Here is a 65,696-nt window from a genome sequence, read left to right on the forward strand (position 1 = left end):
GACAGCCACCTCTGGGATGCTTCTGAAACACGCTGTGATGCTTCTGGTGGAATTCCAAGTGTTGTCTGGAACGGCCTCGATGAGGTCTGTCGGCTGTGTCACAGCCAGAACGAGACGCGGTGGTGAAATTTCCAGGTGAGGACATGAGGAGGGGCTGCGAGCCGAGCTGCTGATCTGCAAAGTGATTGAAAACATTAAGAAAGTAGTCAGCTGGAAATGTTTCAATGCCTGGCCATCCGGCCAACAGCCACTGCTTATGGAAAACTCTGCTATTTGCAAATTTCCAAACCGTCATGTCTCGCTTAAGTCCTGCAGTCATTAGTTAATAATCAGCTCAAATCATTCATCTCCAGAAATTCTGTGTTAAGTTTACACCAATCTGGTTTCAGCTGTTGACAAAGGGATGTATTGTGCTGCCCTCCTTTTTTGATTTAACAAAAGCATTTGATACTGTTGATACTGTTCTGTATTTTCATCACTGTCGAAGGGGGTTCCACAAGGTTCAGTATTGGTTTGTCCTGTTCACAGTTTATATTAACAATGTTACTATGACAAACTGTAGCATCCATCTTTATGTGGATGATACAGTTCTGTACTGCTTTGCTAATACTGCACACTGAGCCACTGGACCCCTACAACAAGCCTTTGATAAATCCAAGATGCATTTGATTTGACACTAGTTTTGAATCCAAACTTGTCTCAAGCCAGAGATATTGTAGACAATGGTCCTCAACTATTTTTGAAATTGAAATAAAGGTTTAATGAATGAATGAATGAATAGATATATTATGTTTAGTGACAAATTGTGGGAATGGTACGAAGAAACTATTGTTAAAGAGTAACTTATCAGCCCCCGAAAGTCGCCTTTGCTGACCTCTAGTGGTTGAACTTCTGTAGATTCTGAAGCTGTAACATCATTGCTGGGTGATGTTACAGGTGCAACACAGCAAGTGTCTTCACAGCAAACCTTCACATACATGAAACTGGGCCAGACAGAGGAGAAACTGACCAGAAAGGGCAGTGAAAACTCTTTTTCACCATTTAGTGCACGTGACTGTTGAGAGAGGTATGAAATCGTACCGCAGTTCCTACCGATACTGGTCTGGGTTTTATCAGTATGCATTACAATAAGTCCAGGCAAGTTCAGTTTTATGGTGGATTCACTCACAGCATGCTCATGCTGACATAGAAATGTGGACATGAAGGGAGTGTTAAGTTTGCATTGACAGGCAACAGCAGCACAAACATATTTACATGCAAACAGGAGCAGGAGGTGCTAAAATATGATTAATTATAATAATCAATGCAAGACATAATGAAACAAAAAGGTCAGTCTCTAAGCCTGTCTCTATGGCTCTTCTCAGTGGATGTAAATATTGGCTCTGGCCACTTTAATTTTCTGGTAATCTTGTACACAAAAACACTGCAGGCTTTCCAATGTGCACTCTGCCTCTCACCAGCACACACTGGTTTATGCCCCAGCTGCAAGAGACTAAAATCAACAATCAACTACATGGACAATATATATCCATTCTATCCCAGATGTATCTTTGATCTTCCGCTCTACACACATGGATGAGTCCATGATAGTTCTGGTGTTTGGCAGATTGAGCAACTGTTCCAATTTGGGTTCAGTTTCCTGAAAGCCCCCCCCCCCCCAAAAAAAAAAAAAGCCAGGTAAAGCAGAAAAGAAAATTCTCTAACTACTCAGAAAAAAATCAGTAAGCATTTCTAGGGAAGACAATTGGGATGACAAACAGAATTTATATATAAATATTCACATGAACTGGCTTGCATTTGTTTACACACACACACACACACACACACACACACACACACACACACACACACATTACCAGGGAGCTTCGTTAATACTCTGAGCATGTCCACACTTCACAAAAATTAACACCCCATCCCCATCAAAAAGTTTAGAGACATTCATCAAACTACTGTAAAGCTTTGGCTTAACAGCCCTCAGCAAGAACTGTATTGTGAGAATCAGCTGTATAAAAAGTGCTACACGGGTGGGGCCCAGCCAAATCAGCAGAAATATCTCTAATTAGGATGGGGGGGTGCGAGTACAGTCACGCAGACAAACAAACAAGCCATTAATCACCTCATTGGCAGTCTCATACACACACATATTTTTAAGAGGCATACTTGGTGTGTCAGTTTGTGTGAGGACGAAGTCAGAAAGACAAAAAGATCATCGTGAGAGAAACCTTGACAAAGACGGTCAAATGATAGAAAGAGGACATATTTACTGAGGCCACGAACAAGATATGGATAATGAGCCAGACAGTAAAAGGCCAAGTGTTAGAATGACAAAGAAGGCAAGAGAGATGGAGAGAGGCAGTGAGAGGGAGGGGGGGTAAAATAATGAACAAAAGTTGTTGTTTTTTTGGGGGGGTGGGGGGGTTACTGGAAAACAGAGAAAAGTGGAAATGAAGTGGAAAGCGACTTAATGGAGGACATGAAAAAAGAAATGTGGATCCAGTTTGATATCATGCTGCTGCATTTGTTCATGTGTTATATAGGCCAACAGTCATCATCATCATGAGGAAGTTAATGAACTCCATTGGCTTCAGAGCAGGATCCTTATCTGCGTAAGTGGAACATTAGACTCCGTATAGCACTCAGGCACACATACGGTCTCTGAGTTTCTGTCTAACACACTCATAATCAGTTATACTTTCATGCATATACACTCACACATCTAATATTCTGTGTTTAAAACACGTGGAAATTGAAAACAAGACGAGCAGCCAGGCGGCATTCTGGACCTTATGTGCGCCTTAGTGACCACAAACAGCACCACAAACACTACGTCCTCGCAATGAAGCTGCGGGGTTCACACCCCCGTCCGACTCTGAACACACCCAGGAGACTCCTGAAAGTAAGATTACCAGCAGCTAATAAGGCAGCTAAGAGCACACGACATGTGAATACAGCCCCATTCTAATGGGATTATCATTACAGCAGGAGGTGGGAAGGAAATGTTCACTGCGCTCCTCTGTAATCTAAGTCATCATGAATTACAGGATAAGGTCGGTAACAGAAATGGACATTCTGCAGGACAAAGCTGAAAGTCTCGGCGGGGGGGCGAGGGAGAGCTGGGGGGGGGGGGGGCGCAGAAGACGAGAGGCAAAGATACTTGATGACAGATGAGGTGAATTTGTCATAATTCAGTCGAAGCTGAACACAAAGACATGATACACATCGATATGTACCATTCAGTGTGACTAACACTTCCTGAGGACATAATTATCGTAGCTTCAATGAGAAATCATGGAAAAAAGACACATCAGAACTTCATTGACAGTCATCACGTTTTTAAGTTATCTGCTGTATCCAAGTAATCGAGTTATAACTGTCTGTACATTCATGGGTATGTCATAAACAACAGCACAGTGGTGCCTATATGCAGAAATGTAAAGAGATATAAACTGAAAAACAGGAGGCTCAAAAGAGATTAGCCTCCTCCAGCAGATAGCACAACAGTCCATTTAATGAGCTCCTTCTATGGATGGCTTTACTTTTTTATGTTGCTGTTAGCATGCGGCTATTGCATCTATTAGATAGCAAAAACATATTTGATTTGTAACCCTATTTTCACACAAAAGTCAAATTTCAAACTGAGCTATTTAAGGTAGAAAGACAAGGAGCTCCACCTGCTAGAAAAAAAACCCTCTTTTCACATTGAAATACAAGGATTCTCCAGAATTAAATCTAAGGAGGACAGGCAAGTGTGCTGAAAAACGTTCGATAACTGTGGCTGTAATTATTACTGGATTGTGGATTACCCACATATACAATCCAGATGGGATTAATCACATAAAAAAACAACAATGTATGTCTACAAACCTAACTGCACTGCAAAACAAAGCACAATGCGGTGCACCCATGCTTCTTCAGCATTAACAAGACATGTTTCCTCCATCCACTAAATTTTAAAGTCCAACTATGTGTCAGACCAAAGCCTCACCCTCTGTTTCCTCAGCATGTAAAATGCCGTCCTCTTAAGTGCACATTTCTACAATTGAACCAAAGATACCACACTGTACAGAGGAGGGGGACTACAAGTCCAAAGGGACCTGAACAGGGGACGCCTAACGAGGAGCTCTAACAGGTGTTTCTCATTAAAGCCGGAAGAAACGAATATCTAGTGCAGAGAGAGAGAGAGGGAGAGGGAGAGGGAGGGAGAGGGGGAGAGCAGAGTGTGAAGAGCGAAGAGGATAGAAGCAAACGATGAGCTGATATATTCCCGTGTTATTCATTAGTGTCTTACAGGAAGCTGATATTAATGATTCACTGTCCATAAGATTCCCCATCCCCAGCACATACACACAAACGCGCAAAACAAGCTTGCTGACTGTATCACCCTCTGTCTCTCCCTCTCCTCTCGCTCGCTCTGAGGCCTTCTGCAGTCTGTGAAATGAAAAACTGATTTGTCTTTTAATCTTGAATTCCTCCCCCCCCACACACACACCTTTTTTTATATAAATATATATAATTCTGTATATGAGCATGTGTGCTTCAGGTTAACCACTGCAGGTGTGGGTCAAAGACAGAGCAGAGCAAAATTAGTGAAACTGCAACCAACAGGTTACCACAATCAGCATGCCCACACACACACACACACACACACACACACACACACACACACACACACACACACACACACTGACTCATCACATTGGGGAACTGCTCTGATTAACCCTCAACACCCAAACTTGCCTTCCTCCCCCCAAACCCCTTCACCTGCCTCACTGTCCCCACGCCTCCCTCACCCACCACCTGCACCACTTCGCTGCACATGGATGCGTTCACTCCATTAACCATTAAACTGGCCCGCGCAAAGCCCACGTGTAAAAAAGGAGGGGGGGCTGGGGGGTGCGGCTCTCATTAAACACTTTGAGCCTCGACAGAATCAATTACAGTGATGTATCGATTTGTCAGCAGGTCCCGGTGGCTCAGCCAGGGGACCGGGACCTGCCGCCGAACAGGGGGGGGGCAGGGGACAAATGGAAGGATTAAAGGAGAATGGAATAGAGAGGTGGAAAGATGAAAGGGCAGCAATGGAGGAAGACATAAGGGAAGGGGAGTTGGAATTAGGAAGGGAGAACTGGTGAGGAGGGGAAGACAAAGAAGGGTGTGAAGGAGGAGAGCTGGGAGGAGTGAAGTGGTGAAGTAAAGAAGAAATGGTTGAAGGAGGAATGGTGGAAGAAGTGGAAGAAGAAAAGGGCGAGGTGGAGAAAAGAGAGACTAGTGGAAGGAGGGAGAGAAATGTAGACCTGCAAAGGGAGGGAGGAGGACAAAAGAATCAAAAATACATTTCCTTATCAAACTAGATTGCGTTCACCCTCCTCGTGCCGCCCCATTTCTTACATGTCCTCCGTTCACCTCTCTTTAATTTCTATCCTCCACCTCCTCAAACGCTCTGTTCTTTGTATTTTCTCTCTTCATCTCCCTCTCTCCTCCCCTCCATTATAACTTTCTCCGTCTGAACTTTCTGTCCGGGACATACTGTGTTTCCGTCTCCAGCGTATGGGGTCATTTCAGTGTACATGTGGCTATAACCTTGAAAGTAATACCCAGCCTCAACTTAAAGCCAGGTGGGCTTTGAGTTGAGGACCGCCACAGGGAGATGGTCAGGGCGACATGATAATACTGTATGTCCGCAAAACAGGGATTTGTATTTATTAGAATAAGAAAAATATGGAGTCATTTGGGCTTGAGACAATTTAATCCATCTGTCCATCTACGCTGGAAGATAACTGAGCTCATGCTTGCAGCCTATTTTTACGACCACATCTGTGGCGTTCATACATGCACAAACAAGATATCCCATTATTATCTTTCACTATTTGCCAAAGTCATCCCACACCTGTGTTACACTCGGCTGCTCCATCTATTCAGAGCCGGGGAATAATGGGGTAGTAGACGCAGACGGCAGCCCGCACAAACTAGGTGGCTATGAGGCTTTTTATGTTTCACAGATGACAGACAACACGCATTCTCCTTCTCCTGTAATGAGGCAGCAGGGCTCCAACAGACAACATGGGACATGATTAGATGGCACATCCACGGCAAATGTGCCTCCAACCTGACAACCACAGAGGGAAAAGAAGCCAGTCATTCATACAATGGTGTGAATAGTGTACTTGAAGAGGCGCACAGGTACAATACAACAAGGCTGGATGCCTCAGTCCTGGTGTGTTGTCAGGGTCAAGGGTCCCTGCACCTACACATGGGGATACACAGACATAATACTCAAACCGAGTAAAACTGCAGTGAGAGGCTCAATATTCCCCGCCATCATATCCACATCATGTTTTCCTGCTCTTAAATGCAGATCTTTCATAACCACATTAGTATGTGGTCTGCTCTTTCAAAGTCTGAGTGAATTAATGTTGTTACCTGCTACAGAATACATATCTGCTCTGGACATCTCACGTCCTGTTGTTCTCCGTCCACAGCCAGTAAAATCTTGCATAAAGCAGCTACGTCAGCATACTATCTTCAGGGACGGGATTAATGACGTCACCAACCATCACACTGTTATGCATAACTTTTGTTTGTTGTTTTTGTTTGTAATTTTTAATTTTTGTTAGCATTCAGTTAGTAAACACTAGCTAACCCTAACCTCATCATTAACTCACAGTTTGTAATATGTCGTTGCTTTGCCTTTTACTTTATATCGTACTTCATACATTTCAAATGATGAACAATGACAGTGACAGATGATGGTGGCCAGCACGCCAAACTTGGCAAAAATGGCGTGGCGGCCTCCGAGTGCCTCGCGGCTCCCTCTCCTCCCAGAGAGAGCAGGTGGTTCCACTGAGCCGGACAGCAGGTACAAGACTCTGAACAACAGCCCACATCAGCTTTCCTGCTAATATCTCTGTCTGAACCAACTTAACGTCTAAACGCCAACAAATGTCCGGTCCTGCACGTGAGCTTGATGAACCACCGAACATTCGCCGTGAAAAGTCCACTGCTAACGTTAGTTTGCTGCTCAGCTGTCACACATTAAAAACTGTGCAAACTTACCTGCAAATTTCATTTAAGTCCGTTTTGATGCTGGTGTGGACCTCAATCTTCGTCACAACGGCTGGCGACACGCCGTCCCCAATGACTGAGCTCAGCCTCCACCTGCTGTCAATCAAACAGAAGGGGGCACGAGCGTTTCTGCTGTTAACCTGAACAGTGGCGTTGATAGGGACTCTTGGGACTCCAAGCAAGAAATCCCTGGGGGCCCCACCTCACCTGTGCACGCTGCAAAAAATTGGTTTTTGCACACATAAATGCACAATTTCTGGGACATTTGAGATGAATACTGAAAAAATAGATTGGTGGTTCTCAAAGTGAGGTCCAGGGACCAACAGAGGTCCCTGATAGCCCAGGCCTATCAATAATCATTGTTGTAAATGAGTGGCCGGGGGCTCCAAGCAACTACCTGGCTTACCTGTCCGCAAGCCCCACCCCTGAACCTGAAGGCAGCTTTTTCTCCTCGTTTTACGAATAAAAAAGTATTTACACGAATGTTACATTACATTTTTTGACTGCAAATGGAGATAAGTGAATGTTAAAACTAATGTCTATGGCTAAATACCTTCTGATAGCACACTAATTATTATTGGATATACATGTATATTGGCGTGTCATACTGTATGGATATGTACTAATGTCACAGTATTTAGTTCAAACTATCACAATATTTAATTTTGCCAATATCAATAAAACCTGCAGTCAACCCTGTCTCCTGAAGATTAATTCTATACACTACAAAGCATTTTAGTGTTTAGGCAAATCAAAGCATTTTGTTGAGACAAATAAAGTCAGTGTTGACTTGAAGCTCAAGACTAAAACCACAATCTTTCCCTCGCCTTGACCAAAGTTATGCAGTGGCCTAAACCTCACACATGCTGGATGCAGGACCTGAAAAGTCAAAGTCCTGCACTTTGTATGCCTACGATCCACACAGACTACTTCTCTATGAGTTCCCTGAAGTACAAGAATTTGAGACTTCTTGGGTGGGAAACCAGTGAGCATAAACCAGGCAGAAATTATGTGGTAGTAAATAAACATACTGTAATTTTTCAGTCAAATTTAAAGGACAGAGATCAAATATTAGGAGGGGATTCCCTTTAGAGTTCATAACAAGACTAATCAATGAAGAAAAAGTAGGGGAAACAAATTCTACATTAGGAGTGCCATTTCTTCCATTTTCCCCACTTCAGTTTATACGTGAACTCAAATTGTCACACGTGTATGCAGCTGCTGTCCTGCGCAGCGCGCTGTAGGTGACTTGTGAGACTCTGTGAACACCGGGGTCCTTTCAGGTGTATTCTGGGTGAGAAAAATCAAATGAGTTTTCATCAGAAAACAAGTGGACGGGCAGCCAGAGGCAGAACAAAGTGCTTCCACCGTGCAAGCTGCTGTCGGAGAAAATGCCAAAACCCATGACATCCACAACAACTAACATGGTAAAAATCACAGCGACTCTTGAGGGGACAGAGAGAGGAAAAACCACATTCTTCTATTAGATTTGCCACCAATGTCTTCTGTGTTACGTTTAAAATGAAAAAGGTACAAGGTTTCTACCACGATTCACTGGAAGAAAAAGTTTCACAAATTCAACCCTGATGATGAAAAAAAGTTGGATTCATAACACAGCATACGTCCGTCTGCTTCTTCACAACACACCCGGTCTGAACTCCAGTTCTGGAGAAGGGTCAGTTAATATAGTGGAGTTAAATGTCAACTCCTCCAGTTTCACTGTCTTTCTGACAGCATCAACAACATCACAGGCAGCTCCAAATCTAACAAAGGTCAGCTCACTTTCTCCATTCTCTGTCCCTCTTTGTATGCATGAGTGTGTGAAGGAGAGAGAGAGAGCGAGGTAGCATGAGATAGAGAGAGAGAGAGAGAGAGAGAGAGAAAGAGAGAGAGAGAGAGAGAGAGAGAGCCCAGATCTCAGAGTTGTTTAAAGCCAGACTGCCGGTTCAATATCCATCAGATTTATGTCTCTGTTATTTTCTTCTCCTAAACAGTAAGTGATAAACTCAGTGAAGGACACAATAACACAGATCTACCTTTTCACCTCTCTCTCTGCTTGTCTGTCTCTTGCTCTCTCTGTCTTTCTCTCTCTGTCCCTGTGCTATCAATCCGTCTTGCGGTGATTGCCGCTGGATTACAGGGCTTTTGCTGTCCACTTCTAGCGATTAACGTCAGGACAAATAAAATACCCTTATATCCCTCCATGATGACTGAAGTAAAGAGCGGAGCCACACGCGCCCACGCTCGTATTGACACACATAAACACACGCGGTGCACAAATGAGCCTTAATCTTCAATTCAATCACAAAGTTGGCATGTGTGACATCCAGCCGACCTGAGTTTCTCTGTGTGTGTTTGGTTGTGTAATGCAGGCGTGATTTAATCCCGTCGGTCCTTGTTTGATGCTCACATGCACATCAGCCAGAGATAAAGTAGTGGATGGTGGGCTGTGAACTCAGCTGAGGACAGTGGCAGTCATGACAGATTAGGACTGGCTGTGGGGAGTAATGCAAAACAGCACAAGTGAGGAAGAACCCACTCACACACCAACAGCACATGTACACATTCACCAGAGACGACAAACCAGTTCCAGTGCCTGGTGTTTATCTTCCCTTCACTCCTGCACACACATGCAGACAGATGGCAGCAGTGGCCATTGGCACAGTTCCTTATTCCCTCCCTTACAAACATAATTTATCACCTGCAGCAGCCTCTTCAGTGTGTGTGTGTGTGTGTGTGTGTGTGTGTGTGTGACCTGATCCAGTGCCACCCTAACCTTATTAAGAAACAAACTAATCACAACAGAGAAAAATGTTGCGCGATCAAGCCCTGTAGGTAAAATTGGCACCGCAGCCAACTGTCCCGTCAACGTCTGCCACTTAACGAACACACACAGGTACACAAGCAGACGCCTGCTGAGGATGAAACCAAACTTGCTGTTTATCTTCCCTCACCTCCCCTCCTGCCCTCGTTTTCCCATCTCTGTTTGTTTTATACTTTCAACAGGCATGTATGTCACAGCATACACAACAACATAAACATTGCACACAGAAAACATGGAGTCATACAAAAAGAAGAGACAAACCAGAACTTAAAAGATTTAATCAATATCCAGCATTTCGAGTGATTACATTTTCATTTTCATCCATTTGCACCAGCCTCTGTACCACATGAACACAATTTACATTATGTTTCAGTGCATGTGTGTGAGTATCTCAGGGTAGTAAGAGGACACTCTGCTGGTCTCTCTGTGCAGCCGCGTCCTCGTCCTTCTGTTCCTCGCTGACTCCGCCCCTGCAAGACCAAATCCACCAATGAAAGGTGAACATCCGACATATATAACACTCAAACACCAGCCGATGATTAAAGAACAGATGCGTTACACCTTTCGTAAGTAGTTTCAGATGCGAAGAAGGAGGATTTTGCTCCAAAAACATTTGCGATATGTTCAGTCAGGCACACCAGCTGAACGTTTTCGTGTGGTTCACAGCACTTGATCAAAGCTGAATGGAGAATCCGATTGGTTAAATTGTATTCCAAGTTGTACGAACGGACTTCGAGCCCTGAGTGTGAACACTAACAAGAGAGCAGAAGCTGACATACAGATTTCACGTTTTAAAATGAATTTAAAATAGAAGCACAGTTCAGCCGAGGTCTGATGCTAAATATCAGTATATACAGACCTGTATAGAAATTCCATTCAGACTATGAAACTATCACACAAGCAATCACAAGCACGCATTAAGGTGTAGATATACCTGAGTCTCTCAGCTAGAAATGGTGAATCTCAAATGTCTCACTTTTCATAACCAATTTCAAGCTTCATGTTCGGTTACTGTAAATACTGCACAGAACAAACTGTACAGTCAGAGAGAAAATTCAGAACACGTCCATTTTCCAAATATTAATGTGATACTGCTGTGCAAGTATGCACTGAGTGAAGGTTAGATCAAAGACAGCCAATAGACTGAGGCAACACTAAAGCACAGCCAGGCAGCTGGAAGCAGTTCAGTCGGAGCAAAGGTAGATGATGAATAGTTGTCTGGATATGAGGTAAGCATAGACGAGGTCATAGTTAGCACACACACATCGATGGATACACACATAATATACTGTAGACAGCATTCACTTGTGTTGTGTGGGTGTACTTTAGAGTGTACATGTCCTATTAGTGGAGCAGTCAGTGAAAGGGATGTATATTTTATAGGTTTTATACAAGACTAAATTATAAAGCCACTCAAGTTTTCCTGCTTACACTGTTACTCTATATGATGGGGGGCAGCAGGGACCACTCTACAGTAGAACTCCATTATCATGCATTTTCTCCACAATGCAACAGCAACCACCACTCATCACAGTCCAAAAGAGCAGCTTGTAAAATCTAAATTGCGCCACTCTGAGTAGCTGGTGGCTGAGAGGAGCATTAAACTGAAGGGTCCTGTGGGAATGGTATCTATACCTAAACTTACATTAAAAGTGCAACTTTGTGTTTGACTTTTGCAAGATTTTCATCCAGGATAGCAAAACATTTGCTCTATGGTACAGAATAGTGGAAGCATCTCAAAGACAAATCCGTATTTCCCTATTTCGATAAGTAAAATGTAAACCTCATGTTTTAAAAATTCTATGAATTGAAAATTGTCACATTGACCAAAAACTGCAATGAGAGGCGAATGATAGCAAGAGACAATACCTCTACAGCTGTGTCAAACTAGTCCGATTAAGTGCATCTGTGTGTGTGTGTGTATGTTTGAAGGATGTAAGGAGCTGTTTTAGGAGCCCTCTGTGTAGTATGTGTTAATCCGGTTATTACATGTCTCAATGTGATATTCACAGTGCTCTGCTCAGCACAAGGCCTCTAGCGCAGATTATGCCCACTACACACACACATACACACACGCGCGGACACACACACACACACACACAAAAGATCAACAACGCATAGACACACACAGCCGCGCACTCATTTTGGAATACAAGAAAAATACATTGACACTCTGGCTCTCTGTCTCACACACATGCACACATTAAGCAGCACATTAAGGCCTGATACCCTACATGCTGTCAAAGCTAAAGTCGTTCTGCTGGCTAACGATCCATTACACACTGCACATATCCAACAGAGAGAGGGATTGACGGAGCACAAAAAAGAGGGATTACCCCCCATCGTGACCACTGGAATGGTGGAGGAGTATAGGGAAGTGTAGGGGGAGAGAAAGCAATGGATTACATGCCGATCATGGCGAAAAGACACAGACAACAGTGTGAAAACAGGAAGTTACAGAGGCTAGATACAGATTGTCACAGGGAAAAAAAGCCTTTCAGGATGTCAAATTGTAATGGATACTTTAACAGCTGCTGAAGCTGCAGCTACTATTTTTGAATTCTAGAGGCTGTGCAAATGTCTGAAATGGGTGGAACTCAATGTGCTAACTTTTTCAGGTTTGGTAACAAATATACACGGGGCTCTGCTTTCGTGAAGCGTGGCCAAACACAGCTTTGGTAAATTTTGTGGCCAGGTTTGCCTGGCACACATGGTGTGCTTGCATACATGAAGGATTCAGAGAGAAAGCATCATCATATATTACAGGTGGGCTGTGACCATCACAGCCAGCCACATTCACTGCTTTCATCCCCTTTAAACACAGAGCACTTCACTGACAGTCTGGGAATCCTGTGGAGAGTTTTCTTCAGAGGGAACTTGCTGGAAATCTTGGATGGAAAATGTTCAAGATCAAATCATGTTTTTCATGCATCACAGAGCATTTGTGACATCACAATCATCCATACAATAACCATCTGCAGTTCAATACCACCATAGTGCCATAAATAAAAGCAGAATTTAAAATGCAGTCTATTTTCTTAATGTTGTATTTCTTTGTTTCAGTTAAATTTGACTGTTTTACATGAAAAACTAATTGCTGATAATCTGGGAACAAAATAGTTGCCTAATCTTCATATTGCAACATAGACATGATCCTCTGTAGGCGACACTTTGCGCAGACTGGTTAAAAAGAAGATGACGTGCACAGCTGTTCCTCCACTGTTTGGACAGAGACTGCAGTGAAAACTGTATGACAACTATAGTCTGATGTGCACATGAGCATGGAGGTTTCTGTGGTTATTCTACAACAATCTGGTGCTTGTTGCACAGAATTTAACCGGTAGATCTTCCGTGCATAATTGTGGCTTGACAGTGTGTAACATCACTCCAATTAGAGACTGCAGATGAAACAGACACCTGCTGCCTTCAGATGACTGTAAAGAGAGTCACCAGAGCAAAGGAAAGGCTTTCAGTGGAAGCTATTGTCGTGGATTACAGAGCTGGAACGAATTTTCTTTATTCTCGCTGGTGTTAATGAATGATCAAAATGTGTTTTTTCTGTGTGACCACATGTCAGCTGGTTGCAGCAGGCTTTCTGTGATTTTAGAGCTTTCTAAAGGTGTACCTTCACTAAATAAAGTCAACAAAATGTTGTCCATCTGCTCTGGATAGGCAGGTGGCAGACTTTGCAAGACACATTCATTCTTGGCACCAAGACTGCATTAGTTTGTGTGTGCATGTTACCCACCATGTGAAATGATGACTTTCATGCTGATCTTGACTTCCACCGCTTCCTGCTTCAAATATTGACGCCTGCTGCCCTGTTTCTGAGGTAGATATTAAGCAAGTTAAATGCTTGTGGCTTTATTTTAAAACCACCATCACCACTATTTATCCAACATCCCATAACACCCTTGTTTGGTTATTAGGTCGCCATACCATGATGCTGTGTTTGCATACATGACTCTGAATGTACTGTATGTACGTGTCTGTACCCTTGGTCATGAGTTTGAGCTCCTGCTCCAGTTCGTAGATTGTGTGTGCAGTTGTGTCAGTGTCCAGATCAGGGTCCTCACAGCCTGTCTGGTCCACACTACAGATATCCACGATCTCCTGGGCTGCCCGGGACAACGGACGAAACGCTGGACCCAATTCTGAGCCCAGCGTGGGACTGAACAAGCAGCAGGCAGCAGCCACCGGAAACTGAGTTGGTGTGGACATTTCAGAACGGTTGGACCCTGAATGAGAAAGAAAGAGAAATGTTTGGAGGTGGTAGGATAAATATACAGAAGGATCAATGGATGTGAGGACATACGGTAAAGGTATCTTACAAAAACAGCTAGAGAAAATGTGAATGCAAGAAAGAGATAAGAGGAGATGTAGAAAAAGACGAGAGGAAGGAGGAGGAAGGGAAGGGGTACGCGGCTCGGGATTCAGGGAGAGAGGGTGAGAGACGGAGAAACGATCACAACAGTCAGTGGAATGAGCGGTGTCTCATCCCACTCCACTCCGAGCCACATCAAATTGAATCAGATTGAACATCCATCCCCACCTGCTCACTGTAAATTACATCGAGGCCCCCATTGAGAAGCTATGATGGTGTGGGTGTGTGCGCGAGTGTGTGTGTGGCACACTGATTCCTCATGCTGCGTGCTGTCTAACCAGCTCCAGTGTTAAGTCTTTCATTCTTTCAGTCTTCCATTGTCTCCTTAACTCTCCCTACCTCCTCCCGGTGCCTGGCTCTGTCTTTCAACTGGCACAGAACCTCCACTTAGTGCTTCACAACCACCTGCACTGTCAAACTAAACAGCATGGGAGGAATGATGCATGCAGCACGGTGCTGCTGGCACATGTGCGCTCTCTAGATTTTGGTGACTGATAAAGCTCTGTGCTCGAGTTAGAATGTATTTAGTGTAAATTGAGAGTGAGATTAAAATCTGATCTCACTTAATGGCCTTCAGTGAGATTTCAATCTTTCTTATTTTGCATGCACTGTAAGCACTACACAGTATGTCAACAGTATAGAGTGTGTATGTGTGTGTGATATATGTGATGTACATATGTGTGTGTGTGTGTGTGTGTGTGTGTGTTAGATTTACATTGTACAATTTTCTTAGATGAGTTTCTGAAAAGGTTTTAACTATCCCTCTACAACTGACTGAAATTTCCATAAGTTTGGGCCTGTTTATTCTGATTGAGGTGTTTATATGGAGCATTTTATTCTGCTTGGTCTTTTAAACCAATTATAATCATCATAATGTGTCTTTTTCACATGGCTGATTAAAACGTCAGGTATAACTGGGGTCTATGCATATACATATAGCTAAAATGAAGCCTGCAAAAAACAGAAGGGTAAACCAAATGCCGTGAACTTGAAAGAGAGTTCCCCACTCAAAAAGATGCATGGGAGCACACATTCATTAATGGCACAAGGGAGCCAAAACACAGATGTTTCAGCAAGAAGCCTTCCTCCGAGTGCTGTCAGACAGCACATTGGAGCGTCACACTGAAAACACAGCACAATGAGGCACACAGAGTGAGGCAACTTGCCGAAACGCCTGTGGTTAGGTTCCCTTGTGGAATTAGAAATATTGAAAACATGCTGAGCACTCAAGAGTCCTTCTGATGCTATAATTAAACATACTGAAAAGGTTGTGAGCTCTTGAGTGGTCTTACAAGAGCGGATGCTTGAACTTTATTCCACCTTAACGCAAATGAGCACAAGGTGGGCGTCGGTGCCTCAAACTATTTGCTTTAGAGGTAAAATGAAGTGAGTAAAAGGAGGAATAAAACATAAAAATGATAAAAGAATCCCACAAATGTGTGAAACTTTTGCACAGCAGGAGAAAATAGGCAAGATTCATGAAGAAAACAGCAGACAGCAGGGCTCAATGGCTTGGCGGTGTAAAGAACGGACTGGAGGAAGAAAAGAATAAACACAGATGTTTACGGTGAAATGGGAGCATTAGATATATCACTGAGTAGAGCAGATTAACGTTTTGTCACTCAGGTGTCTGTGGTGTGTGTAAACGCAAATGTGTATGCGTGTGCGTGCGTGTATCTGGATAAACAGATTACCGCAGTGTTTCTGGGTTCTCAGAATGGGAAGTGATGAGCTGACACAATCCTGGACCGACTCCCAATCCTGCATGTGTATGTATAAAGTGTCCGTATGCGCGACGTGTGCGCCTGTTTGTGTTTTAGAGTGATACTGTATAATCTCTATAAGAACCCTGCATACTCAGTGCCAAGAAAGTGTGGCTATATGCAGAAATGAGCTGCATTAATTGTGTATGATACAGAGTTCTGGGTGTATGAGAGAAAAATAAGTAAGAGTTAGAGGTCAGCAAGCTTGATAGTGTTCACACGGACAAAATACACACAAGCGTACCAGATGTTCCTGCTTCGTTCGCTGATATTTCTCTTCTACTGGTGGGTCTGGTGGGTGTGGTTGAGTGAATCTGAATTCTGGTCGGCTGCATGCGGTTGTCCTTCATCATTCTGAAAACCAGGTGTTCCTCAGCGTAGGTACTGAGGCTGGCGCTTGGCCAAAAACCCTGTGACCCTTAAAGAGTGGGAGAAAAAGTAAGAGAGGGTACACATAATCTGAAACTCTCACAAAGAACAGCCATGCATAAATGCCTGGAACATAAAATGTGTTTCAAAAATACTGTTTTAAATCCCATAAACGTCTGTGTTTACCCTGTTTGAAAAAGCATCCCCTCACTCTATCCACTTTCACATGCTTTTATTGCCCAACAAAATGTGTAGAATATCTGGATACAAGACAAATGAAATCCCAAAGGCGCAGATCATGAAATGTCACGCTGCTATCAGTTGGACATATAGCTCGTAAATGGAAATAGCAATGCATTTGCTTTGCTATCTGACTCCAACAGTGCGATTTTGTATAGATCCAATGCATGGAATAACTTTTTGGCTATGACAGTGCATCAATACCACATAGTAAACAAAGCTGCTGCGTGAATTATAGAATATGGTTACTCATTTCCATGGCTGTTTATCAAATTAAAACGGAAAATTAGGTTATGATTACAAATGGCTAAAATCATTCAGTGACTTAACCCTTCCAGTGCGCATTGCGTTCAGTCAGTTTTTTTTTGGAGTCTACCACTAGGAGAGGCAAAAGTCAGAGATTTTCAAATCTTATGCAGAGAAGCTTTCAGAGAATCACAACACATCCATTACATTTGATACAATAATCCACGTGTCCATTCAGCAGCAGCATGTGTAGCGGACCAATATTGCTTAACAAGCCTGTTCAGCCAATCCTGACAGCTGCAATGCAATTACTGCAGTTTTCTTCTTTCTCTCCAATGGTTAGCCAATCAATTAATACGATTGACTGGATGGAGAATCTACTAACTAGTCGAAATCAGCTGCAAATGAAAAGAGGAAAGGAGCAGAGCAGTCGGACAGCCAGCTTTTAAAGTCAAAGAAAATGGAGAGAGTTGAAGCGCTTTTGAAAAAAAAAAAAGGGAGATACAAAAATGGCTAAAAATGCGTACAAAGATGCCAAGTCTGTCCCTCTTCATGCATTCGTCTGCTTGTCTGTCTACCTGTTTGTCATCTTACTACTCGTGTCAGCATACAGCTTCCTGTTTCTCTTCTCCCTCTCTGTCTCTTTCTGTGCAGATTTGGCCATTGACCTTCCTGTCTGTCCCTCTATCTGTCTGTCTGTCTCCTTCTCTCTGTTCGACTGGATGCACGAGACAGAATCTGCACACTAACAACCTCATTTTCTGACTGACCGGGTGACAGGGAGTAAGAGCAGAGAGGAGAGAGAGGTGGTAAAACCTGTTGGATCTCAGCCCGCCTGGAAAAAAAAAAAAAAGAAAAAAAAAGAGGAGACAGATGGAGGGATGGAGGGACATAAATGAGTGCGGAGTGTTGTCAAGGTGATATTCCTCCTCTCTAACCTTTCTCTCTCATTAACTTTGGAGCTTTAACGATGGTGGCAGAGACAGTGTGGAGTGGCTGAATGGTGCGAGGAGGGTAGTGGTGCCCTTGTGGGAGTCTCTCACTGTCAACCTCATTCATTTAACGCTAGCTTGACAATGAAACAGTGGAAAACTGGGCTTTGAGACTCGATGAAGGAAAACGTTGATGGGATCACTTAGCCCGTGGCAGCTTACTTAAGCAAACAAAGTATGAAGTAGAAATCCTTGCTCAATCAAAACAGTGGGTGCTGTTTGAAATACAGTAAATGTAATTCAGCAGCCTTGGACAAGAGCAGGTCTAATGAGCATCATGATAAATTATTGTGTTTGATTCGATCCCAACGTTATTACTTTAACTCTGAGGCAATTTGGAGGTGCAGGGCCAGACTTCCAACAGCCTTGGTGGACAGTTTGAGCACCTCGTAGACATGACCAGTTTACAAATCATAAGTGTAAGAAAGCAGAAAATCATTTTCAAAACTTTTCAAAAACATCTTGTTACAGCAGTATTTATGTGCTGTAAGTCAAGGTGAGAGAGGCAATGAAAGAAAAAAGGAGGAAGAAGAAAATCCCACACCATGATTAAATGTCTGTGCATTATCTCGCCGGCAAAGTGTAGTGATGGATAATAATGAAAGAACAACATTGATAATTGCTGTACAAAAACAAAAAAGTTGTGCTGGAATAGGCTTTTTTTTACATTGTAAGCTGCATTTTCTGGGCAGTAATGACTAATTAAACCATATGTTTTCAGCGGTGTTGTGTAAGAAAGATGCTACTGCACTGACGACATATATGTTTCAACATTCCTCTCAAAGGTAAAGTCAAAGTATACTTGGTGCACCATGTGAAGGACGAAAACATAATTATCTACACTGGAAACAAGAGGAAAGGCTATGTTGTCTGGGAGAGGAGTGGGGGGGCGGGGGGTCTCTGAAAGTCTGTGTGTGCGCCTGTGTTCAACTACAGTTTAGGAAAGTAAAAAAGAAGCACCCAGACTTAGACACAAGCAGGCAAAGACATGCATACATACACACACAAAATAAAAAGGCGTCTCAGAAAAGCTCCCCATGGACTCACCAGCAGTAAATTATCGGTGTTGTCCCCCATCTCTCGTTTTCCACCGAGCAGCCAGTGCTCCTCTGGGTTTAAAACTCATTTTCATCTCTCTTGTAAGCTCTACGTTTTTACATATTTGTTCTAAATCCTATTATGAGGCCTTTGTGATATGAATAACGCTTGCAAATTGGAAAGTATCTCCAGGCAAGAGCTGGACACAGAGGTAATCTTCACAATCTAATCTCTTGAAGCACAAAAACAGCAACGGCACTTTCTGGTAACTTATAGGAAAACATGAGCCAGTTTAAGGAAATAAAAAAACTCAATAAAAGAGGAGTCTAAAAATGCCTACACCTAAAAGTACTTCCCTTCTTCAAATTACCTGTTGGGTCTGAATCGTAGAGTGAAGTTTGGCTTGAGTGCAGTGAGTCACAGTATGTCTGTTCTGGTGTGTCTGACTGATCAGAATTCATGTCCAAAGCCAGAGGCGGAAACCCATCCAGATCACAGAACTGCTCTGGTTTAGACCCAGCACTCTGCTTGTGCATCACCTAAGGGGATATAGGAACAGACGGAGGGAAGCAGGAGGAGGGATGGAAGGAAGAAGAGGGTAAGTGGTAGAAAAGGGAGGGAGTGGAAGGAGCAAGTGGAAGAACAGATCACGTCAGAATGAGAGAGATGGAGAGATGATACACAAATGGAGATAAGGGAGGAAGGGAGAAATGGAAAGAAGATATAAATTAGGGAGGGAGTTGAGGAGGGGATACGAGGAAGGGGTGTATGGGGGGCAAAGAGAGGGATGTGGAAATAGAGTGAAGAGAGTACAGTATAATAAGGAATTAATAGTTTGGTCTCACAGCTTGAGTTTCATTTCCATCCTAACCAAATCAGTTCAAAGGACAAACTAAAACCCAATATCAATTTAACTTTTGGAAAGACAGGTAAGTGTGTTCAAATTTCTATTTTTCCATTTTCTGCTCTGCAAATGCATATTAATAAACCAGCCTCTTTCACTGGAGATTATTTCTCTCTCTCCCTGTTTCCTTTGTTTCCACTTGATGAATTGATTTTTAATTAACCCCTGGAGCTGGTGAGAGCATCTCACAGCAGTGTGGTAGGTTACCTGTTCTTCCCGCGCAAGTGTCCTCCTGTGAGACGGGGGTAAAATGAGGAAGCTCTGTTTAGTTAAGATTAGATCTGATGCATTAGCATGCTAGCCATAGCACTGCAAGACACTGCAGATGGGCCGGGAGAAAATAGGAAGGAAGGCATGTGGGAATAGTGGTGCTAAGCACGAAGAAGGAGCAAGGATGGAGAATGACAAAAGGAAGACAGGGCAGAAAGAAAGAAGAAAGGCGTAACAATTAAATGGCAAGAGAGCAAACACAGTGATACTGTGTTGGAAGAACAATTGAAGAAGTCTTTGTGCAGACCAATGGCTGCTCATATCAAAAAGAATGGTGCAGCTGCCTGAACTACAGGGTAAAGTTAAAACAAAAAGGAGGAAGGGCAGAAGAAAAGGAGTTGGAGAATAGACAAAGAGATGGACCAAAGCAAAGAGAGGGAGATAAAGTAAGAGAAATAAATGGAGGACAAGAGAGAAGAAGCGAGAGAGAGAGAGAGAGAGAGAGAGAGAGAGAGAGAGAGGGAGGGAGATGGAAAAAAATATTATCTAATCATTTTAGGAGCAGTTTGATTCAAGTCCAGAGGCCACAGATAACCACCATCTTCACAATCATGAACCTCATTTTGCTCCAGCTTTTTAATAAAGCACTACTCGCCCCGGCCCCCCACCCTTATTTTTTTTTCATGCCTCTGTCTCAGTATAAAGGATTCATACCATTAAATGGCTGATAGGTCATTTGGGACTATTCAAGCAGTGTCTTTTTAATCCACTCTCTTTCTCTTTTGTACCTCAATCGTGTGCACCTTTAACACCGCTGCCTTAGGTGTCTCTGAGCCACAGATGAGTAATGTAAAGTAATTAGTGCGATACAAATGGTATAATGGATCAGGTAAGCTACAATAAGAAACTAAATGCATGTCACTGAAGTCTTCATTCTATGGAATGATTATGTCCAGTTCACTGGTGTGCTTCTCTAACACCTGCCTGTTTACTCATTTTATGACCCAGTTTGAGGTTCTTCAAAGACAAACTTTAGGGTATTGGCATATAGCTGTTACAGGCTATCTGGTTAGCAATCAAATATTTTTCAACACGTATCAATTGAGTGATAAATGTCATCATCATGGTGTCATAATACTGGTCGCACAGAACAATGACTTGATGCTTTCTTCTATTTTAGTACTACTTTCTTCTGGCATTTTTGTTATGAAAGAGGATACCAGTGGTGACAGATTGACTAAATTAAGGATTAAATTTAGGAGGCTTGTGTTAGTTACACTTATTTACAATGAGATATATTTTGTATTGACACTGATTGTCAGCTTGGCAACCGCTTATAAAACGCACTCACGGGCTGAACCCAGTGAAGGAGTAGTATTCTCTTACAAACAAGAGATTTGAGCTCCCCAGAAAATCATTTTACCATATAGCTCTCTAGCCCAAGGTTCTTCCTCCAAGAAGCCAAAAGCATGTGGGAATATGGAAACATGTTACCGTGGATGGTTCTGACAGCTGTTCTTGCTCATCAGTCTGCAAATCTTTTTCTCTTTCTACGTCTGCAGGAACAAAGCAATCTTGTAGATGAGATATGGCAGGATTCCCTTGCTGTTCTTCTCCGGAGCTCCCTCTGGTTAAACGTCCGTGCATCTGTGCTTCTTCGTCTGAAGAGTCGTCCTCACGTGGAAGAAGACCCAAGCTATCACTGGACATTTCATCTCCACTGTCTTGGTGAAAAATACAAACACGCATGTTTAGAGGATTAAAGTTTTACTTTGAGTAATGATTCAAGATGTTTGTTTGAATATATTGGACTATAATCCATTATAGTTTTGGTTCAAACAATGTGACTTTCAAGGTGAATAGTCAGAGCACATTGATCCATTGATTTATCACGCTTTGAATCACTGAAGGTATACTTTCATCTTTTACATCCAATGAAAATTCTGAAATGTGATGTAAGCGTCCTTGACACCGCCACACATGCATCAAGCTCTAATAAGCTGATAAAGGAGGCATTCGGTGTCAGACTGGTCAAAGAGCTGAAGGAAGTGAAGGTTGAGAAAGATGCAAAGGATGAAGGAAAACATAGAGATGATGGATGAATAGAGGAAAGGAGGCAGAAGTGTGAAGTCAGGATGTGGGACCAAGTGAAGTAAAAGCAATTCTAAAGGGACAGCAAACCCTACCCTGTACACACACATCCACACATTGCAAATGTGCGCCCACGCAGACACACACACACGCAAAACACACAGCGTACGCCCGAGAGTCAGCAAAAAACACTTCAAATAAATTGCTGTAACATGTGTACCTAAAGTACTCTTCTGTGAATTCATGTATGTGTGTGTGTTCACCTGCATGTATGAGAAAAAAGTGTGTATTTGCATCAATAAATCCTAATGCGTGCATGCCTGTGTGAGCGTGGGTATGTACTGTATACTAAGGGAATTCAGGGCCATTCTTTATAGTGTAATTACCTTCCTGTCTGTTGTAGCATTATGTCAGGTATTTACTTAAAACCCTAATCGATATTTAAAAAAAATAAAGAACACTTTTTATGGTTGGATCTAAATTGGCTTTGACAGCTCAGTGGAATAAAGGAAGCCATTACTGCTGAGAGCCACGAGCGTTTTATTCATATAAACTGCCTGGCCATTGAGAATTGTGTTCAGGCAAAATGTAGCCTGGCAGTAAAGTGTTCTATCAGGAATCACTTCACTGCAAAGAACTGTGCTTCCCCATCCATAAATATGAACTATTTTTTTCCTTTTTCGCAACACAAATTCTGGTGCCCAGAAATGATTGCTTGATCTCTGTAAAATTCACCTAACAATACTGTCGTGATATGCAAAATGCATCAAGTCTGTGTATGAGATTCTACCATAAACGGACTGTGCGATGGAGTCATACTGTATGTAAAAATAGCAGTACGGTGGAAAGTAAGGACGTTTAGGTGGCCACTTGAAATTTCATGCATGGTAAGTGCCTGACAGATAAAAAAAAATAAACATGGGTACATAAAAACAAGCAAGAGGATGAGTTACAATAAAGCTGAGTCATTGTTAAACTTTCAAGTAGTGTGGGTTGCTGTTGAATTAGATGCTTGTAAGACGTGACAAAAGTGGTGAAGGTCAAAATTCTTGCAGCACTTGTAGTACTACAGAGGAGCAACTTCATTGTGAAATCCAGCACATTTCAGTCTTTCATCATGACTTTGGGTCTAAGCTGTGTTCATCCTTATTACACCAGTGGCCTTCATCAGGGTGCTCAATTTAATTTAGGCATTTCATCTAGATTTTGTTTTTATAAGAATTTAAGTGATGAGGCCCAGCCAAACAGGGTGCCTCCATAATAAAATTGTGCTCAATAATACAAGACGCTTGAGTTTTCACATCCAAGGTTGCCTCCTTTTTCCTTGCTAGTTGGTGAAATTATACCACAAGCCCACTTCAATTTCAAGATCTATGCCATGAGAAATGTTTCGAAAATGCTTAGTAGAGGTGGAAATGTTCTTTCCAAATCACATGATCTCAATTAGGGCTGTTAATTATATGAGGTGTTAATTGGCAAACGCTTCTTGAATAATGAGGAATCTTTCATGGAGAAATGAATCTCAAGAGGGACCAACTGAGAAAAAGAACTGTATCACTGGCATACATATGAATGTAGGAGGACTGATTTCTGATTGCATGTTTTGTTATTTATGGAAATAGCGAGGAGCTTTGTTTGTACTCTTGGTGACAGGGAGTAGGCGTGGCACCTGATGTTCCAGTTGTAGTCACTACCGCAAATTAGATACATAATGGTGGTGCATCACACAGTTAAGAAACATCAGTGTGCTGATACAACCATAACAAGAACAAAAATCAGACTGCATGCAAGACAGAACAAGTTTAGGGACAAAGCTGGAGACAAGCTGAAACCTTAAGACTGCACAAGCCACACATAAAGATTGTTACCACCAACTTGCTCAGATTTTTTGATGTCTTTGACAGTCAGGAAACAGCATGAGCCTCACGACTGAACAGAAACACTAGACAACCCACTGAATGATGGGTATGTAACAAGAATTTCTGATACACATGAAAATAGTTTCAATCCAGCCCATCTCATACTGTATAAATAGTAAACTAACTAACCATTAGCAACCATTTCACTTTCAAAAATGTAAACTTCAAGTGGCGAATCGGTGCTCACCCACACACACGTACAAAGAGAGCTCATCATTATAATTTGCTTACCAACTGATAGCTCCTCTTCCTCCTCCATTTTCACAGCTAGAGGACAAGTTTGGATGATATTTAAAAGGTGTGATGGAAGTGATGGAGTACACTGTGCATTTGATCTATGGTCAACAGAGTTCAGGGTAGAGGACATAAAAACTGGAGCATGCTCATGTGTTGGAGTTGACCTTTGTCTAGAATGTGCATCTGGTGGGGACTCATTAAACAGAGATAAAGCCGATAGGGCTTTGACAGGTGGACTTGGTTCCAGAGATTCTGGTGGTGGATTTGGACTCGGTGACACAGGTGACAGCGGCAGCTGCAGTTGAGTATCTGATATGAGAGTCTCTGGGTCACAGAGAGACTGTTGGGATTGCCTTGAAAACTCCTGATTGCTTGGGGTGGAATGGGAAAGCTTCAGTGATGAGATTGGTTCAGGGAATAACGGGGAAGATTGCCGTTGTTCTGGTAACAGAGATGAGTCTTTTTGTAATGGGGTTGATTGGTAAACTTTGGGCAATAAGGTTGACTCAAAGGAGCTTGTTGGTGACATGGTGAACGTAGACCTCAGGGAGATGGATGGAGAAGGGGAGGGATGCTCTTCTGGGATTGGTGGTCTGGCATGAGCCAAGGGAGAGACATCACGTGCAAACGAGACAGCACTGTCTGAGGATTTAGAGATCTCAGTTTGGGAATGTGATAACGATGGCGAGGACAAAAGTTGTGGTGATCCACAGACAGGTTTTGATTTATTGACCATGGGGGAGCAATTGGGCTTCTGTGACGTCCACGTTGGAGTCTTGATTGATGTCTTTGAAGTCCTTGGAGTGTCAGTGGGGCATGCTGATGGTTTGCTTTCAGAGGACATTGCTGTGCAGACACGGAAAACAATAAGGATATTAGTTGTTTTTGCAGGCTTGTGCTCGCACACATTTTTATTAAAAAACACACACACAAACACACACACACACACACACACACACAGAGTGTCCTTGACTAGGGCTATGCAGCAAGTGCTCAATCCTGATTTACCTCTGAGATCAAATATATTTGAGCGTGGCCCATATTCAATACAGGTGATCAAATCAACATTCACACCTGACCTGTATGTGTAGAAGAGATCAATGTTCTACCTCCAGGGATATTCGTGACAAAACTGAGGCCACTTTGACTGAAGTCATGGTGTCATCACACTGGGCCTGGAAGCTTATTTCATCCACTACAGTTACATGGTACACAGCCAAAGCCAGTTCGTGCACTTCATTTTTAGGCTCAGAAGTTTATAAATGTTGCCATCCACATACCTCTTCCAGTCATCTATCTGTCATGGTTTTGGGTGTTATTTCCTGTTTCCCTCATGTGTCATCTTTTGCTTTTCTTCCTGTGTTTTCCTTCCCTTGTGATTGTTGATTTGTTTCACCTGTCCTCATTAATCTCCCAACCCTAGTGCATTTAAGTCTTTTCCCTCAGTCTGTGCCAGTTCATCCTTGTACCCAGTATGTCAAGAGTTCCAGTCTATTTTCCAGTGCTTTTGGACGTTGGTTTTGTTTTTCCTGTTTTGGACTTTTTTGACCTTCGCCTGCATCCTGTAAGCCTTTTGTTTATTGCTTTTTTTTGTAATAAATCATTTGAACTGCACCAGCTGTGACTTTGTAGTCTGCATTTTGCCCTTTCATTCCTTGTTTCCCCTATGTACAAGTGTGACACTATATTTTTATGTGCTTTTAAACATGCACCGATTACACCATGTTCAGTTTTCCCATAAGATTTCCTGTCACACCACTTAACCAATACATCATTGTCATCAAAAAAAGGGAGGTATTTCCTCAGTACTATAACTACACAGAAAATGCCCGTTTTACTCCTTATTATTAAAAACACACAGCTTACGTTTCATCAAGGGTTCTGCTTGTGAAGGCTGAGGTTTTGACAGATGTAGCTTGTGAGCTGCTTTGGGCTGTGCTGGTGCTGTAGACTGTCTGGACGGTTGTGTTGGACTGGGAGACAAGTAGCTGACTCTTGAGGACCTGCCGCTGGTTAGGGCTGTTTGGGGAGCCGGTGTTCTTCCCTTACTGAGGACCTGCTGGACAGAAGGCAGCCTGCATAGGGAATAGGAGACTTTATTAGAGTCCATGTCCACGACTAATGGCTATCCACAACTTTCCTAGCACCTGACATTGTTATACTTTACTAATATAATATACTTTACTTACTATATACTAAAATATTAGTGAACAATTCAACAGATTTTACATTAATCATAGGATTCCTTATTAAATACTGACTGGATGTTAATGCATGTTTGTAATGTGATGTTTACTCCTCCATTATTGACAAGAACCTCCATGACATTCTTCTCTTTATGGTGTCAAGATGCTCACACCTGCATGTATCATAATATGAGGTGACTGGATGTGATAACAACTATCCTTTCCTTGGTCTCAAGGGGAACAAAACTGAATTCAATCAAGTGGACACCCGCTGTTCACCTGATTGTTTACCAGCTGCTTGGGAATGTTCATAAATTACTCTTCTCCTCACTTACAAATTTTTGCTTGTCACCTCATGAGTCTTATCTACTACACTTCAACACAGGTGTTGAACATTTATTCCAGCCACACATTTCCCTCCCAAAAGACATCTACTGTAAAAATAAGTGTCTTTGATGTTAATTTCTTGACTAAATGCTGAAAATCTGAACAACATTTGGTCGATACTGTCAGCCTTGTTTAGTAATTCAACAGAGTTCAGAATTTTCTGTAGAATTTCCTTGTAGATGAAAAGCCTGGTTCTCTTACAGTCTGAACAGATGTAACTGGTTAAACTCTTCACACAGGCCAGTGTGAATGTGGTAGGCACCTGTGAAATTACAGTACATATGTATTTTTAATTGAGGCTCACTCTCTGTTGCTTGTCCTCTGCTCAGCAACATCTCCATCTGTATCTCTTTCTCTCTGCAGAAAACAAGAGAACAATGTCATTACACGTGGATGAGAGAGAGCGAGGAAATGAAAGAATATGCTAATGAATGTGAAGCCTTGTGTGCAGGCGTAAGTGTATGTCTGTCTCCTACCCCATTTGCTTTGTATAGACACACCGTGTGTGTTCATGGAGGTGAAACACTTGGTTAAAATAAAACGCTTCAGTCATTCTCACCTCATCCAGGACTTCTATGATGAGGCACGATTCAGGTGTAGTAATCTGAGGCTCAGTCATACCCCTGCTGACAGGGACAGCAAACAATGATGCAAAGTAGTGACGAAAATCCTCTTCCTCAGCTATAAACACACATACACACACACACACACACACACACACACACACACATAAATAAAGCATTAATAAGTGCTTCATGATGACTAGTAAAGAGCCAATATTCTACTAACATGCATGCTAATAAGCTGTTAGTTACTGGTGGATATGTGTACAATAATAGTGTGACCTTTTGTGGCTGCTGCCATTTTTTCCCCAGAACATTTTTTTATGTAATTTTATATTTTTTGTCTTCTTATCTCAAATTTTTTTTTGTTTTGTTTGCCTTTGGCTACAGTGAGAAAAACACACTGAGGCACAGCAATGAAACAGTTTTAAAGCCCAGATTAATTTGTTTTTTAATTATAAAATTATAGCTCATTCAAGAAATCATTCAGTGTTCAGTGTGACAACACCGAAGGTGAAGTGCAAATTTAAAATTTGATGAAAGACAAACGCGAAAATCAAATCAAACTTGTTTTATTAAATACGTTATTTAATAAACATTTACCCACTGAATCATACTTTCATCAAATCTGGTTTGGTTTTATTATTAATTTTTGGTGTAATACTTCACTTCTAATTGAAAAATGGGCGGCAAATTAGAGCTGATTAATGTGATGGCATAAACAAGACGAACTATTAAAAGAAAGATGTGCGTGTGTGTGAGTGTGTCTGCCTCTGAGCATATTTTCAAGTGCTTGTTTCCAGTACCACTCATCACTTTCCTACCTGTGAGCGATGCCAGTGTACATGCCTGGATATTTCATATCAACAGGGAAATTTTCTTCAAGCAAGCAAATATCTTTAAGTCATATTGTGATTTAGGCAGCAATACATATGTGGGACGACATCCTCTTACCTTGATAGGCACATTACACATTTTGATTGCTGAAAATACTATTTTTTATGATACTTCACAATGTATAGTTATTTCTTCTGTAAATAAAGATAACATATTGTTCAGTCTTTCTCTTTTTTCAACCTCTGGCTTCCTTGTGTTGTTTTACCTCTGCAAGTTACCGGTCTGTGCCACCTCCCTATCACTGTCTCTATCTCCCTCTCTCTCTCATACTAACAATCTTTCTATCACAGCGCCACATGGGTGTGACAGCTCAGGAAAATGAGAATTTAAAACAAGGGAGAGTTCCCCACATGATGCCGGAAAACAGCTTTTATTATTCATGAACACACACATATCCCACCCTTTCATATTCAAAGACAGGAGAGGAGGAGGAACTCTGCAACCTGTTGTAATTGGCATGCGTTAGAAAAGTTTGAAGCAGGTGGAAGGAATAGTTTATCAGCTGCTGAACAGCTCTACATTTCCCAAAGACACTGCTGTCTTCCTCACATCTGCATATCACTGCAACAATGGAATATCAATTATTAAACTGTGAGCAGAGAGAAATGAAATTCATGACATGAATTACTGTTTTTAGTAGACAAGGATGGGTATATCAAAGAGTGGAAGTAAAATTACCACTTTAGCAAGAAAACTACAGAGATGAGAAGCAACAATGACTTCTGTGACTCTTTAACTTGTTTCATGCATATGCTAGGAGTTGTGAGTAAATTTTCCTAAATGTACTTTTTTTCAAGATATGAGCAGATCTGCCTGTTTGCCTTTACAGGAAACACAGAAGAGTCAAAATAAAATAGAACGAGCAACTGAGCAACACAATTTTGTTGAAGCATTTCTCATTTTGCATTTTTTATATTATGACTGCATGGACTTGAATCATATATGCTATGCTATGGGACTTTACATGTTTACATGGAAGGTTCTACTACTTCTATTTGCTTGACACAGCTTTTGATAGACCCTCCCTCTACACCAGGCATGTCAAACCTATTCCACAAAGGGCCGTGTGGCTGCAGGTTTTTCCTCCAACCAGTCAAGAGCACGCAGTCTGACCAATCAGCTGTCTGAAGACTGAGATCAGCTAATGAAATGAGTCAAGACTGGTGTGCTGCTGCTTGGTTGGAAAGAAAACCTTCAGCCACTTGGCCCTTTGTGGAATAGGTTTGACATATGTGCTCTACACCCTTGAAAAAGGGTGACAAAAGTGTACCATATTCTTATAACAAATTGTCAACTTTCTGGGTTAATGCTGGGCAACTAAAAAAACTGGGCCATGGGATAGAGTTGAGAAACCCTCCGTTAGGGAGCTTTCTCAAGGGCAGAGAATTTTCCACTAAATATAACTACAATAATGACTTACAACAAATGGTCTAATTCTCTGACTGATCTCTCAGCCTTCAGCCTCATGAAGGACAAGATCTGACCAAAACAGTCTGGTCCCTAAATAGCTTCCCACCATTCTAAAGCATCCAGAGGTTATCCTTGAATCCCATGTCAGCAAACAAGAAATCAACTTTAAGTCCAGTGTTGTATAATCAAATCTTTCTTCAAAACAAATCTATAGTTGTTTTGTTTGGATAACAAACTTCCTGACAGACAGGAAGCAGCAGGTGAGGCTGGGAAAAATTACATCCAGCACCCAGACCATCAGGAGGGGACCACCCTCGACACCAACGACTCCACCTCAGGAGACCTGACAGCTGCTGATCCAGTTCTACGCAGGAATAATCCACTGTGATCTATGCACATCCATCATCGTCTGGTTGTGGTCTGCCACCAAACAGGACAAGAACAGACTGCAACGGACTACAAGGACTGCTGAAAGAATCACTGGTGCCAACCCACCTTCCATTCAGGACTAAGATACCTCCAGACTGAGGAAAAGGGCAGGAAGCATCACTGCAGACCCCTCATATCCTGGACGCAACCTGTTCCAACTTCTTTCCTCTGGTAGGCGCTCCAGATTGAAGACTCAACCAGGATGTGGAAGAGAGTCATTTGTATGTTTGGAATGTGATTTCTAAGAGTGCAACCCGCGATTGAATGGCAGGCGCTGTTAAAGATGCTGGGGCAGGGAGCACAAGAACTTAGAAAAGTACAAAGCTGCCTATCTATAAAAGTTGTAATACTTAGGAGACATGAGCTGTTTAAAGCTGTATAGTGTTACTTTTCAGACTGTTGTTAAAGCATCTCTGATTTATTAGATCAGGCACAGTGGAGAACTGTGAGATATTGTTCATTTATAATATACACCTTAGTCCATTCAGGACACTGCTGTTATGAGGAAATATTCGCCAAAACTCCAAATTACTGTGAAAAATTTGTGTGGTTGCCTTGTCACATATTAAACACGTCTTTGAGGAGCGCAGGGAACCATTTTGACCTCGAAGATTTTCAAAGAAACAACTATTTGAGATAGACAGCTATGGGGAAGGGGGCAAGCAAGGACTTGCAGATCCTAACAAGGTCGAGATTGGAGTGAATCTTGATTGATGTGATGAGAGGCAGTTGACAGCCCCAGGGTCCAGAGGTTTGGAAGGGGAGAGATAACCGTGGTCTACCCGTCTCCTGACAGCCTCGGCTGGGGGCCAGACAGCCAGGACACTCCCCTGACTGATGAGCTCCAGGCCCTGAGCTTCAGACTTACAGGCCAACCCCCACCCCGTCTCCCCCTGCCCCATTCCTTACCCAGGCAGAGTGCAACCTGTCAGGCATGAGCCGCCTCTAACGGCCCTCTGCCCACACAATCACAGGCAGTGATTACCCGTCACACCGCCACGGATGGATGGGCAGGCACTGATACGTCTGACCCGCTGAGAGGGAGAGGTTTTTTACTTTTGCTACCATGGGTTTGTATATGTGTGTCTGATGTGTGTGTGTGTGTGGGTGGGTGTGTGTTTGTGCGCACGCGTGCGTGCAGGTCATCTGTCAAACTACGCTGTCCTTAGCTGTTTCTTTGTTTGGTCTGAGAGCCTGTTTTAGTATGTACTGTATATCAGAAAGGTGGTGTGTACAGCAAGATCACACACCTGTCAAAGCTGTATGTCAGTATCTTATTAGTGTCAAAAGGGTCTCATGGACATATACACATGTGTGTGTATATGTGTGTGTGCTCATGTGTATTACCTGTTAGGCTGCTTGTAGTCTCCTCCTCAGTGCTTGTGTTAGATAGTGGGTTTAAACCTGTACCGAAGGCCAACAATGGATATGTTTCGATTGGTGTTCTGGAAAGAAAAAAATCATATATAAATAAACAGATAAACCCTAAGTGAATAAAACCATAAACCTATAGACTAAACCAGGCCACAGACGAAAGATAATAAGGACTGAGTGACGGTTCTTATTTTTTCGACTGCATGGCAGCTGTAGCTCAGGAGGCAGAGCGGTCGTCCACCAATCAGAAGGTTGGTGGCCCCTGCAGTGTACATGTCGAGGTATCCCTGTTTAAGATACAGAACCCAAATTACTCCCAATAGCTGTGCCACAGTTCGTGAGTATGCGCATGAACGGTTATCGCTGCTGATGAATAGGTGGCACCCTGCATGATAGCCTTTGTCACCAGTGTATGAATGTGTGTTTGAATGGGTGATTGCTGGCTTGTGTTTGAAAGCACTTTGAGCGGTTGGTAAGACTAGAAAACACTATATAACTGCAGACCATTTACCATTTTCCTCTGTTCAGTCCCATGCTCCCTTTCTTTTATTATCTTATACTGAGACCTGGCTGGCTGAATGGACAAATGGACATATTGATGGATTCATGTACACTTTCTGGTTTGGTCCTCTTGTCAGATCATTCCACTGTAGCCAGACCAAAACAATACACAGCTGTGTCCTTCACACCGTCCCTCTTGATTTCTCACCTTCCCTCTATATCCTCTTTCCTCATCTAATCTGGCCAAAGTGCAAGACCAGTGAGAGGGACTTTGTGAGAAGCTCCAGGCTGGCCATAAGGGCTGACTGGGGAAGTTACTTGTAGCTTATATCTTCTCCTCGAAATTAGTCCATATCCTCAAACCTGGCAATGTTTATCTTTTCTCTGTCTATTTAATGTACTCAGAGGGTTATATTTAATCCTGTCCCTCAAATCCCATTTCTTATCCCTTTGCTCCATCCATCCATCTCTAGTTCTCCTTACTTACTGTATTTTACATGCAGTAGCCTTCCTAGCCTTAGGCTGTTTGCATTTAGGCTTTTGCCAGAAAAGGAAAGAATCATATTTCTCTTCTGGTCTCCCCTGTTCTTGAATTTTTACCTTACCCAGGAGATACATGTTTGAGTCCATCCTAACACAGAATATATGTTAAACATAATATTGAATTATTTATTTGTTTTGTGAAAAACAAGACGGAGCATAGAATAAAGAGACCTTCAATCGGTTGAGCTTTAGCATCCACAGTGCAAAAAACCAACTGTTGTTAAGTGTTCCTGAGGAAGGACTTTGAATCCCTACCATATCGCCCTGCACCCTGTAAGGAAGAGCTAGACAAGAGTTTCCCTACAGTAAAATTATGGATAAGTCTCTGTAAAAGGGAGAAAGTGAGACACAGTATAACTACCTAGATTCCAGACAAATTACAAAATTGTAGTATTGAGTGAAAGGGAGGTGCTGCACTGCTAAATGATGTATAAGATGTGCTTTCTTAGCTTGTCAGTTTTATTTATGATACTTCATCAAAAACAATATTTCATTCTAATTGAGGTATTATTTAAACATCTCTTAGACTAATGGCAATGCCCTTGTTTGATGCCCTCTGCCATAAAGCAAAGTAAAAGCAAGAGGGATTAGACAGAGATGAGCTCTTCAACAGGACCATTATTGCTGCTATATTTGCCCTGCGGACAGCGGGTTAGCTCAATCAAATCTGACATTTGTTCCAAAAGTGCTTTATGGAAGTCACCACATCTATCAGAGGCGATATTTCAACCATTACTCCAACTATTCAAGCTTCCATTTCTGTAGCTGAAACTTTGGCTCTGAGTAAGTGTACAGCACAGGTCAAATTAGCTACTTCAGACCAGGCAGCCTTTACTTCACAACACAATTGACATTTTAAAGTCAGAAAAAAATAAATAGGACTGAAAGAAATTTGATTTGTTTCGCTGGAGAAACAATGTAAAAGTATTGGGCGTGACAGACAAATGAGACGGAAGTTAACATTGTTGTTGATGGAGTCTAGAGGCATCCTGGCATCTGTGTAAAGTATGCTCAAGCAGAACATTTTCTCTGATTGTTTAAAAATGGGAGTTTTTCTCTACAGCCTACTGTAATGGCTCTGCGCTTATTCTTTTTTCACAGACATGGAGCAACATTATCACCCCGCTGGAATCTTGTTCAATAAGCCAATAATGGCTTTATGGCTATTATAAACTATGTGTGTTTTGTGCCACTGTGTCTTTTTTCTGTGGTGGTTCCCAGATAAGTTATTTTTTACTCTAAGAAAGCCTTTTTATGTCTCTAAAGTAAGCCTATATGCCTTGTACAGTAGATGACCAATACAATACTGTCTTTTTCCTTTGACAAGAAATACAGCGACACATCGGGCCAGATTTGGGATCTAAATTTGGCAGTACAAGTCAGGCACTGTCAGGTCAGCTGTGTACAGATGTGGGTAGGGGCCTGTTCAGATCTCAGTGCTATGTCTGAGCAGACTTTTTTTCAGGGTTCAGTTCTTTGATCACAGATACTTTGAATCTGGCGGTTTACGGAGAGGGAGCATTCACCAGCCCGCTCACAGTGACCTGTCATCTGATGCAATCAGACTGATACCCCCCTGGTCGTAAGCTTGCTTTCTGTAATCTGAAGAACATCCACAAATCTAACAAGGTGATAGGCTTTATGACTCTAATGTGCATAGCTGAGCACTTTTAGCAAATTCTTTAAAACGTCTTCCTCCTCCATGCTCCCTCCTTCATTCTCTTTCTCATTATTACAGAAGCTTGTTAAAATTCAGCCTCCCACTCTTCCTTTCTGCAGCCAGCCAGTCTCTCTGTCTCTCCATTAAGCTCTGCCACCATCACCGCTGCAGGCTTATTGCACTCTAGATTGGCTCTCTAGTCTATTCCACAGTTAAAGGCTGCTACAGCTGGGGACTTAGAGCATTCCAGCTCATGCAGTCAGCAGGCCCAAAAACTGCACTCTGCTCTCCTCTCCTCTGGCCTACTCTCCAGTGGGCTACTCAGTCCAAAAGGAGCCGCTTAAATAAAGGGCTGTAATAATGGGACCTGCTGAAGCCAGGCCCTCAGGCAGTCTACAGCACAATAAGTGCTGAGAAACCGGTGGCTTATGTAGGCTGACTAAAGAGAGGCATGTGCAGTGGCAATAGTGTGTGTGATGTGAAAATTGTGTGTGCACATGTGGGCGTATTTGTGTGCCCAGTAATGAAAGAGGGTGTTCCCAGGAGTACAAGTACTGACCTCAACCATTTGTCTGCAAGTGACCTCTGTATGTGTTTGTTAAAGTGTATACTACATGGAAACAACAATTGTTTGATTTTCACATTCACATGTAGACATGATTGTCTAAAAATCTTGTACCTTGACATTGCTGCAGTCTTAAAAATTGAACTATATGAGCAATTGAAATGAAATCACAATGGCTTCATCTGTTTTCTTAATAAACAAAGGCTAAGCTAATGAGTTCATTAAAAGATTAACATTACTGTACTAAATAGATTAAACTTAAGAATCAATGCATGGCATGAGATCATCTGCATTGTTTAGTCCACCCAAAGCTTCACAGCAACTCATGTGTGGTGTTGTAGTTGTTACAACCCTGATTCCAAAACTCTGGTACAGTATATAAAAGATGAATAAAACAGAACGCATACAAAGATAATATATTTAATGTTTGACCTCATCAACATCATTGATTTTCGTAAATATCTGCTTATGAATTTGATGCAGCAAGCATGCATTTCAAACAAGTTAGGCCAGGAGCAACAAAATACTGGGAAAGTAGTGGAATGCTCCAAAAACAGCTGTTTGGAACATTCCACAGGTAAACAGGCTCATTGGTAACAGATGATAGGATCATGATTGGGTATGAAAGGGGCATCCTGGAAAGGCTCAGTCAATCACAAGCAAGGATGGTGTCGAAAGCTGCAGTGAGGCAGAGGAAGGCGAGAATGCTGAGGTGACCAGACGCTGAGAAGAGGAAGAGGTCGCTGATGACTTTGAGGAGGGCCGTTTCCGTGCTGTGCTGCGAGTGGAAACTGGATAGAAATGGTTCCAACAGTTTATTGGAGATAAGGTGGGCTTTGAGTCGGTAAGTGACAACACGTTCCAGTATTTCTGACAGGAAGGGGAGATTGGAGATGGGCCGGAAATTACTCAATATCAGGGTTGAGTCCAGATTTTTTGAGGATGGGGGTGACAGCAGCCAGTTCGAGTATTTGGGGGACTGAACACAAGCTGAAGGAGGAGTTAATGATTTCTGTGATGAGTGAAGAGATAGTTGGGAGACAGTCCTTAACAAGATTGGATGGGATAGGATTCAGAACACAAGTGGACAGAGGAGAGAAGGGGGATCTAAGACAGCTGCTGTAAAAGGTTTTTTTTTATTGGGGGGGTGTCAGGTTACTGTAGATGGTGTCTATATTTATTTTGAAAAACGAAAGGAAGGAGCACTTCTTAACTGTGAAGGAATTGGAGGTGTTGCCACGAGGTTTGACAAGTTTGTTTATTGTGGAAAAGAGAGCCTTAGGGTTGTTGGAGCCAGAGTGTATGAGGTGTGAGTGGGAGGTGGACCAGGCTGCGATGAGAGCATCTTTGTATTGATGAAAATAGTCTGTGTAGGCTTAAAGATGCACTGTTCAACCAGCTTTCTTGCAGAGTCTTTCAAGCTGGCACATGCGGGTTTTCATTCGGTGAAGTTCAGGAGTATACCAAGGAAACGAGTGTGTGAGCAAGACTGTTTTGGTTTTAATGGGAACCAGCTGATCAAGACAGGAGGAGAGTGTGTCATTATAGTAGTTGGCAAGATCATAGGGATTTTCAGACAGCAGGGGAGAGGAGGTGGACATTTTACTGGCAAGCGAGGCTGAGAGAGCTGGGGGGGAGAGATTTGAGATTTCTGAAGGATATTTTGTGTTTAACTTTTCAGATGGGGATAGAGATGTCAGTATCCATAGTGATTGCCAGGCAATGTGAGATATTGAGGTTGAGGCTGGAGAGCTAATGCATTGAAAGACCAGTGGAGCAGACCAAATTTGGATGTGACCACAACTGTGAGTGGGGAAGTTTATGTGTTGCGTGAAGTTGAATTGATGTAGCAGTTCCAGGAATTCAACAATAGATTTACAGTCAGTGTCATCAAAGTGAATATCAAAGTCACCCAGAAGGACAAGGGGTGGTGAGATGGCACATAGCTGGGTCAGAAAACTAGAGAAATCAAAGAGAAATGAGGGGTTTGCCTTGCAGTGGATGATGGAGGAGTTGGACCACAGAGTTTGAAGGCAAGGTGTTGTTACTACATGGGCTCAAGAACACTTCATGAAACACAGTTTGTTTGCATACTATTGCATTCTATTTTTATTTCCATTTTACACAGCATGCCAACTTTTTTGGAATCAGGGTTGTAATATTACGGTGACAAATAAGGTATTACTCCCAATTCACCAATAATTTGGGAAAATGTACCTGTTGCTAAGTTCCACAACATGCCAACAATGAAACCTAATTTACCAGGCCTGATCAGACCTTTGGTTTGTCACAAAGTGTTCGTCTCACATCCATTGAATTACTCAACATTACATGCCAGCTGAGACTTGCCATCCTTTATAGCACTCTCTAGTCTGACTAATGCATGAATACAGTTACGTTCATTACCTCTAAACCCTCGAAGAAAAAGTAGTCCATATTAAAATACTTGGAAATCATCCCATTTTGCGAAGAGGCAATTTGCTACTGCTTAGCAACATCAGTTGGCACCAGCAAAGGAAAAAAAGGAAATCAAGGTGATGGATGGAGCAGGGAGACACTGAGGAGTTGTTCATGGCATTTCTTGAAGTTGATGGAAAAGGCTACAAGCACACTTAACTTCTGACTTTCAAGTTCTCCTAAAATAATCTATTTATTTTGTTATTTATTCATCAGTAGACACTGCCTGAATGGGTGAGCATTACTTGTATGTAGTATTTAGTTTATATGCAAAATATGAGCAAAACATTCTGACAGCAATGACAAGTAGCAAACATATACCATCAAAGTAAAAGTGAAAGAAGCACCATGTAAATTAGGCATTTTAACAGGATAGTCATAGTTCTTAGTTTTGATTGGTTGTGTCATATTTAAAGCTGTTGTAAAATGCACAATAAATAAGTAAGTACATCAAAGTTGCTAAACATAAGTTCTGACCTGCTTAGCAGACATTTGTGTGTGTATGTGTGTGTGTAAATGCAAGTTACATATGTTTTCTAAAAGAATAAAAAAACTAATTTGAAAAAAAGAGATTTGTTGTCTTGCATAATGAAGATGAGGAAGACATAGCATCTCATAGGGCCTACTGCCTGAAACCCATGCCAGAAGTTTCTTCATGCTTTAGTGTGTGCATGTGTGGTGCATGTACGTTGTTGTCTGTCTGTCTGTGTACCTGCGGTGCCTCTTGAGAAGCAATCTGTCCATGTTGGTAAGGCTGCTTTCTGTGAACTCCACCCTGACAGGCACTCTCCTTTCTCCCCCTCCTCCTCCGAGTCCTTCAGCTCCTCTGTCTGGAGCGGGGTCTGCCTGGGTTGCCACATCTGACACTGATACTTGAGAAAAATGGAGAAGGGGAGATCACACAAAAATAAAGTTAAGTTAAGAGGGAGAGGAGGAGGAAAACATGGCCAAAAGGAAAGAAAGATGCCAGACAAAAGTAGAAAAAAAGGCCAGGAACACATCATTTGCCGGCTTCTCAACACCTTCCTCAAAACACCTCCCGTCAAGAAGTGAGAAAATACCTTGTCACCACGCCAAGAATGTCAAAACACAAACAGACAGGAGAGAGCCCCCTGGGAATAAGAAAAAGATGTACACAATACAAAAGGAACATAGTAAGCGCATGAGAGTAATGGAAAGATAGAAGTAAGAAAGAGAAATGTTATGATTGTACTCCAGACACTTTGGCAGTCCACAGTGGCGGCTTTAAATTGGGCCTGGGTGCCATTGGCCTGACAGAAATAATTAGGGCTGGAGGGGCTAGCAGCAATTTGCAGAGCAGAGCGAAAGGAGAGAGGACAGACTCTGTCCAAGCAGTAAAGCAGAGAAAACAGGAGGCCTAATAAAAAGCACAAACACCTACACACACACACAAAACCTAGAATAATAGCACCAATATTACACACCCACACAAACACTGTCGCACATGCGAGCATATAGAAACACAGCATGTGTGAAAAGACATAAAAACGGCGAACACAGTGGAGCTGGTAGACATACCCATGCACACAGCTGAAGCGAATAGTGCTGTGGTGTGGAGTAGGGCCACCCCTAACACTCCTCTCATTATCTCAATATGCAACAGCCATGGATTACCCTCCTACTGCAGTGGTAAGCACTTTCTATAAGGCCTTAACAGATCAGAGCACGGACATGGAGGGGGTGAGCGGGAAAGCTGAGGAGTAGGTGAAAATAAGAGAGCTAAGAAGAGAAGGATGCAGTTGGCAAAGATGGAAAAAATGTACTAACATTTACTCAAGTGCTACTGTATATACAGTGTGCATAGAATGTTGTATCTGGTGCATGTGACCATGTACCATCTATGTAGTTCACCTGGTCGAACGGGTGCCCCTCTGGTATCCTCAGTCACGGGTTCTTCTGCTCCATCACTCTTCTCTCTTCTCCACTGTCCAAGAGCCTCCTGAAAAGATCTCGCAGACTCCTCCTCATTGTAATCTCCTCTAAGAAGGGTGCCGGGAAATCCCCACTCAACCTCCTTTTTCTGCTCCTCTTCAGTAATTTCCGGCATTTTCTCCTCTCCATGATTCACAGCCAACTCCTGTAACAAAATAAATATTTCCTGACTTTAGTTGTGGTCATGGATGGCCATAATGTGATGTTAGGCTAAGAAGCTTCTCTTCTGTACATGTATGTATATCATTATTAAAGGTTAGTACTACCATAGATCAAAAACTGGCCACAAAAACTGTGTTTTCTGCTAACAGAGAAAAATCTAATTTGTATTCCAGTGCACTGCACCTTTGAATTACCAAATATTCATTGTTGTGCAAAATAGCGGAAGTGACTGTTACTGAGATTTTCAGTGCTGGAGGCACACAGTTTGCAGGTAAGAACAAGGAAAAACATTTCTCTAGAGGTTGGACACGTGCAATTTTGGTTGTGACCTTGGCTATGTCTTTGTTGATACACCATTATAAAGTAATAGGAAATTGCCTGAACGTGTCTATCTTCATATCAGATCTCTAAAAGTAGCTTGGTTGGGATGAATGTGACAGGGTTCAACAATAAGGGCGGCCTGGGTCCAGTACAAAGTTACATAAGACAAGTAAATTCAATCCGTTGCCCTGTCGGGTCAGTGATTAAAAAGTGATTAATAATTTCAGAACTAATTTCATTTCAATAATTTTCCAGACACGACAAACAGTTCGAGGTCTGCTCTACTCTCTGAGACTCCACTCTGCTCTTCCTGTGTCTGTGTGAGTAGAGCACGAAAAGAACATTCATTGCGTCTTGGAGAAAAGCATACGACGACTGGGTGGAGAATAATGACTCAATACATACAGACACACTGCTTGGTTTGTCATAAGTACCCAACAACGTACGATAAGTGAGGACTGTTTAAAGAGACAGATGATAATTGGAAACAGTCACTTGAAAGCCATGTGAAAAAAACAGCAACCTTTGCTCTGTGTGACAGGAAGGGTATTAAAAACTGTACCTTACAACTGCAAACATAAACATTCTCATTGCAGTTTTTTTCACATTGTAAGAAAACATATTCAATGGTGTGACGGGAGTTCAAGGCCTTGTAGTTCTTCGTGAATATATACCGAATGTGTGAATGCATTCAGAATGTTCATCTGAAGAAAAACATTTAGAATAACACAGTCTGCTCAAAACAACTGCAGAACTTAACTCTTGATGGGATTCTGCTCCTCAGCGCTCCTTTAGACTAAATTAGAAGTGGAATTCGTGGAACTTTCAAACATGAAATTGGTCGTAGGAAAACTGAGCACAATGCACAAGTCTGAACACAAGTTAAACACTAAATACCTTGGTACCTTCTGAACCAAACTGTTCCAAATGACTGCTGTGTGAATAAGGTTAGCTGAGGTCTGTGGTGGAGTCTAAATGTCAATCTAACTGTTATTGCCAGACTTCGACTGTTGGGGGGCATTTTTTAGTCTAAAGGTGCATGCATTCACAAGCCTGCATGGAGACACAGCCTGTGGATATAGTGTCAATTAGGATGTGTTGGAAGTCTTTCCAATTGATTCACAGGATGCAGACGCAAAACATACACGCTGCAGAGGCTTGTTTGACATGTTTCTGCTGTACTGTCACAGCATGGGAACTATATCTGGAGATTTATTTCATGGGTCAATAACCATTTGAAAAACCTATTTTTTTCAAAATAATTGTTCGTAAAAGCAAAACCCTAACTTTTAATGGATTCTCCTAAAAGTTTTGAAAAATGTCAAATAAAAAGGTGTGGACACATTTGAAACTTGGAATTGCAAAATATGGCTATACATTACCTTACCATAGATTGTAATGCAAGATTCTGCACTGTTTCTTAATATAAGATCAACAATCTATTGAATTTGACAGAAGCACAAACAGCAGATTAGGAATACAAGTGCATATCTGTACTGTTGACTTGTGATGTGCTGTTTTAACACCGTGCATTTTACACTTCAGGCTTTGAAACAATGTTCTTATCCAAACTAAACTCTTCTAACTTAACTTGTGTTGTCATAAGCTACCAGTTGCAAGGGAGCAAAATCAATTATTGGCTCACCATAATGGGTCTGTATGGATGTGTGTTGTGCTTATAGGCTTTGTGTGGATGTTGCTTGTAAATTGGTGAACTGTATGCAGAAACACTGTACATGCTACATTTAATGAGTCAGTGTATCTGAAAACAATTCATTTTGGGATCCTAACCTCAGCCCTGGATTACATATAGTATAAAGTACCTCTAGCACTGTAGTGCGTGCGACTCAACAAGTAACAGTAAAGATTACCACCAACCTGGCTGGAATCAGGGTGCAATTGTGTAGGTTTTGCCACAGCCTCCGTTCTTTTTTCTGAACTGTGATCTCCTTGTCTGGTAATTGCCTTGGACTTGATGGTGTGATTGGGACTGGGCTTGGAACTGGGACCGGGGTCAAGACTTGTAAAGGTACCAGGATTAGAGCAAGGGTTGATCTGTTCCTGGAAGCAGCTGACAACATCTTGAGTGCTCACATGGGTCTGTAAGTCTGCCTGTAAAAGAAGGTCATAGTGAATGACATATACATATTAGATCAACAGTGTTACTTTTGTTTCTTCGACCTGCCTGCCTGAGTGTCCTGCATTTGGGTCTTTTTGAACTGCCAAACATAAAAGTAAAAATAATAGTGAGGAGGTATACTCTTCATCAGGAGTGTTGTTGACCTCAGTTTCCACAAATTTTCATATAATTTAATACATTACAAAGCAAGTTCTACATGCGCACTTATGATATGAAGCCAATGAGATGATGCCACTATAGCCAACTGCCATGAACCCCATTTAGAGGGTACAACCTAATTATTTTAAGTGCCCATACCTACATCACCAGCATAACCTTGACAGTCACAACGATGAACTCCATTTTATATTTAGCGTATGCACCTTTATTTTATATAAATGAAACCACAAATAGCCTATGCAGAATGACATTGGTAATGCACATCACATGACAAAGCTGGTATCCCACTTATTGTATACTGGCTTTACATTAGATCCCATTTTAACCACAAAGCAACTGATCTATTTACAAACTCCATCCAATAACGCATCACACATAAACCAATCCTTTATTCCTCGAAAAAAAATAATTTACATAGAGTGTGATCAGATATTTCCATACTTATGGACAAGAGAAAATGGGAAGCACGCTGCATGAGAGCTGATTGCTTTTCTCTATACCACAGGCTGAATTCATTACTCTGTTCCATTAATCACCGCAGACCAGCAGGGCTGCCGAGGTTTACCTGTCTGTAGACTGTTATCCTGTCCTTGAAGGTGTCCAACAGAAACACACAGACCAAGATGGACTCAGGGAAATGTGGAGGAACTGAGATACTTCAGAAAGACAGATGCGGAATTTAGGGGAGCCTCAGAAGTTACAGTATAATTTTGGTCATTTTACGATACATTTTATTGCTGGTTTTCAATCTTTGACACCTAGAAATTGGCCCTGTATCACCTTCACGGCTATTCACTACTGACAAGATGTAACCCAGCTCTGCAGGACATATGCAATCTATTGAGCATAGAGAAAAGTTATAGTATCACATAAATCCTAGAAACAACAAAATTAGTCTTATGAGCCCATTCAGCGCAGGGACATTTGTGGTGACTTTGGTAGTGTCACTTTAGTAGTGATGAAACTTTTTGATCACTTCCTTTTAGCAACACTAAACATTTTCCTCTGCAGGACAGAAGCACAGTCCTATGTTGGCCATCTCCTGGTCACGAGCCATTTGTTCATGCCTGTGATTGATTCTGCACAGTAATAATGTCATTCTGAATGGATGAATCTGTATATGCCCAATCTGGTAAAGACAGAGACTTGTTTTTGTTCTGAAATATCTCTGGTCTCATCAGTGATGAAAGCAGCTCATTCAGCGACACTCCATCCATGTGTTGAATTAGTTCATTCAGCATCTCGTGGGAGGGAACTTGCCCATGGCCACAAAATCTTTAAGAATCAAATCTTTGTCTGCAAACAATCCAACATGCCTAAGGACATTACTTTCCTCATCTTCACACCCTCTGAAGGAAAATCTTTGCCTTGCAAGTTTCAAGCAGTGCAGCTACTGAAGCCAGCCTTCTTGCTGTTTCTCTTTCTGTTTTTGGTCACCAGCCAACTGTGCTTACAGGTGCACATCAATGGACACTTGAGGCCTTGGTACGCTTCAAACTAAGAGCTTGTCAGATCATCTAACAGTGACTGAAACCCCCTTCGTGGCAGCGAAGCTGGAAGGGGCTGAGTCCGATATGTAACTTTCCCAAACATACAATCCAACAATCACACCAAGTTCACACAATGGGCAGGTGTGCGAAGATGTAAGAGTGGGTATGGCTTTGAACTTCTCTCTCAAGCTCTCTCTTTTCATTCTTCAGATAACTTAACAGCCAATTGCAACACAGTGAAAGCCTTCAAGCTCTGCCATTTGCAATCATAATCAGTCTGTGTTAGAACAGTGCTTTGAGTTTATCCTTTTCTGAACCAGAAGATAAGTATTGTGAACAGAAGAACTGTCTTTCAGTGAGAGAATTTACTGTAGGGTTCAAACCACCACATACAAGTATCAACCACATTTAAGCTGGGCAACCCCTACTACACCAGCTCTAGGATACTATTCAGCAGTTGCAGCAGCATGTTTGACTTCTTAGGGAGCAAGGGTAAATAAAATTTCCCTTTGGGGCTCCACAGCATGCAAGTGATGGATTCTTTCTGCTTCTCAAGAGAGACAAAGAAGAAGAGATGGGTGGGGTTTACAACAAGACAGAAGGCAATAAAACAATTTCATTACATTTAAATCAGCTAAATGAATCTGCTAATTTACATTTTAAATATTGTTGTATGACTAAAAATTAGCTGACATCAGATTTGTTTTGATACCGCATACCACACCCATCTGGTACTCCACACAGGTTACGCTAAATCAAATACCAAGACTGCTTTGCAAAAATTAATTGAACCAGGTCTGTGTGTGTGAGGCTGGAAACATGAGCTGTTGAGGCACTGACGAAAGCCCCAACACAGCATACTGATGAAATTAATATTCCTTTTCTCTTTCTGACCACTCATTCGCTGTCTCTCCCTCCCTCATTCTTTCGAAGGCAAATGAAACAGGATTAGCAAATGAGGAAGAGAGAGAGAGAGATGCCTGTGTCAGCTGCATGTGCATAATCCCCTGTCTTTATGTCCTGCCAAAACACACAGTTTGCATGTGTGTTTGTTCAAGAGTATGCATGTGTATGTGTTTGGTTTGAAGGTGTGAGCGAGTTCCACTCATGCATCACTGAGTGACCATGAGGAGAGAAACAGAGACGAGCACTGAAGAGAAAAAGAAACAGAGCTGTTTCAATGTCTGTACTTCTTGTCTCCATGACTGTGTATGACTTTGCTCCACCATGGAGGCTACCCAGTCACATACTGGTGTTGACCCAACCAGCAGTCAGGCAGCACATAAACACTGAACTAGGAGATGTCTACATAAGCTAAGCTACACTGCGTAAGGGCCAGTTAATTATAGTATCTAACAGTATACATATATGTACACACATTATCACACACAAAGAAACACCTTTTGACTGAAAAATTACAGGATGTGTATTCACATAGCCATATCCATGTACACTCACAAAACACGTCATCACGCAGTTACTCTCTTTGTGAGCACTTCTAGATGAAAATAATAGCACCCAAGAAAACAATAACATGAAAAGAAGCTGGCAAAATCATACACAACCTGTGCAGGGAAAACATAGTACAGCCAGCAGAAAACAGAAGATGCACATATGCCAAGAGAACATGGAGTAACTACAAACACACACACACACACACACACACACACACACACACACACACAAACAAACAAACATACACTGAAGTCAGTATCCAAAGTAAGAGGAAAAACACAGGAACTTCTCGACTTCCAGAGCCGAATATGGAAAAAAATGTGCTTTCTCTCTAGTCACCTGCATGGCTGCAGCCAATCAATTTAGCTTGGTCTTGCTACTAAGCAGGGCCATAATATGGGTCACCATGGTACATATAGCAGTGGACCTGACTTGGCTGGCATTCTGCAGTGCTTCTGAAAAAGCAAAAAAAAAGTCTACTTAAGGAAGTAAATTAGTGTATCTGATGTCAACTCGACAACAGCGTGTTTACTAGTTGGATAAAAATTCCTATCTCTAGCGACAGACACAAATACAGCTAGGAAAACTGAACAATAAAAAAGAGCAATATTTGCTTAACAGCCCATATTGTCTAGTTTGAATTTGACCTCATTCAAATTCAGTCTGACATTTGACAAATATCGCTGACTTCAAATTCAAATATTTAAAAATCCATATACTTACAGGATGTTTTAACAACACAGCATACTCTTATTATGGGTATTCGGTATAGCTTTGGAAAGATTAGGCTCCCCTAATAAAAATGCTTTGCATACATATTTGGTTTAATGGGCCATTGCTTTATAGATACAACACACTGTTTGAGTGTGTGTGATGTGTCTGTGATGGTGTATTACTCACATTGTGGGGACATAAATCTTACACAGTCGCATTGTGTGGACTTGCTGTACTTGTGGGGACAAAATGCCGGTACAAGTAATGTAAATCATTAAATTTTAGGGTGAAGACTTGGGTTAAGGTTAGGGTAAGGTGAGGTTAAGGTTAAGGTTAGGGTAGGGGTTAGATTGAGATTGAGTCTGTGTGTGAGTGTGTGCATATAACGGACCAGAATGAGCTTTTGTGATCAAGGCATTTGCTAATGAGGAACATCCTTTTTGTTATTTGCTGGTAGGACATAGCAAAGCTAAAACAGCACAATACACACTGACACACACATACACAGACACACATAGTGTGTCTGTGTGTGTGTACAAAAGTGAGGGTGAACAACGGGAAAGGGGAAAAAGACAAGAGGTTGAGTGAAGTAGATTCTGTAGTCAGGGTTACAAGAAAGAGCAAAGAAAAGAAAGAATTAGTGAAGCAGAAGGAGAATCGGATCAGGACAGATATTATTGAAAGTATCTGTGAAAGAGAAAGAGAGACAGAGGGAAACAGAGAGGAGATAGACTAGATGCACGTGGGACCATGCTCACCTGAATGGGGATCATTCTGTGGAGCTTCAGTGCCCCCTTCTGGTGAAATCTGGCAAAGCAGCCAATGCAGTAATCTTCTGTGCATTCAACACACATCTGCAATACAGACATCCACAATGAAGGCAGTGTGTGTGTATGTGAAAAGAGCTGGGTGTGACGATTTGTGTGTTCATAGGTCTTATGGAAGTAGAAAATAAGATGTATGTGCATGTGCAGCATGTGCAGCATGTGCGCGTGTGTGACTCTTCACTGACAAGCAGAAGCTTAAGTAATATTTATCAAAGATTTAAACCTAAAGCAGGATATTGTTTTCTTTTCTCTCACCCCAACCCTGCCAAACAAACTTTGACAGGAGAGATGAATATTGAAATGGATTCTCTGGCAGGATGCTGAAAGGTGTGTGTGTGTGTGTGTGTGTGTGTGTGTGTGTGTGTGTGTGTGTGTGTGTGCCTGGTGAGAGAGAGAGCGAGCGAGAGAGGGAGAGCATGGGAGAGAGAGCCTGTGTGTGCATGTATGTATTTATGGAGTGGTGTGTGTGTGTGTGTGTGTGTGTGTGCTTTGGGTATATGAGCATGTGTGAGTGAATGCATCTTAAGGGAAGTCATTATCATATCTATCTGTGAGAATCCGTTCTTATTAGTGGAGAAAAGTCCCTGCATCAGCAGGTTGGGGAGATTGGCCTAGACCGAGTGGACGGAGCACAGAGGCAAGGACAGGAGGGGTGGAGAAAGACAATGAGACAATGAGAAGGGAGGATATGTGTAAGAGAGGGCGGGGGGGACGGGGGACGGAGGCATTTTAAAATTCAAGAAACAACAAACAGTAAACAAACAGCCACCATTTGTCTGGTTCCTTTCATTTGATGTGCAGGTTTCCTTTTCGTTATGGCCCATGGTTTCATCATCAATACCATGTCAAATTCACAAAGTATAGTTAAGTGCGCTCTCTGAGGGAACAGTATGAATTGTACTTCTCCGCAGTGGGGATTTCACAATTTTTTTGTGACAGAGTGGTATATATCTGGATCTAATGACTTAGAACATTCCTTCTTAGTCCCTTCCTTGCCCACTTGAGTAGTTGTTACGTCTTCACCTGTCTTTCATCGCGTATTGTAATAGACAATTGAACTACACAAGGTAATGCAATAAACAAAACCATATACAAATTCATCGTGTCGAGGTCTTACCATCCATTACTCCTGCTCCTTTCTTTTTGCTCTTTCATTTCATCTTCTCCCCCTTTTAGTTTTTTTGTGTCTATTAATTAATGCATTTATTTGTGACACTGTGTTCATTCTTTTGCAGCCCTTAATTCCTTCTCAAACATATCAGTATGTGACTGTGTACAAGTGTGTGTGCTGTGACATTGCCCTTTAATGGTCCAATAAAGAAGGGCCTCATTTCCCCCCTCAGGCCTGAGGATAAATTACAGCCACTCCCCAGGGACTAGGCATCCCTATCAGGCTGCAAGCGTCTGTGCTCTCCTGTGCTATGCAGAAGGAAATGAGGTCCTTTTTTTTGCCTGGATGACTCTGGAATACAGCACAAGGCTAGGCGTGCAGTGTGTCTGTGTGTGTGTGTGTGCACATGTGATTTTGGTAGTCTGTGCCAGTGTGTGTGAGTCATAGCTTAAAACAAGCGCAGATGTCTACATGATTGTGTGTGCGTGTGTGTGCTTAAGTGCAGTTCCAGACAGAACAGCAGAGACAGTCATAACGCTCTCCATTATTGTCATTATTACAGGGCAGAAGGGCTATCCAAAACATGCGTGTGTCTGCGTGTGTGCGTGTGTGTGTGGGCACGAGCGAACTGTGTGTATTTGTGATATGTGCTTGCCCAGACTACTGTAAGCATTGCCATTAAGCTCATCACTATGGGGCACTGCGGGCACTGGGCCCTTCATTGCACAATTCAGTGCCATCATCATCAAATGCACTATCAAGCAAATTACCACATTACATTTTAACACAATGTGTGTGCTGCACTTAAAATAACTTATTCCACAACAAAAGGGACAGAAAAATGGTGGCTGTCAGCTCAATCAGTTCAACCCCTCTCCCTCTCCTTCCTTCCCTCTATCAATCTCTCTCTGTCCCTCATTGCTCTCATTCTCTCTCTCTCGCTGTCTCTCAGAAGCATCAGTTATTCAATACTAAACTGTGCTGGCTTCTGAGACAGAGGATAGGAATTACAGAGGGATGTGGGAGCGACTGGTCATCAAGCATGTGCTTCTCAGCTCAGTTTGACACAGCCCATTATACACACACGCACAAACACACACAGTATGGCTTTTCATTTATTTCTCTCTCTCCCCCTCTTGTTCACACATACAGTTGCAGGCCACGGTCCCTCCTCCTGAGCAGTAGTGGATGAAGAGCGAGAAAGAATAAACAATGGTGCTCTCAGAGGTCTCAAGTATTGATGAACGGGTCCAGCTAAACTGTTATCAGTGCAAACACAAACACACAGATAGACCAACAGATAGGACAGCAGAGGAATAGTGAGAGAGAGAGAGAGAGAGAGAGAGAGGGAGAGAGGGAGAGAAAGAGAGGCAGGGAGAGGAGAGGAAAAAGACAGATAAACACATAGGACAGAGGAAGAAAGAGAGACAGAAACAGGCAGGGATACAGCAGAGGGAAAAAGGCAGAAGATAGCGGGCATCTTGATGAGAGAGGGAGATAACAACTTATATGCGTGGAAGAGAAAGAACAGAAATATAGAAAGAGACAGAGGGCAGAGGGGACAGTGAAGCACCAGAAACAAATGAACCAACAGAGAGATGGAGAGTGATGGACAGGTAGAAAAGAACAAAAAGTATGGAGAGAGAGATTCAACATTTTAGCTATGGAGGTCAAGTTAACTGACTCCCGGGGCCAGACGCATAAAACTCTGCATTGATTCACGACTAAATATGCGTTCTTCAGATTTATAAAGCCGCACATACACCTGCTCTGTTGTATAAATATCAGTGATTGTGGAACTGGATGTGCACAAGCCTCATTCCCACTGCCACGGTTAGCCATGAAGTGATGCAGAAACACCTTTGATCAATCCTTTGTATACTGGTGTCAATGAGGAGAACAGAAAAAAAGAAGTGCAATTGTGTCGCATCAGTGAGATTCTCCTACAGCACCTGAATAGCGGGCTTTAGGCATGACCATTACGCACAACTGTGGCTATTTATAGCGCCCAAACCATTAACTAATCACCTGTCCACCATCATCACAGAGATATCTCAATGATCATTATCAAACATGAGAAGGCTGGTCAATGATTCATTGATATTGCAGATATTGCATGACTGGTCTGAAGTATTTGTGAGCGTGGTTTTGTGCGTGTGAATCGTTTGTACATCTGGCCCATGGTGTTTTTAACTGAGTGTTAATTTGTGTGTAATTCAGCAGTATAAGGTATCAAAATGCATCAAATTTGATCCTTAAAAAAATGCAGATTGTTTTGTCTTTTAACATTTTCAGCCATACAGAGTACTGTGTGTGTGTGTGTGTGTGTGTGTGTGTGTGTGAGTGAGTGTGTGTGAGTGTGTCTGTTTGTGTACATACTAGTCCAGCACTCCTGACTTCACACTGTCCGCAGTATCTTCCTCTCAGCCTGTTTTTCCTTGTCGCCCTAATACCAATGGTGGGGGGTGGAGGTGGAGGTGGCGGCTGAGGTGGAGCTAAACAGAGCAAGTACACTGTTGTTAACACTTGGCAAGAGGATTTCATTAAAGACTTTTAACATCTGAATCATATTTATGTAACTGACTCCCTGCCTAGTTCAACAACAAAGTAGGGATGAACAGAGTCTGTTAAAAATAACGTATATACACCTAAATTGTACAAGAAGTCTACAAGTGCTTGTGGTTTTTGTGCAAAAACAAAAAAAAAACAAAACATGCTTATACAACTAGTTGGAGTTTCTGAGCCACTGATGTGAAATGTATTATATGATAAATAAAAACAAACTACAAAAGACACACCACCCATTACAATTATCAATAACTGTATTTACTAAACACAGGCCTTGGTTGCATTTACTGCTGCTGTATACATTTAACAAATATCAGTACATCATTTTGAAACATTGTGATTCAAGGTGGGATTCTGTTCCTCAGGCAATGCTCCATACATTAATCATCCTGCCAAGGTTGGCTGATGGTCACTGTGATCAATCTTTAACTAGCAAACTCCAAAGTCTAGCACTTACTGAAGTAACTGTGACCAAGACGCTGAACCTTTACCAGTTCGCGGGGTGCTACTCTGTACTGTAGCTATTCTTGAATGCTAACCTCCATGCGCTGCATAGAGAGAATTTCAGTACAGTACAGTGTATCAAAGACCAATAGTTCTTGAGCGCACATCTGTGTCAACTCTACCTGGTGCAGGTAAGGCACAGCTGAAGCCCAGGTTATATCTGTTATCTACTCACCTGTCAGCGGTTCATCCTTCAGCACTCGGATCTTCACCTTGCCTGCTGACAGCTGAGGAGGAGACAGGGAGTACATTGGCGACAGTTTGTGGAAGCTCTCACCTGCCTAACAGTCCTCCACAGGCGTTTTTGTTTCTGCATGTATAAGTAGGTGTGGGCATGTTTTTATATATGAACTACACTGTGCTCATTATCATTTGCACTTTTACATCACTGCGTATTTAATGTACAGACAAGTAAACGAACAGACAAAAACTTGTTAGACATGAAGTTCTTCAATATATGTTTAGTCTCTGCCATGAAATGACTTAATTTATTCTTGATTATTTGTTATATTATAGTTGCCTTTCAATGAAAATCTGCTTTTTCATTCTACCACCATCATTTAACAGCAGGGTCTGTCCTCTGCTGAAACTGAAATGCTGAGAATTCAATCATTCTAGTTGTTTTTTACTCTCAGGCAGATGTAACCTTTAGAAAGGGAGTCACTTTTTTTCTCGTGTAAACATTACAGTTTCTCCCCTGAGATCCAGGGCACAAACGTTTCAAATCAAGGGTCAGGGTACAAAGTGCAATTTTAATTCTGCTATGCTCAACACACTAAAACAGCAGTGGTAAACTTTTCACAGATGCAGGCACAAGGCCCATCCACAGCATACGAGGAAACGAGAATTAACACAACATCCACGGATACAAAGACAGACTTCTCTTGTACCTTTTCAAGTCTGTTCTTGTTCTTCTCTGTGCTGCTTGTTGGACCAGTGCTGGTTAAAGAGCCACAATGTCCAGACTTCCATCTAGACCATCCAGAACGCCTAAACAGACAGAGACAATGGGAGAGAGAGAGTGTTTTCCTCTGGCAACTGTAAATCAACAATATTGAAATACAACCCCTTTGAATTTGACAAGCATAGTTAATCTACAGTATTTTAGCTGCGATTTCTAAAAAATGAAGAGAGAAACTGTGATGGCATCTGTTTCACTCCTTTGATTTGTTCATGCTTTTTTTTTTTTTCATGAAGACATATTTTCCACATCCACAAAACACCCACTCTGATATTCATTCTACATTAGAAGATCTGAGAACGCGAGCTGAAAGCATAACAACGGAGATCCTTCAGTAACAACAAAATGCAACAAGGGACACACATTGAAACACAGAGAGAAAACGTCTTTTCAAATAATTTCCTATCATATTTGAGGACGTTTGTATAACTGTTCACATAGCATGCAGTATATACCAATAAAGCACAGTGAATGGAGGAGCAATGTGCAGATCATTATATGCCCACATTAACTGTAAAAAATAAATAAATAAATAAATAAATAAAAATCATTCTTAAACTGTGTTTGACTTGGAAGGTTTAGCATAAATTGCGATGCTAATTACTATTCCTGTATTTTCAGTGGGGCTAAAGTAATGGCAGGATAGACGTAACAAAACTCAGAATTAATGCAATTTAATCCATTGAAGGACTCAAGGAGACTGAAGCCTTTTAATAACAGTGTCAGGCTTTAGAAGAGCAGAAGGAACCAGTGTCAAGAAAAGAAACTAATATCCTCATGAAAAAGGCAAAACAGAACCACAAAACTAAATCCTAAGTCCCTCTGGCTAAATCCATGGAAAAAAAAAGAAAATAAATTAAGAAAATCACTTTGTTCGATTAGTCTGAAAAGAGTGTTTAATTCATCATCGCCAGTCCTTGTGTTGTTAAGAGGACGTAAAACAGCAAGAAAAAGCACTTTGCCACATGCCCTTACATATACACAAGTATTTGGCCTTGCAAACATAAATTCTGCACATGTGCAACGCCATAGCAGCCTAAATTGCGTAATTCAGTCTAAAACCAAAAGGATGTTTTCCATTTCATCGTAGACAGCAGAGGTCTGTTGAACTTAACACATAAAACTAGAACATGAGAGGTTACAGGAATTATCCCAACTCAAACGTAAACACACACAGGGAAAGATGCAGATGCAAATACAGGAACATGAATGCAAATGTGCACACGTGCATATGCACAAGTACACTCATGCAGGACGCTCCTGTCAGTAGCAGAAAGTGAAGAAATGGAGAGGGATCCTCATTTGGATGGGAGTTATTCATGCTCATGTTGTTGAATTATTTATGCTATTTATGCTATTGTGATGTCTGGCTGTCTTTGAAAGAAGTTTATTTTGGATTGAGCTGGCAGCCTGTCAAGACACGGGAAGTCTGACTCTGTTTGTGTGTGTGCGTGTCTCTCTCTATCTGTGCATGTGCATGTGTGTATGTGATGGCAAGAGTTGCCAACACCCCTGACGCCATTTCTGTGCTGTGCTGACACTGAGGGTGGGCGTCAGGTAATCACCCTGGCGACATCACCTTGGCAACTGGACTGTCGCTAGGGGAGACAGCTGAGGAACACCCCTGTCAGTGCAGGATGACAGGGTGTCCCCTCAGGACAGGCGGCCTGGAGAGATAAAGAGTGTGTGTGTGCTCGTGTATCTCTGCGGACTGCATTGCATTAGTTGCATTAGCAACAATCTCATTATCTAATCCACACAGAAAGGCGCTCAATTACACCCACACATAAACGTATGAGTAAACACACACTTCACGATAACAATAATAGCTTAAAGTTGTTTTTAGAAGCAGGCAGACACATTCCTGCAGTCAATGTTTCTCTGCCTTACAAGCACACAAATATACACACACACACTTCCATCTCAACCTATTGCAGGGACTGTCCAAACTGTAAACTTCAATCAGCACTGCCAAAGTTCTTTTTAACACTTTTAACAAACAATAACGGCGTGTGTGTGTGTGTGTGTGTGTGTGTGTGTGTGTGTGTGTGTGTGTGTGGCACACACATGTGAGTGTGTGTGTGTTTGTGAATGAGAGAGAGAGAGAGAGAGAGAGAGAGAGAGAGAGAGAGAGAGAGATTTTGTTCAATCAGTCAATGCAATGCTAGCAATGCAGCGAGAATAACATGAAGTGATCTGACTGCACCTGTTAGGCAGAGGAAAAACACACACACACACACACACACACACACACACACACACGCGCACATTCACACACTAATACCACACATTGCTGTGCACCTTTCACTGTCTAGTGGGTGGATAGCAGATGACATCCTCTGAGTCACAGCTTGCATATTGGAAACAAACATCAAACGCGACACCTATTGCCACCTCGTCAAAAAACATTTCTTCATCAAAGTCAAAGCGGAAGAAACACAGTGAGGAGTACAGTTTCACATTAGCTTAGAGCAAGTTCATATTTCTAAATGATAAAAAAAGATATATATATATATATATTCAATCAAAGGAGAAGAGACACCAGGGTAAAGGCAAACACCACCTGTCTTACCTGGACACACTCATGTGTAACACAAGGACATGCACACGGCTATCACCTTTAAGTGACCCATCTCACCCAAAGGGAGAAGTGACAACATCTGCGTCCTCCACGCGCACACACACACGCAAATGCACAAACACTTTGAAGTTGAATGCCAAAGTAATCGTGTCCTCTCTCAATTCCCTCTCTGCAAGTGTGAGACAAGAAGACAGGGCAAAAACGGAGAGGGTTGAGACAGGAGAGAAACTTACCAGAAGCGAGAGATTCAGACATAGAATCCTATAAACACAGACATTGTGACAATTTAGATTGTGCTAGCTATGTTCACATTATAACATTAGTTCATTAGCAGCTGGACTAGTGCTGTAACTGTAATACAACTCCAAAAGCAAACACATTGATGGTGTTGCCTATTATTTCAGTTGTAATATTGCTAGTCTCAGGCCCAGAGAACTAACTACATATTGTGTAAGTGCATCACCAGCAGCAACCAGGCAGCTGAGCTGTGTATGAGAGGGTAAGACAGTGTAAACAAACTCCTCTTAGTGACTGGAAAGTGCCTTTGCCATTTGGGTGGTAAATTCGTGGACTGAATCCAGCATTTTAGTTCAGAATGAGCAGCTTGCAGAGTCATCGACAATCATGTGTGTATGCACGCAACATACACGCTGAAACGGGTGCTGGGAGGAGCCAAATGAAACAAATCAAACTACACATATCGATGAAAAAAAAGGGGGGGGGGGGCTAATATAAAGGAAACCATTGCAAAGAGACAGCAGCAAAGGAAGCAGGAAAAGGGGAAAGTCAACTGTACTTTTAGATAAGGCGAGAGCTAGTGTCTGTAAGCCGTGTAGGCCTAAAGACAAAGCTACATTAAATCTGCGATTCAGGCAAGCCAAACAGAGAATGATGTACTGCATTTGCCCCAAGCTGCTGGTCTGGCTTTATTATTGCCTGTGTACCCTTCACAAACTGATTATACCGCACCTCCTCTCAGCAAACTGAATTTGTTCGGCTATTCTTTGACTGGGTACGCGAGAGCGCGTGTAGTCCGACTCTAAGACAAAGATGAACAATTCATCTACTCCAGCAGCTCTGCGATCTTAGAGAAAAGCAGAGAGAGAAAAGCGGAGTGGTGCATAACACAGACACACAGTACACCGCACAGCCTGAGCATAAATCACAGCTTGAAGATCTCCAGTAAAGACTTGTCAAAGATACACCTGCATGTCCTCAGAGGAAAAGACAGGCAAGGGAGGAAGCTTAGAAAAAATCCAGGTAACCTTCACATCAGAACCTGTGATTAACCGCCAAACCTCCCATCCTCCCTGCTTTCTCCCATGTCAGTCAGAAAGGTATTGATGAAGAACTGTTTCCTCTTTTTCATTAGAGGTGTATCAATTAATTGATTCCAACTGTTAAGCTGAGTTTCACATCCAAGAGACTGCTGCATCGCCGCACACAGCTTTCAGATAAAAGCTAGGAGGGAACAGCAGATACATTCACGTGGAATTCAATTGTATAAGCCTGACAGGACCTCATAATGAAAATGTACTCAATGACTATTCCTCTTCAATCCGAGTTCATGTGTTTTCAGCGTCATTACATTGCTTATACATGTTTCTTCTACCTGCTGTCATTATTTACTCACTGTGTCCAAGAATGTCGACCAACAGACAGAAAATACACAACACAAATTGGTTTTGGAGGTATGGCAGTAAATATAAAAGGTTTCACAGCTAATCTTCTGACCCATCTCAACTTCCACAAAGGACTTGCAGTGAGTCCTTGCTTCCCCTCATCCTCTGTACCCAGGAGTTCACTGGAAAAGACAAACGTGTTAAATGTTCCACTATGCTCTCCCTGACAACAGCTCTGCAGTCAGGACTAATTAGCGACACCACTGCACACGAAAAACAAATCAGCAAAGCATTAGTAATCACAATAGCCTGTCTGAAAAGAGAGGTTGACTAATTTTCTTTTGTAAACAAAAACATAAAAAGAAATAACTCCAAATATGTTACCAGTTAGCTCTCAGCCACATCATATCCAGAGTTCACTATTTCATCTGTTTACACGTTGCAGTTAAGCCAGCCGAGTCTTTCTCCTTCCCTCACACACTCCCTCTCACACGTACACAAACTCTCCATGTATCTTTCCACTTCTTTCAAACTGGCTCACACACAGTGGTAGAAGCTTTCTAAAACTAGTAATATTTCAGAGACATACAGTAGGGCTTAAGCAGGATTCCTGTCCTGTAGCAGACTTGCGTGTCTTGACTGATTAAGAAGCTCAAGACAGACAGAGCTAAAACTAAAGTGTAGTACCCTCTGTAACCGGCAAAGTGTTCAAAAACACACAAACAACAAAGTGCCATTATTTATGGAGGACTAGTATCAAATGATACACACAGGCAGCCATGCACACATCCTGTCGTATCGTAGGGCTGGTGGAGCGGTAAATGTTGCAGTATTTCAGTGTGACAGGAAACACTGTGTTTATGTGCTTATCGTTGTGTAGCCTGGACAAGAAGGCCCTCTCTCCATACTGATGTATGGCTTCTTAATTAGAGCTGGGCCTCCACTCTGCAACAAAGCAGTATACATACACAAGGACACACTCATGCACACACACTCCTAAAACAATACATACATTAACCTACCATTCACATCTGTGGTACGCATTTCCTTGCTTGTTTGTGAACCAATGGAAATAGATCATGCATTATACTGCATGTATGTATTGATATTTTGTGTGTGTGTATGACTATTTAAAGGAGCCTGTGTGTAATAGTGTCCCTAAGTTATGTGCTCATATATTATGATATGCACCTCTATTAAGCTGTTCTCCATAACTTCACATTGGGTAACACATCTCTTCCTTATCAGAGAAATTAGGTGAATTGGGATGAGTGAATGAAACAATCTTATTAATGTTTTCATTCTGCAAATTAATTTCCTGCTCACAGAGGCTGGGATGCCCCTCAATATGAATTTGTGGGATAATAGTCACAGTAATGGGTCAGGTACATACTGATATAATGGGGAGAAAAAAATACATTCTATTTGTGTATGTGTGTGTGTGTGTGTGTGTGTGTGTGTGTGTGTGTGTGTGTGCTTGTGTGTGTAGGTGAGTGAGTGACTCATTCAAGATGTTCATATTTTAATGGTTTTATATATATAGACATACACATTTTTGCTTTGCTTGTGTGTCTCTGCATGTGTCTGTTCACTACGTCAATGTTGTCCCATTATACATAAGAACAGTTAAGCCCAGCGTCCAGTCCTAATCACAATCCAAGAATTGTTTTTCATTGCTTATTGCTGAGTGTACAGTGTGTGTGTGTGTGTGTGTGTGTGTGTGTGTGTGTGTGTGTGCATGAGACAGACTGTGATGACGCCATCTGTCAGTGTGACAGCCTTTCTATATAATTCCTTCACACTGGATGCCCATGAATCAGTTACAGTAGATGTGGCCCTTTGATAGCCAGTACATTGACGTATATCTACAACCTCGTGATAGACAGCGTTTATCACTAAAAACGTGCCTGCTTTTCTACTCTGCCCGCTGCTGATCATCAAAACAGCATCACAGATAGAACATAATCTCTTTTGTCATGATGACACCTATCCTTTGTCATTTGAGAAGAGAGAACTTGGAAAATAACAAAACAGTCCGTTTCCATTGCTTATGATGAGGGCACAGTGACTCAGGCAATTTCATTACGTGCAGGTCTGGCCTTGACAAGTGGAAAATAAATCTACCTCAAAGACAGCGTGTGTTTCCCGGCCAGTTTATCCTAGACATATGGGAATATGATGCTATGGATTTGGGAGACATGCTATGAATTTGGGAAAGGCCTTTCTCCATTTGTGTTTTGTCTGTACTGTTCTGTACCCACATCTAGCCAAGTACAATCCAAATGACAATTACAAATAGATAGCATTGCATCCTCCTGCTCTGGGGAATTTGGACTCCCGAATTTAACTTGCCAGGTCCCATCTCCCAAGAATGCGAGTCTGAACCTGCAGTGCTCTATACTGAGAAAGGCCTAATGTTTATCCACATCTTTTTTATTCAGATGACGGACTAACAACTCAGTTCATAACTGAGGATTAGCTGCTTGTGATCTGAATACCCACTGAACAATATCATGGGAATAACATATGGTTCACATGTTTTGAAGTGTGACATTTACATTCACCTCTGGAACAGCACACATAACTGTGCTAAGCTAGAGCTTTCAAAGACTTCTCGCCTTTATCAGTGATTTGTGTAATGCTCGCCCTTATCACTGCTTTCACCTCCCAAAATGAAACCAATATACAAGAGGTATTTCGAAGAATAAATACAAGCATTTGCTGGGCAACACCGCACATGTTGCAAGAGAAAATCTGCGAGCCTCTGTGAATCCCCTGCCATTACTCTGAGGAGCTGTGACAGCTAATGTACAGCACGCTGTAAACAAATTTAAGCCTTACTGAAAATACAGTGGCAGTTACAGGGGCCAAACAAAGAGCACGTCAAGCAGATTACATAGCAGAAAGGTACAATCAGGACTTGCAGTTTTGATTATGATTGGGAAAAGTAAGAAAAGAACTATTAAAAATAAATGGGGTACATGAATCAATACTTGTCATGTGGTAGGATTTTTCATTATGCTTCAAATTTTAGCATTACGTGCTTTCTTCCTCCTTCATTTCACTGTTGCTTATTGTTATGTGCTCCATCTGTGCTTACCCTCCCTCCCTTAAACGCCTTTGACGTGTGGGGAATATTGTTGGCCATCGATTCCATTGAGGGGAAAATATGAGTACAGTCACATACAAGTTGTTAGGACCAAGTGTCTGTAGGGCTCCACTGACCTTTAGAAGAGCCCAGTATGTGGGCACGAGCCTACTTCATCTATGAGCAGCTTTTTCAATTCTCTGACTGCTCCTTTTTCCTTCCCAGGCAACCTTTCTTTGACCTTTATAGGGAGAGAAGTCATCGACCTCCCTCTCTCTCTCATTTAGTCTCCTCCTCCATCTATCTCTATTACTCAGTGTCTCTACTTTCTTGTTGCTTGCTCTTTTACAGCTGTTGTAGTATTTTTCCCACCCTCCTATCTCCCTCACCGACTCTTGTCTCTCCATTAGTCACCTACTCTGTTTCCTATGTGTTTAGCTGTGACAGTCTGGACTTCATTTTTTTCAGCCTCTATACATTAAATCTCTTATCTCCCAAATCACTGCATTCATCCATCAGTTCCTCTTGCTTATATAGACTTTCCCTCAGCAGTCCCCTCTTCCATTCAACTCTTCCTCTTCCTTCTTCGTCTTCTTCGACCCTTCTCTTTACCTGCTCTGATTCCTGGACTCTTATCTCTCCATCTGTCTAAGGATGTCAATCTTAGCAATTTTCAAGATCTCACTGGCAGTTACTGGGACCAAGACATCGGTAGAGACAGCATAGAAACCTGCTGCTGGTGCGGTTTACAACATTAGATTTCACACAAGTCGAACCACAACAGAGTAATAACACTAACATTCCATGAGATGGAGCGCAGACAACACACGGAGCAGTACAATTGTCTGTGTAAATGAAAGTAAGCTGAAACTTGATTCAGGAATATGAATCTCCTTCATCTGTGTTTTCTGCTGCAGCTGCTGTAGTCCATCCTGCGTATACTTATTCACTACACTTGCTCTCCTCTCTCACTCCCTCTCTCCTTCTTCTGCTTTCTAATATCTTACATCCATTCTCACCTTCCCACTCAGGTCTTCCCCTCTCTCCTCTTAGCTGCCTCTCCCCCTCCTTTCACCGCTTTTTCTAGCGCACTAACTGCAACACTGATACTCACCTTCTCTCCTCCTTCTCTTTACTCATGCGCTCTTTCAGCTGTTGCAGTTTCTCCTCCATCTCTTTGCTGTCCTGGGCAAGAGTCACCGTCTCCATCTGCAGTTCCTGCAGGTTCCTATGGCAACATACACACACACACACACACACACACACACACGGTATATGCAATCAATCAATAACAATCTATCATACAAATGACCTACTCCGTCAGATTGGACAGCCAGGCCTTCATCAATATGTTCAATTCATCTGCTGCACTAGCAGATCCCTGTTGCCATGACTCATCAATATTTTAATCAATTAACCACTGGATCGGGATACCACCAAGGCAGACATCAATTAAGTCAATTACCTGTTGGCAAATGAGAAACTATGTAGGAGACTGGACTCAAGCAGTATGAAGAAAACAAATAAACTGCACTGAATCAGAATCCAGGTCAGATGATTAACTTGCCGGAAACTCCATTTTGTCAAATGCTCGTTGTCTGGGCAGAATTTGAATGGGAACAGATGGAAACAGTATGGCAGCCAAGTAACCAGAATGGGTTTCTACCTAATGCCTTAAATCGCATCATTGATCTTATCTCATCTTACCTGGCATTGAGCTTGACGGATTTGGCCTTGTTGTTAGGAAGCACCACAAAGTCATTTAAATTCATGCCTCTTCTTTCTGGGGGCTCAGGTATTCCTACCGCGTCCTTCGCTGGGCTTTTTAGAAAGAGTCTCTTCTGCAATAAAAACCAACAGTAATGGCATAAAACTGGCTATCACGCTGGGCCCAGGCTAAATCACACACTGCCATAAATGAATACCGCTGCAGTGAAATGAGCAAAATAGCCGGGACAGATTTGCTCAGATGTATACGTAAGAGGCAGTTAAAACAAGCAGTCCTGTGTGTTGAAATTGTATCTGGCAGATTTGTATGCTTGACAAATGGATGGCAACTCTTTTAGGCAGTAAAAGCCAATTATCCAGTCAGCCAGATATTATATATTGTCATAATAGCAAGGCAGCCACACCTGCTGTAGCTGATAGCAATGTGGCATTAGGTGAAAGTGATTAACTACTATAACTTTCGCTCAGAGGCAGTAACCTCTTAACAAAGGGCCTGACATTTCACCTGCTAGAACCTATTTGAAACTTTTGCAATTGTAAGACAGGACAGTACAATCACAACCTTAATGAGAAGTTGGCTTTGCATGATGGCTACATAACAGACCTCTTTCTGGAAGGGCACTTTTACTTGTCATAGCAGGAACAGCACAGGTGTCAGTAACATTAGCCATGACTCAGACACATTTACAGTAAGTGCCCCTAGAAGCTATACCAGTAATCCATTATACACATCATCAGGGAAAAACTAAAGGACACAGCTTCAATAAATAGAACTTGGAATATTATAACTGCTGGTGCTTTCCCTGCCATGATGTGTAAAGGGTCTATTGTAGACATTACGGTGACAGACACACAGTGGCATGCTGATGCATTACCTCTTCTCGAAAACAGCAGCTTTCAAAGCTACATCTTCTGCACAGTGACTTCAGGTGAGGGAACAAAACTCAATGGCAACCACACTTTTTGGCCAAGAATACATCATCTTAATTTCACTGCTGTAGTTCAGTTGTTTTGGGAACAAATTTAGTGTGACTAAATTTAGCTGGCCGTTGAGGAAAATATATCGTTAGCATTAGCTACCATTGCTAAACACTAACTGTTTTTTTCTACACAGCATTAAACAGGAAGTAGTTCTTGTAAAAGAGGAAATTGACTAAAGCTAAAGTCACTGATGCCTCAGCTAAACGACTGTTCAGCACAAGTGACAGACACGAGAATTTAACTGACAGGTAGCAGATGTGAAGCTAAGCCGGGCTTGTCACGCTACGTCCGTGTCGGTACCTTCACTTCACGTACAGCACGTCAACGGTCCACACTGCTCAAAGTAGTTCCTTGACTTACCTTCTGTTCCTCCAGTGTTTTTTCCACTTTGTGAGGACACAACCAATCTTTGGTTTTTCAGCTGGCTCTGCTGTCATTAAAGCAAAGCGACTATCTCAATAATTCACGATTTGTATTAAAGTATTTCAGGTCGTCACCGGTGCCATGCTCCAGTCTCTGGGCTCGGGGCATTTTTGTTGGGTTAGCGTTACTACGGCAACCGCCGCCTCTCTCGCGATAGGTGCTGCTGATAAGTCTCGCAGAGGTCGTTTCGTTTCCTCTTATGTGTTGTTTTGAACTTCTCCTTTCCTGAATTTGTTCAACTTTTTTCTAAGAATTATTATGGGCTGCTTTTGTTTGTTGAGGGAGTAAACATAGGATTCAAAGACATCAAGTCCCCTATTGCCTCAGTAATCATGGGCAGCGGGAATTCTCTTCTAATTAAAATCCTCACAGCATCAAGATAAATGTTATAGCACTGATTGGAGCTTTGAACCCTTGTTATGTTTTTTCATCACACTTCAGAGTTGACTTTAGTCCTCCAAGATGATGTTGTTTAGATCTTTCATGTTGACAATCATTAGAGATCAGAAGCAAAATTATTTCCCATTCGCCCCATAAGATAAATGTGCTTGAATGAATTTGATAAGAGGCATACAGTGTGGATGTGTGCCCACAGGAGTGCTTATGTTTGTTTGTGTACACGAAAACTGAGCCACCATGTATCTGTATATTACATAAAAGCCTACAGTGTATATATAGATGAGAAATCTCAATTCTTCAAAAGCCAAAAGGTCATAGAGAATAACAGAAGACTTGACATGATAGTAAACAATTCACAGTCAGGGTCCTTGCCATGCAATCTTATCAAAGGGTAAAAGTTTTCTTTACATGTTTAATTCTACATAGAGTAAGCTATTGCTGTAACATTAAACCTTTCAGAAAACATTAATTATTGCTTATTATATGTCTTTGTGATGTTCATGCATCCAAGCCTATGTGCCTAATGGAGGAAACTCGAACAGACCCAGAGGCTGTGTTTCTGCAAACATGAGTCTGTCTGCTTGTCTGTCTGTCCCCTAAAAGTGCAGCCAGGCAGTCATCCATCCAGCCCTCATCTGTATTCCAGGACAAAAGAAACTTCTGACACTGTTGCAAAAGCACTCCTCTACTGCAGGCCATGCCCCTTCCATTGCTACTTTTTGCCATGTCTCTATCCTTCCTTGCCATCCTCCCCACCAAACCACAGGACAATTATGGCTCAGCAAGCAGTGAACACACCTCCACCTCATTCCTAAACCCTTCTTTCTCTCCCCTCCTCTCCCTTTGTCTCTCTATCTCTCTCTCTTCCTGCATTGTTGGCGTATGACCTATTGCTCCTGCCATCAGGGAAGTGTGGGTGTATGACTTATTGAGCGTGTCTGTGTCTGTGTGAGCGTGGATGGTCATTTAGGGTCATGACCCTCCAGCTGGATTCTGTCTCTGCTGCTAAACAGTGACTTTCTCTCTCTTCCCCTCCTTCCCTCTCTCCCTCCCTCTCGCTCTCAGTTCTGCCTGCATAGACAGCTGGGCATGCAGTAGCATACCGATGAAGGGCCAAGTGAGAGGAAGCGAGAGAAGGAGTAAGAGAGGGGGTGAGGGATATAGAAATGAAGGGTGGAGGTGGGGAGGAGGGAATAGCGAGAGGCCAAAAGGCACATGGAAAAGCAATGCAAGAGAAAGAACAAGAGAGCGACAGAATGCATGAAAGGAGGGATACAACAGCAGAGCAGTTGCAGGAAAAGGACAAGCGTGCTGTGAAATGTCAAGGCTATTTAATTCATTAGGAGGCAATGATTATGGCACTGTACTGAATGTCATCTGCTGGGTTAAACCTTCCTCAGCGGCCTCATGCTGGATATATATTGACTGTTTGGCAGTGGTAGGAAACCTTTTAGTAATGACAAAGTGGCAGCAACAGGGACATAGAGAAAGAAAGGATGGAGAAGTAGTCAGCCAGCCAGAATCAACACCAATTCTGTGACTCCTGGTATGTACAGGGGTTTTGTAGATAATCCTGGGAGTCTACTGATGAAATAATGGAGAAATTGTTCAATAACCTTGAAAAAGGTGGTTGGGAGCTTTCACACATCCATCTTCTATACCCTGCTCAGCGTCGCAGGGGGATGGAGACGATCTCTGCATTCACAACTTGCAGGAAAACAGGTCACTAGTCCATCATCGGATTAACACTGGGCAATTGCTTTTACATGAGCAATTTTAATCTGCAAGTTCACCTGATCTGTATGTCTTTGGACTGTGGGGGGACACCAAAAAAAGCAACAGAAAGACATTCACAGAGAAACATCCGGACTGCGAAGCAGGACCTTCTTGCTTTGCCTGTCAAGGCAGCAGCACTAACGACTGAGCCACTGTGCAGCCCCTCACTGGAAACTACTGGTAGGGAAATCATTTAGCCTTATGCTAATTGGATCCTGACCTGAAATTATCTCACCAAATCAAATTAAAGTGCTCTGAATCAAAAAGAATGAGTGATGTATTAACTGAAGTCAATCAGTGATGCTGGCAAGTCACATCATTACACCAACTAAAATAACGAGAAGAAAAAGCAGAGAGGGAAGAGAGATGTGGACTTCGATGCAGAAGGATCAAAAAAAAAGAAAAGTACTAATCAGGTTTCATGCCAAGACAACTAAATGACCAACTACTTTGGAAGTAGCAAAGAGGAAGTCAGCCACAGTTCACATGCTGCAATACACACAAAAATCTGAATAAGAAAGAAGTTGTGTCTTTGAATGTGTAATTTGCAGTTGTGTCATTACTTGATGGAGCTGAGGAGGGACGAGAAAGCAGTAACCATCACAGCTTTGTGTGATGTCCTAAAAGATAGCGCCACACATCCCAGCATGCACCTCCTTACGCCACACCTTCCTCAGAAAGCAATGATATTCAAATTTAAGAAAAAGCATCCATCTCTGAGACTTCCACCCACACTCCAGAACAATAGTCCTGTTTCACAGCAGACATTTTGACATGTCACAGCAGGGAAAAGAGCAAGTATAATTATTACATTTAAACAATTTAACACCAAAAGAAATGTTCCATACACTCTGAGAAAACTACAGACCTAACCCTGAACACTTTTCATAGCAAGTGCTTTCCAGTGAAGACATAGTACCTGAGAAAACTGTTGACAGCAAGGTCCATGAATAATCCAGAGTAATGGGGACAATGATTCTGCAAAAAGATGGTGCTGATGAATTGTCCTATTACAGATATCTCAAAACCTGCACAGGTGTTTTCAATTATTCTGGCTAATTACACTTCAGGTTGAAGATGGGGTGAAGCTATGTGGGAAATTAAGTGAGGTCACCAAAGTCAGCGTACCAACAGGAATGATAAGGGTGTTGTCCCTCCTTCAAAGGTGCAGCACTCAAGTGAGGGAGATCTTAGTCAAGTACAGTCCGTGAAAAGGTCTTATCAGCCAAAGTAAGTGAAGCAAGTGTGTGGGTAAACAGTGGATATGTAGGGCCTTCACTCAACCATATAGGTCTTTTTCAGAGCAGACAAGCTAAGTTAAAGCAAATTTCCAGCATTTTCAAGCTGCTTTTGTGATGCAAAAATTGTAAGTGCTTATAAGAACAGGTGAAAGGACATGCACTCAGTTGGAAAATGGATGGGGATGGCAGAGAGTACAGAGAACTGACTCAGGGATTTGTGGATTGGTGCCAGTGGAATCGG

The 65,696-nt window shown here is 42.1% G+C and overlaps 1 protein-coding gene across 1 annotated transcript; it reads right to left on the minus strand.

The window, feature by feature from the left end:
- Positions 1 to 10,180: 10,180 nt before the first annotated feature.
- Positions 10,181 to 60,742, minus strand: zbbx (zinc finger, B-box domain containing). Its single transcript, XM_076735267.1, has 20 exons — positions 60,615 to 60,742; positions 60,022 to 60,135; positions 51,546 to 51,645; positions 50,831 to 50,882; positions 49,963 to 50,078; positions 46,404 to 46,499; positions 41,566 to 41,799; positions 39,124 to 39,349; positions 37,964 to 38,123; positions 31,499 to 31,596; positions 27,412 to 27,533; positions 27,157 to 27,209; positions 26,146 to 26,354; positions 24,274 to 25,125; positions 21,527 to 21,756; positions 19,289 to 19,457; positions 16,278 to 16,451; positions 13,882 to 14,124; positions 13,635 to 13,713; positions 10,181 to 10,356 (listed from the first exon to the last, which is right to left on the minus strand). Exons 1-20 carry the CDS (start codon positions 60,677 to 60,679, stop codon positions 10,278 to 10,280), a joined length of 3,471 nt encoding a protein of 1,156 aa, XP_076591382.1. The 5' UTR covers positions 60,680 to 60,742; the 3' UTR covers positions 10,181 to 10,277.
- Positions 60,743 to 65,696: the final 4,954 nt, after the last annotated feature.

This window comes from Chaetodon auriga, chromosome 7 (assembly GCF_051107435.1).
Source record: "Chaetodon auriga isolate fChaAug3 chromosome 7, fChaAug3.hap1, whole genome shotgun sequence".
Lineage (NCBI taxonomy): Eukaryota > Metazoa > Chordata > Actinopteri > Chaetodontiformes > Chaetodontidae > Chaetodon > Chaetodon auriga.

Coding starts and splice junctions, on each gene's coding strand:
- zbbx (XM_076735267.1), bottom strand. CDS start 60,679: ATGAATTTAAATGACTTTGTGGTGCTTCCTAACAACAAGGCCAAATCC. Junction 60,136..60,614: donor TCCGTCAAGCTCAATGCCAG/GTAAGATGAGAT, acceptor ATGTTGCCATAG/GAACCTGCAGGAACTGCAGA. Junction 31,597..37,963: donor CTTCTCAAGAGGCACCGCAG/GTACACAGACAG, acceptor TTTTCTTTCCAG/AACACCAATCGAAACATATC.